The sequence below is a fragment of the Aphis gossypii genome, chromosome 1, assembly GCF_020184175.1.
Source record: "Aphis gossypii isolate Hap1 chromosome 1, ASM2018417v2, whole genome shotgun sequence".
Taxonomy (NCBI): Eukaryota; Metazoa; Arthropoda; class Insecta; order Hemiptera; family Aphididae; genus Aphis; species Aphis gossypii.
This window is the reverse complement of record NC_065530.1, coordinates 70,175,057-70,236,004: the sequence shown is the minus strand read 5'-3', so window position 1 is coordinate 70,236,004 and position 60,948 is coordinate 70,175,057. Positions and strand designations below refer to the sequence as shown.

The following is a 60,948-nucleotide window of genomic DNA, read 5'->3' as shown; positions in this document are numbered from 1 at the left end:
CATCGAGGCGACGTTCGCTGTATATCCGTTCACCGTCCTCCGTACCCTTTGTTCTAATTCAAAAACGAATGACCATAGAAATTTGAGATTTTCAAAAATTTGAAATGTTCTAAATATTTCACTAAACAAACCTTTACCGACCGACGTGCATCTTTTGAAAACTGGCTGAGTACGTGCGTCGTGCGAAGGGTTTAATATTAAGTACATTATATAAAAAATGTATTATGCTTTCCAAATAGTATGAAATAGCCAGTGGTTCGGGAACGCTAAATGTGTAAAGTAAAGGTAAACTATGTACAGTTAGTGTCCCGTTAATTCGCACCATTTATAAAATTTATCGTGTGACGCAGTTTATCTTTGTGTATTATTTATCGTGGATAACTTTGTTGTCATCCTAATCGACATTTATTCAATGATTTTTTATTTTTATCTTTAATACAAGAGTGAATTTAAATTATTAACTAGTATCAAATTTAAAGGTAAGAATCTCATCTAACACATATATTGGTTTTTAATTTGTAGGTACCTATTTAAATTAAAGTTGTGAACATTTTAAAATTGTTATATTTCACATAGTAATAATAACTCGTTTTAAAATCAAAACATTCATAAATGTTTGAGGTGCCCTAGATAATATTCTAACATTTTAGTTTAAAATTTATATTAGTGTTTTATAATTCGTCATACATATGTTTGGATTTTTTAAAAAAAGATTTTAAGCGAACCGTTCAATTTAATAACATTATCTATACTCTCTATAGTAACTAGTAACGTATATTTTATAAACGAATAGAAAATTTAGTAATATTCTAATATTTTGACAAAATTACACACAATACAGTACATAAAAAATGATAAATTATGAATAAATTATTAGTATTGTAATGTCTTATTATATTAGTACAAAAACAGAATATTATTTAAATATTACATAATTACATGTAATAATTTATATGTACATTATATTTGTAGTAAAATATTTTGAAATAATTTTTCTTAAGTTAAAAATTGTAACATTGTTATCTTTAGAAAATCGCAAGTTTAATTTTGATATAAGCTACCTAATCTAATAAAAGTAAAAATGATTTATTCGATAATATTCAGATGAATTTTTATGGTTAGTATTTGCTGAATATTGTTTTTTCGTTAGGTTATTATCATTTAGAATATTATCGTATTAAAATATATTATCAACGGTTATAGATTTTTTTAAACAAAACAAAATAATTATTTTCAAATCAATATTATTACAATAGGTAATATCTATTCGTATTGTTTCGAGCCATAAATAATATAAATAAAAGTAATGTATCATTATATCATTGATCTAATGTGTATCAATATTATAATGGCATAACAGTATGTGACCACGGAATAGAATAGTAAAATTACATAATATGTATAGGTAGTAATATACATAATGATATTATTTTAATTATTCTTGAATACAGTTTTAACACCAAGTCTTTTCCATCAATCAATAACTATGGGTATATTAGAAAACAAAACTCGTTATTAAATAAATGATTTTTAATAACTATATATTAAATTATACATATTATTTATTATTTTGCAAACGTATAATATATAGTTTACAGCGTCAGAAATATAAAGTTTAATGCCACTTTCGGTGTATATACAAAATAGTCGGAATAAAAACATATTTAATGCTTCATAATATTTTTCCGGTTTCACAGGACATGCGTATATATAAATATAATAATAATATTACATGATATTGCACAGTGAAAATATTTTTGACGCGGATAGACTAATGCCATTGTAGTACTCATACGGTTAAATTAAGGTTACACAACATAATAATATAGTATAATGTACCTATATAATATGTTAATATTAGCTATTAAGACATTTTATTCACTATATAATTTATCTATGGTATTCGTCTAACTAAAAAATAAGTACAAACAAATATTAAATTCTATAAAAACATATTAATCGTAATAATAATAATATGTTATATACGAGTACTATATGTAAAAAAATCATAATATTAATTACGTTTTTTTTTCAACTAAATGAGCAAACAGTTACATAGCTATTATATATATAATATATCTTAAGAATCTATACATATACTTAGGCATAATTTATTATAATATTGATTCGATTGACGACGTTTTGCACTATATATTTTGTTGAAATCTATCGCGGTATACAAATCACTCGCGCCTATTATAATATTACTAAACTATTTTACGTAATAGACTATAAAATCGAAAAAAAAATGATATTCTAAAATAAAATAATAAAAATAAAAATACAGTCAATGTGTAGTGGCTTGACACGTAAATAACAACGTGCGTCAGTGTTCCTATAATATGTAACGTCCATAAATATTTATATACGAACACACGCACACACACAAACACACACACCCACACGCATTTATTGTCATACTAACAATATCGCGAAGCAAAAACGCAATGATATTACCTATCATTATAAGGTAAGCGGATAGGTTTTGATCTGTCCTGCACAGTGACTGCGCGTCTATCAAACCAAATTTTTTGATATCGCGTCGACAATTATAATAGCGATAGGTACGTATAATATACTAACGTACTTGTCGGTTGAAATGGCACACGATTGTGATACTATAAAATGTCATAATATGATATAATCCGACCGAACGTCTCGAAAACGAAAGAGGTTAGGTTAATAATATAATATTTATTAAAATAATTATTAAGTTGCGCAATTTAAACGTAAAGACACACACACACAGACATATTATGGCGAATAATAAACGAAGAGTACGTGTGAGTGTGCGCGTGTATGCGTGTGTGAGCGTGTAGTAAGTATATTATAATGTATGTAGAAAAAATAATTTTCAGATATATATTTACAAAAACGATTACTATAAGTATATAAAATACAGGGGCGCGAGGCTTCCTGTTCATTTCCTGGGGTTCGTGTTGTAGTCCACGTACACCCTGACCACCTCACCGGAGTACTTCCTCTGCGACGGCATGAAGTAAAAGTCCGGTTGAAGCTGATCGCCGCCGGCGGACTGCTGCTGGTGCGGCGGCCCGTGATGCGCCGTCCGGTTTGGCGGCCTGTGCGTGTAATAACCGCCGTTGTGGTGGGGCGGCTGTTGCGTGGGCCTGGGCAGCGAGTAAGTGCCCGCGGCCCTGTCCTGGTGGAGCAGCTGCTGTTGGTGCGCGGGCGGCGGAGGTGGGCGGCTGTGCATGTGACGGCCGGCGCCGCCGTTGGCCGCCGCGGCCGCGGTCGCGGCGGGCCTGTGCAACGACCGCGACTCGGCGTAATGGTTACCGCCGCCGCTGCCGTTGTGCGACACCAACTTTGTGGTCAGCGGTATGGTGGAAGTGTGGCTCAACGAGCTGGGCGATTGTTTCTCGTCGCCGTCGTACTGGTCGAAAGCGTAATTGGTGTTAGGTCCGCCGCCGCCGGACGAATAATCCTTCCAAGCGGAATTCACACCACCGTGATCCTGCGCACCCGCAAAAATATATAAATCGTTATTGAATTGTCAATAAAATGTCGAAAATATATTATCATTATTGTTAACGGGCGTGTCTATAACTGCAGGCTTTCCGATACGTATAGAATATTATAGTTGTCGATTCATATGGGCAATGCGACAATCGATTCACTGGCGTAGCGAAATTTTTTGAGGGGAACACAAAAACTCGTATTTTTTCAAGTGACAAAGTTTAATACGGTTTTTTTTTATGTAAGGTTGTATTTGAGATATGAAATTTGTTAAGTTTTTTGGAGTTTACAACATTGAAAAAATAAAATTTGTTCCACGGAATTGCACGACGCCGTTTTCTGCAAAAGTCACTATACCGGAAAGCCTTTTTGTAATAGACCAACAAAAGTCATTGTGGAAACGATAAGCGTGAGAAGTCGACAGGTTAGCGCCAAAAACAACCTTTACGTCATATACTTTCGTATACGATATTCGGCGATACGATAAGAGTAAAAAACGAGTATTATGATGTATAAGTTATAATCTATTGTAATACCATATCGTTTTTAAAGGTTGTTTTCAGCGTAAACAGAATCGTTTTTGGCTAACCGTCGATTTATTTTTTACATTATGTACAGTAAATATAGTCATATTTCGTAATGGTATAATTAGAATTATATTTACAAATAACAAGATAATAAGTGTTATAATTATTTCAATAGTATAATAATAATAATGGTGGTGTGAGTGTGTATAGTATTAGTATAGAATAGTAGTAATAATGAAAGTGGTAGTGTTAATAATAATAATAGGAGCAGTGTTCAAGCGGAGTTTTTTTAAGAAAAGAAAATCATTCCACGATGGAAAAACGCGTTCGTCTATTTCTGTATAGGTACAGCTGGAATATTCTGGGTACAATTTTTATTTGTGTTTCGACCTACATTACTATACCTAGTTGAAATTAAAATAATTTAATACTACGGCAAACAATTCAACGTGAAGTCAACTATTTTTTAATTAATGTATAGTATAGGAATAAATGTACAGTTACTATTTTTCGACGAAATCGTACATTTTTATTACACCGATTATTACCATATTGTTGACTTCTTATGTGAAAAGTGTAACGATAGTAAATAGTAATAATAATGTATAGGTTTTAATATTTGTACTGTTTATATATTCAACGTGTAGACTGTAGTGAGTAGAAAACGTAAATTACTATTATTATGTAACGATTTGTCATTGAACCAACAAAATAGCTGTTAATGTAAAATATTAGTGTGTAAAAACGCAGTTAATGTTATTTCAAAGAAATGACTTAGGCACAAAAAAAAGCGATCGAAATAATATAATAGGTACGCTACAAAATGGTTTGTAAAGAATATAAAAATCTAAAAGGGGGATTAATATTATGTATAATAAGACCTCGAAAGCATAAAAAAAAATATGAAAAAACGCGAGAAAACACCAGCTGCATATATTTATTATATAAGGGAGTCAAAGTCAAAATTGAATTAATGGTGGGGACAAATGACAAAGCAGAAGCAATAAAATACAATTTTTTTATTTATTATAGGTAGGTATTAGTTGAGTTAAAAATCGGCATTTTTAAATAATATTACCATATAAGAAGTAAATGAAAGTTAATGAAATGTATTACATTTTAAACATATCTATACTATCTGCATATACATTATAATGATATATGCCCAATAAGTGAATAAAGTTAGTAAGAAAACTCAAATAGGATAATAGCCATTATAATATGATCATGCGTAAAATAGTAAATGGTGATTCCTTTTATATCATTATAATATATTTTTTAACATATTAATTATATAGATACTCAATTATTTTTGTTTTCACATTAACTAAGAACTTATATTGGCACATGGCCAGATTTAATGCGACATACGTGAAAATTAAAGAAAAGTTTTTACGTAGGTAATCTGTTATTATTATATAATCGTGTGGTTTAAAATTAATTATAAATAATGAAAATGAATGAAAAATGAATTTGTTGGTTATTGTTGTACTAATTAAAAGCTATATTATAATTAAATAATCGATGATCGATGGCCAATACTCAATTTTAATGAACGTATCATTGATTAGATCAATATTTCTAAAATAAAATTGAAATCAATTAAATAGTTTTATTTTTAAATAGAATTGTTGCATATGTAGGTAAAAAAAAAAAAAAAATTGAAACCTACTTTGTTTGCAAAAGTATAATATTGATGAAAATTGATAAAAATATTCAGTCTTTGTGACTTAAAAGTTATAATATATAATAAGGATATCACGCAAAAAGAAAACAGAGAAAGAGACAAAGAAGAAGTATTGATCAGACTCACCGGGTAATATACTTATAATATATGCGTTATGAGTATTTTTATTGATGAATTTTTTTTTTTTTTTTTGATTTTTCTATGTATTTTTTAAATTTTGATTTTGATTTTGATTAGTAACGATGTGTCACGTGTTCCGCTCGGATAGGCGCCCAATGACCGGTGGTGTACATGTAAGGGTCGACAGGTGGCCGATACCCGGCCTGAACTCCAGTCGGGACCGAATAAACCAGCTATACAATAGTTACAAGATTACTGCAAGCTCGCCAAATATAGACGAATAAAAAATAATAAGCCTAATCATGTTATACGACGAAGCTAACAACAAAGTAAAAGCTCTACGAAATAAGCCGTTAATATAGATGTACTACATAATACATTTAAAAATGATAATAATGATCTATAATTTATGATAATAATTTATCGCTGTAAACACAAATGTGTAACAATAACAGAATAAATTACCTTGTGGTTTGGTCTAGGTCTTCGAGCTGTCTTATAAATTGTGCATCCGGCTTGAACGATGGCGATAAACACCAAAGCGGAAATGCATCCTATAACGATCCATAATTTTGTCGTGGACAATAATATACTTTCATTGACGTTTTCTTCTAATGGAATCGTACTGGACACTGTAAAACATGTTATAAAATAATATTATAATCGAATGTACGGAATAAAATAAATAGCGAGCAGTAAGAGCCGAGGGAAGTGTAACTAGTTTCTCGTTATTCACGATTTTCAAATTATAGTTTGTAGAGGTTTTGTTTTATTTATAAAAATCAATTATTTAAGTAATGAAATTTATACATATTATATCACATACATGGAGCTGCTTCAAAAACAAAGTATTTAGGATCCAATGATAGAGCGCCAACATGACCGCTGTTTACGGTACTCCTTAAAACGCGCTCCAATTGTTCGGCACCCTCGTCAGTACCCAATGCACGGCCGCGCGATCCACCGCCACTCTCGTCTAACTCGACACTCATTTTGGCGACAACATTGTCGTTATCCCTGTAATAAAAATAAATACAAAATCACTAAATTAAATAAGATACAACGCAAAACTGAGTAGTTGGATAATTGGTGAATTCGGTTGTAATCGATGAAAAAAATATACTATAGGTACCAAGCACTTAAAAAGAACTCGCGGCATAATTCCAATATAATCAAAGTATTATTATAAATATATATTATAATATTATACGTACTGAGAAAACTCATCAACGCTGATCTTGTAGAACTCAGGCAATTTAGTTAAAGTTTTTTTGAAACCGCTGGTGACTGTGTTGGCTAAGGCATCAAAATCAGGACTTCCAGCCGGGGGCACAACAAAATTTTCACCTAATTTCACCAACTTAATGGCAACATTATACGCCGCTTTTGGCGCGGTTGTGGTAGTGGCTAATTCCCAATCCTCTTCTGAAAACAAATTCAAAAACACGCTCAAGTCAAAAATAAAACTATGTAAACGTTATATAATATTTAGAATCCTTACCGGCACCACAAGGTCTTATGCACACTCTTTCGTTGGAAAACATTGGCAAGACTTCGTGCTTTTTGATTTTTTTATTCACCGGGTTGTAACCCCCTCCTTTGACGATGAACGTTAAATACAAACACTTATCATCCGAAAACATCATATCCTATTATGGTAAAATAATGGTACATTTACAATGTTTACATGTTATGTTAATGTTTAATGCAAATATGCAATAAATTCATAGATATAATTTTTCAATATTATTAACCTTAATAACATTAAATAATTAATAATAATAATTACCTTGGTATCACCGGTCGATCGTTTCCTCATAAAGCTCAACGTCGTTAATCCTTCGGCGGTGTTACCAGTTATATTGCTTAAGTCTTGTGAAGCATCCAATAGTGGAGCCGTATACCCGTTTATCCACGTGTCCATAAGGAACGGCCTTCCAGCTTTATCCACCCATCCAATTATGGCGTCTGTTTGACTCTAATCAGTCACAAAAATAAGAGTTATAAACAAAAATTTAAACGACTTTTTGAAAATTAGGTGTCTATTTTCAAAACCAACTGCAACTAGTATTTAAATTCAATTTTTTTTGCTAAATGGGTAACTTTGTAACCAAACCAAATTGTTTAATTGTCCCTTTGCAGTTAGCAGTTTCGGATTTATCTGATGTTCTTTTTTTTGTATAGCATGTACTGTGATCAAGTCTTAACACTTAACAAATTTACAAATAAAATATAAAAGAACTCATGCAATTATAATATAGTTTATGGTTTGAAAATAAAGTTTATGTCATAGGCGACCCAAGCATTTAATTATATTTCATACTATATCGAATCAATTAGTTGTTTGAATAAATATCTAAATTCAAAATTTTTGTCAATATTTGTGAGGTTCTTGAACTTACCATTTTGTGGTCGTCGGAAAATCCAATACCAGTCCAAGTACTGGTGTGTGTGGTGGTGATTGTGAATCGCATGTAATCGGTCTTCGACGAATAAGTCCATACCACGTGGTACTCGCACTGGCCAGCGGTTACATTACAGCCTTTTGGGGTCGCCCACTGACCGTAACAGTTGCTGGGCGCCGGAGTGGAAACCTGCTGGACTGACGGTTTATTGCGATTGATCAATGAATCATCGGCGTTTTTTGTTGAATCTTGATCGTCAGTCGATGGCTGCTGTCGTCCAGGTTCATCTAAAATAATAAAGTGCGTGAAATTCATATTATTACAAATGGTGTGAAACATAAGAGAATAGTATTTTCTTATATTCGGAATATTATCGTTTTAAAACTAAATACCTATAAATAATTTAGGTTTATACATGCATAGATGCCCGAAGAAATTTTTTTAGGAGGGGGCAATGTTAGGATTTGTTATATAATAAATAGTAATTTATCTGTAAACATTCAATTTAAAAAATATTTTTGAAAATCCAGGGGGGGCAATGCCCCAGCTTACCAGTATACATGATATATACAAAGGTATACCTATTCGCGATTAATATGATGTTGGAGTTTAAAACGTGAATTTAATACCAAACATTAAGTCGACATAGGTGACGGTGCATAAAATACAATGTTCTAGTAAATTTGTATGACTGTGTCACTTGTATAATATGTCGAAAGCCGTGAAAAATGGTCGGTGAACGCATTAGTAAACAATTTTGGATATGAATATTACATCAAAATTTTATATTTATACGATACGATAATTTATAGTTTAATATGAACTACGGTGAACTCGAAAGTCCCAATAAAAGAGAACATATTATTATAATTATAATAATGTTTATTATATGTTTATGAGCGTTCAAGATTCGAGAGCATAGTAAACAAAAAATTAATATAATAATCACGACAACGACAATAACAAATCTAATAATGTATAATAGTGAAATCTATGCCAATATAATATGTATAAGTAATTATAATAAGTATTAAAATTTAGTTTTTTTTGTATAAGATATAATCAATTACTTTTCTATAATAAACTTATATATAGGTATAGCTACTACCTATAGAGTATAGGTAAACGTTCTTTTTTTTGAGATTTTTTAGTAACGATTGCATCAATAATGTGTCAACTATTTTTTTAATAACTGTAAACAAAATGATGTGATAATTACCAAAAAAGTTAATAGAAATCACACCACGCTGAGACCCATGGCCATGATATTTAAGTTCATCTTGCTTGTAAAAATCTTTTACATGAGCGACATCTTTTTCCAGGCCAGATTTTGGTGAATGCTGATAGTTTTTCTGTTCTTGACCCTTAGCCCAAATCACGTGCATGACTTCATCTACGATAGAGTGATCAGAAGGTTCGGTGGCTATAAAAATACAATTTTTTTATTAGAATTTAATGCAATAAAGAAATAATATATATTTAGGTACAAATTAATAAACATTTTAAGTCACCTTTAAGTTTCTTTCTAAAAGCAATAGTTGTTACTCCATCTTTTTCAAATCCAACTGCAGCGATTAAATCATTCTTTCCACCCCAATAGCTGTCCATACGCGGAGTTGATCTAATAAAAAATTTAATAATAAGAATAATAGTAAGAAAAATTTAAAAATAAATCAATTAACCTGTCTCTTGTGTAATAATCCCATACTCTGCTAGATGATCCTCTAGCACTTCCTATCACTAAATCTGTACAATCCATCCCGTTGAAATCTTTTGGAGTGTACGTATTGAGTTTCAGTTCTAAAATATTAGCAATCATAATAAATATAACATGAAAATTAAAAATTGTTGTTATTATTTAACATAATAGGTACATTCTTTTAATCAATAATAAATTACAATTTAATTTCTTAAACCATACGTCATTCATAAAACAATATAAAGAAGTATTTTGATATATTTACAATATGTCATTACAAAATGTGATAATGTTATTAATTTTTTTAAATAAATAATTACCTTTTTTTGTGGGAGCTTCGTGTTGATGTTCATGAGTATGGTCGTGAGTATGATGGTGATGATCGTGGTTGTGATCGTGTTCATGTAAAGAGTGATCGTGGTTGTGATCATGTTCATGTGAAGAGTGATCGTGATGATTATGGCCTTCCTGAACTTTTAGCCTTGGTTCTGGTTCTGATTCTGGTTGAGGTTCTAATCGATTTATTATTTATTATAATATTTTATATAAATAAATAAATATTTCAATATGTTATAGGCAACTTACCATTTGGGGTTGATGCAGATCTAGTATTTCGTAATTGAGCAAATACTAAAAGAAAATATAACAATTTAGTTTACATAATTTTTAATTGAAATGTATTATTATTATTGGTATGAAAATAAAAAATTATATTCAACCCATAGTCAAAATAGCTAGAATTATTATTAATACGCGATTAGTTACAAACACGATTTTTCATTTAGCATGCTACTTGATATTTTCCCTGTTGCACTTAAAAAAACAAATAATAGGTCTGTTTTTACGGGAGTGTTTGCGTTAATGATAGACTTTCCGGTGTTCAGAATTAATCAATAAAATTTAATCATATAATTAAAAATATGTATAGGTATATTAACGAAGTTGGTACGGTAACGTAATTATATTAAGCATCGGATGTTGCTATAAGAGTAGAATGTAGATAAATAACCTAAGTGTTGTAATTCGAAATTAGTCCGAAAAAAGTTGTATTATGTCTAAAAACACACCATTATAATATTATGGAATATTACTGAAACTATTGTTTTAAAATAATTTAAAAAAAATAATAAAATTACCAGGTCTTCCATTTGATCTTAAAGGTGCAGTAGCAGTTGATACTGCAGCTTCCGGTTCATCGGTAGGCTTTGGTTTTTGAAGCCGACCTCTGGTTCGGAAAAATGATGGTTTAGGCCGAGTGGAACTAGCAATGGTTGTTGTTGACAAAGTAGTAGGTTCCGGTGAAGGTTCTGCGCTTGTCGTGGGCTCGGGTTCTGGTTCAGGTTTACTACTTGATTTCGGTCCTGACGTTGGTTTTGGTTCACTCTTTGGTTCTGGTTCAGTTTTTGGTTCAGGTTCACTCTTTGGCTCTGGTTCGCTTTTAGGTTCAGGTTCACTTTTAGGTTCCGGCTCGCTCTTCGGTTCTGGCTCGCTCTTCGGTTCCGGCTCACTCTTCGGTTCCGGTTCGCTCTTAGGTTCAGGTTCACTCTTTGGCTCTGGTTCGCTTTTAGGTTCAGGTTCACTTTTAGGTTCCGGCTCGCTCTTCGGTTCCGGCTCACTCTTCGGTTCCGGTTCGCTCTTAGGTTCAGGTTCACTCTTTGGCTCTGGTTCACTTTTAGGTTCTGGTTCACTTTTGGGTTCAGGTTCACTTTTGGGTTCAGGTTCGCTTTTTGGTTCTGGTTCTGGTTCGGGTTTGGGTATTGCTGCTACAGCTTTTGCTCCCGGCAAGTCTGCTAATGCTGGGAAATTCTTACACTCAGCAGTCAAATCTTTTGGTCGCCAACCTAGCCCTAAGTAACTGGTACTGTTCGCTCTTAACACAACTTCAATTTCGCCTTCTTCTTTGAATATTTTCCAATATAAATGAAAGTCCTTTGAAAGTTCTCTGAATCTGTGATTGCTCAAATCAATTTCATTTGATTTCAATGATGATCCTGAAAAATATTAATACAAAATAAATATATTGTTTTACATCTTTTTAATTTTAATTTATAACATTGTAGCGTTATTATTGATTACTTAATATATTTTGCATTGTTGTACTAAAAAACATAAATGTTAATGCAGTAACAACATTTATACATTTCAAGTAACTATACTTCATTCTATCAACTAGAGTTAGAGTACATACAATGGACTTAATTTACACATATTATCTAAATATGATGAGGCATTTTGAAGGTTGAGTAATGGCTTATATCTTTCACGTCAGTGTCAAAATTTAAAATCACAATATTTGCATCTAACTATGCCGTTATTAAAAACCGTAATAACTGTGAAATTATTAACAGTCTATTATTATATACTTGACATATTGAAATCGTATACCATTTAGAAAATAAAGTGCATGTATGTTATAACTCATTTATGATTTTTAAACGTATTTCTTACGTTTAGTGCACGCTGGTCCAAACCATCCGGGCTCGCAATAACATTGTTTCCTGGGAGCGGACGTTGCGTGGACATCTATACACCTGCCTTGATCACCACAATCGCTGTCTTCAACGCATTCATCTTTATATTGACATCGAGAACCGTAATACAGTTTGTCACACCGGCACTTCGATAACAAGTAACGGCCTTTGCCACTGCAATCTTCTCGGTAATTTTTTTCTAAAAACAAAAGAAATTTAAATAATACGTCGATTCTAGAGAATAGTTAATCACTAATTATAAAAATACGCCATTCAATTAAAATTAATGAATTTATCAAACTTAATTTTCATTTAAAAATTGTTTGGATTTATGAAAAAAAAAATAGCTATTACTTTTTGGTTTAGATCTATTTGCGTTGTTTATGTCTATGTTTATAATTAAGTAGAATATATTTGAAATAAATTTACAAAATACAATGAGATGATATTATTTTTTATATTTTCATTAAAAGTTTAACTACGTATTTAAATATTCTATAAAGTAATAAAAACCATGGGTATTAAAAGTTTACTGCAACAATTTGCAATGAAATGGTGAACTGCAGGAACCTCTAAGCTAACTAAGACTAAATTTGATTTATATTGTAGAATCTCGATAAATTGAAATTCAAAGAATATATGTAAGTATTTTACGATTTGTGATAAATATTTGATCAAATGAATACAAAATTCGCTGACTATTGCTACATTTTATGTATAAGGTATACCTATCAATTACGGGTAATAATAGCTATTATATGACAAATATAAGCGAAAAAAAAATTACTGTTTTTGATATCGACATCAGCGCATGACCAAAACCTGTAGCTATTGCCCCATTCTAATGCTTCTCTGAGTAATCTAATGGTACAATCTTCACAAACGAAATCTCCCGGTAACTGAACAACGTACGATTGAGCTCTGGAAAAAATAAACCAACAACAGCAATTAATGAGGATCGTCTTCATAACGTGATAATGTTAAATTATTATTATTATTTATACTGAATGTAATACAATAGATTATTGTTGTTGATGTATTATTGCAAAATAATTATCGAGTACTTAAAAAAACAAAATGTGATGTAACGATTTTACAGTCATAGTTTATACACTTTCTCTATTCAAGTCAAAAATTCAATTCTACAATAATATTAGTTAGGTACAATACTATTGATTTACATGATAAATAAAAAAAAAATGTTAATTAATTCATTATTAGATGAACGATTCATTGAATATAGACTTTAAAAGTTATGTAATAAATATTATAGCAAAGTTATATTAACAAAATATATATATATATATGCGTAAATAATATATAGTTAATCATTACTTATAGGAGTATTGACTTATATAGAATATACTATATAGATACATTTATCTAGATTTACTTATATATTATCTTATGTAGATAAATTGTATTTAAATCATATTCATTTTCATGAATTATATTTATTTCATTTTACTAAAATTGTTCTTTATTCAATAGTAGAGTCAACAATCGACATATTTTATTAATATTGTAATAAACATTAATTTTATCTACTATATTATCTGGATAAAAGTTTATCTTTATTTACCTAACCTAGATAAATGTTAAGTTTGAACTTTTATCTATGTCTAAATCAATGTATATAGAATTATTTGTAATGAAATGTTCATTATCTATTCTCAACAGTGATTATAGGTTCATATAAAATATATTATATTATATATTTTAATTTGAAAGCGGGAAATTAAATATCCAATTTTAAAGTGTAAATATCAATTCGTATAATTTATTATATACTACTCAGTACTTACTTATCTGAGTCGAATTAACGATTTATATAGAAAATAAGTCTTTGAAATTTAACAAACCTCTATTACCTATATTTGATAAAAAATGTAATTTATTGACTTATGTGTACATTAATTTACATCTAATAAAAATAAAGTTTTTACAATACACAAACGATTGAAATTTTAATACATACATAGTTATATAATATCAATAAATTTAAAGCGAGCTACAATAACTGCACAGTGAACCGATAATTTCCAGATTAGTAAATATAATATGAATACGAATATTATAATAGTACTATATCAAATTACAAATATGAAATATGAAATAAAACAATAGGACATTATAAAAAAAACATATTACCTTAATCAAGTTTGGGAAGACAAAATAAGTAGGTAAACAGGTAATTATTATAGATAAAATTACCAAGATAATTTAAATAAAAATAAAATCACCACAACTTTATTTAAATCGTTATATTATATTAAAACAGCGGTTCCCAACCCATGGGCCGCGAGCAGCATGGTACTGGGCCATGAACCATATAATATTAAATATATATTATACATTATATGCATATGAATACGTATATACTATATTTAGTATATAGGTATGCTATTAGTAGGTCTCAAAGATTTTTTTTTACAAAATTGGTGATCCGCACAACTAAAAAGGTTGTTCGTGTTACGTAATCTTTTAAGGAACACTATTTAACAGTGAATCAGAAGTCTATAATTTAGTAATTAATATAATATAGGTACTAATAATTAAAATATTTTTTCGAAAAAGTTAGATAATTGTTATGTACCTACTTATAGCCCTTATGAATAAAATATTAACCCTGATGGTTTAGAATCGGCACGATTTAAGAATGAATAATCACATATCAAACATTACAATCGTTAATTTGCGAATGTCTTATAAAGAGAGAGTCTTCTATAAAATGTTTAGATTGTCTAGGGGGAAAGGATGAACTATTAAAATGTTAGCCCTCATAATTGTTAAAGACTATACTAATTATATTAAATTATTATTTATTAGATACGGAAATAATAAGATCAGAAAATATATTTTCTAGTATAAACGTTGAGACATCTCATGTCTTGCCATATAATATATTAATATGATATAATATTAAACGTTATATAACTACCAATACATATGTATTGATAAATTAATAATAAATTAATCAATTCATATAGGATAAAAGTGGATCTGTACAACTGTTGATATACTGGATAGACAGGTAATTGCATATACAATATTATTATGGTTTGAAAATATGTTTCATTTACTATTATGGTTTTTATCTAGATTTAAAATGTATAATTAAGTATGAGAAAGTATTAGAAATTTATATTTTAATTTCGAATAAGTGAAATATATACCAACATAAGGTATGCTAAATGTATAATATAATATCAGTTACCTATCTATACTTATAATAACAAAATAGTAATTAATTTTCAAATCGTCCACTACTTGTAACAAATTGGATATTGTTAAAACGATTATTGTTTAAGAACAGAAATGTCTATATTTGAGTATTTTACATTAGTACATTTTCGATGACTTAAATTTATTATGTTAAAAGCAAATAAAATATACAGCTCTATATAAGGTGTCATGTTAGATATGTAAGATAATTATTACAGAAAATACAAAGAAAAATATTTGCTGAAAATATGACTCATAACGATAATTGTCTATTATTGTGTTTTGTCCTTATCATCCCATAAAAACAAATAGTGCTTAAATATTTATGTAATTATATCATGCAAGCACGGATTGAGTGAAATACATTGTGTTGACTATACTTAACATCTATAATTTATACCTTTTATATTGAAAAATATTACATTTTAAAATAAACTAAATAAACATATTTAGAATACGGTGTATCATATAATATTATATCATTATGAAAATATCATGTAGTAGTTGTACTTCTACTGGTATTGTTTTTATCGTTACCAGACCGTATTTTTGACTATTGTCTAAAATGGAACATATAGATAAAATAGGTAACGTGAATAATTTTACATGCTTTAAGTTTCCAAAATTCATGTAGTTTTTTGAAATATTAATATTTAATAGGTATTTTAAAAATACTAAGTTGATGAAAATATAACATAAGATTAGTATATATTTAATATTTTGAACCATATCTATTAGATACTGAGTTGTTATAATTTAAAATGTAAATATTAATATTAAAACAGAGCGGAGTGATGAATTTATGGATTTTGAATTTTGAATTTTCTTTGATAATAGAAGATGTAAGTTGAAAATATTGTTATATGTATTTTTTTGATTAATGTTTTATTGTTATTTTCAGTTTATGTTGCAGTATACTGTAATATTTACTCTTGCTGATGTTACTATCAAATTGGAAATAGTATTTTATTAATAGTGTATTAATAAATTACAGAATATTTTTTTATTAATTGAGTTATTTATTTAGTATAAACAAATGTACCTATTTATATTCATGTTATGTCGTTCATATTTAAGCGAATTTTATTTCTTGAACATAATATTATGATATACCTACTAGGTATTAGGTATTATATAAAAGTATAATAATTTTTATTTTTTTATTCTTAGTTCTGTGTAATAATACCTAAAAATTATATTTTATGTAAGTATGAAAGTACCTAATCAAGTGTTTAAGCTATTAAATTATACTATTTAAAAACAAGTATAATTTTGGTAAATTACTTTAAATATAATAATAGTAATTAATAACTGTATTGAATAATTGTATATTAATAATTAATATTATATAAAGTTAATCAATGGTGGTATTATTAATATTATTTCTTGACAGTTGACAGTAAGTAATTTATAAAGAGATGTCATGTGTATATGCCAAAAAGCCAATATAGTGATAGGGACAAGAACAGGACTGTATTTTTTTGGAGCTTAGAACTAGTATCATCCCCTAGAGGACTTAATTCGGACTTTTTGGTTACATGTTATATATTTGGTTATTTTCATTGAATTTTAGTTTAACTAAATGATAACTGTTATAATTTTTCTTATCTTTTATAGAAAGTTTCCTAATAATTTTATACCTCACTATTAATACTAAAAACTGACCAACTAAAAATGTTTTATTTTATTTATTGATGTTTTTTTTTTATAAGAAATATTTTTAAGTGTGAATCAATTTAAACAAAATAAATCGTTTAAATGGAATTATAGAAAATGACGATGAATTATAATTTATAAATTAAATTTGTCAAGGCATAAAAATTACCATAGAAATCTATCATGGCATTTTAGCTTAGATTATTGTAATGAAGTTATGAAAGTATTTACGTAAATAAAAATAAAATAAAGCATATCAAGTATGAAATAATAATCCGAAATGAAAAATATAAACGTTTTCATCAAAGATCAGTTTTTTCATAAGTCTACATTATTATATTATTGTATTGTATTATATTGTAATATAAAGGAGTAATAAAAATATATTATGTCCTAGGCTATGTGACGAGTTTTGTTCATCACTACCAATTTGTACATACGAGGCTTATTGTACACTTATTATATCAAACTCAATCATAGTATTATACGTACTTAAATCATAGAAGTTTATTTTACTATAGGTATACTGATTTTCCTGCTGTCACACAATTTGCAAGGATAACAAGGTACCCACCACACCCACCACGGTCCACGACTATTGATTTCATTAGGGTATTTAAAAGACAGATATTTATAGTTCTAATAACATTAATGTTAAACTAATTTATTAAAATATACATAATAATGCATTATATATATCAGCTTCTATAAATGTCTATGAATGTATATATCAACGAATAATGATCAAAGAGCGTAAAAAAATAATTTTAAAATAGGTTAGGTTAGGTTTTGTTACCATTTAAATTTTCAAATAGGTGTAAACAATCTTTTTTACTGGGTGTATACTAGTTTGTTTAAATAAAAGAATATATTCATATTATAAATTTTTACGTACAAAAATATTGTGATACACTTTACATGAAAGAAATAATTACATAATTATATTTCAATATTTGTATATATGTTTAAAAAACCTTTAAAATGACATTTTTTATATTAATAGGTAATAAGTGCGTACTATAATTTTAATAATTTCTATTAAAACATACTTCGACATAGTTTCCTTCTGGTTTACTACAACACGAATTATTTCCACCACAAAAACGTCAACGACAATAATAATTTATTAGGCATAATTTCTATACGCAATTCACTTCCTATAACTGCCGTTACATAGTAAAATGGACATTATTACTTCAGAGATCTATTGAAATAAATATGGATAAAATATGAAAATAGTTTCAATTTTATCATAGAATTGAAATGTGTTTTTTAATTCTACAATATTATAAAATGTGATAAAACAAACAATCAAATTAATTTGCTCATACTTCAAGATCTTAATTGTATACACATTACAGAAATAATAGGTTTTATATTTTTTATAATTATAAGTTAAGTGGACTTGGTTAACAAAAAAAAGCTATTATTTCTCGTTCATGACGACACAAGAAAATAACTATTGCGGTGTAAGTCCACTCTCTAATGTGGTAATGAAATAAGTAGATAACTATATGTAATTAATAAAATAAAATACGACAGCTACTACTCAAAAGAATGCGGTTTATTTGGTTTTAGAAATTATAATTCGATTTTATGATTTTAAGCTGAGCTTGTAATTTTTGTCTTAAAATGATGAAATTGAATTGATTACGATTGACATGAAATAAATAACTTTAAATAAAATATAATTTTTCAAAAATATAAACGTCAATTTTTTCATTGGTGTGATATTAATATATTATAGATATTTTCTGTAAACTTCCTGAACCTATACTCCTATCATCACATGGGGTAATTACATAGCAATCGTTTGGAAACACAAAAGTAGCTAGTCTGTTCCTTTTATATATTCCCATAGTCATGCATTATGACCAAGCCGCGTTAAGGTTATTATTTAATAATATTATCATTGCATGGATTTTGCCTTGACATCTTTAACTCGGTCCGAAATCGTGAACAGTGGGAACGGCCGTCGTTAAAGCACACGCTTATATTATTGACCGTCACTGAGGCGCACTGTTCATAAACAGGAGTTTAGTTCTCTTTCTCTGTAGTTATCCCACCAAAAATTTAATTCAACAACATTAAACTCGACATATTATTATGGACAGGGGAGTAGATATAATCAAAGAAAGCATGTTTTATTATTATATATGTATATATTATATAAAAAAAATATCTGGCCCGCGCGTATCCCTCTGTCCATCATTTCGTTCAGCCAAGTTCCATTCTTATGTCAATCAATAACAAAATTGGTTGACATGATAATGTAACGCGTACCTACGTGTATTTTCGTTTTTTTTTCAATAGCCAAGACGTAAATATGTATCAACAACGGTCAACGAGATTAAAATATAACTACAGTGACTCGGTGAGAAAAATGGCGAATTTGTTTCTCTTTGTATATGATATAAGTCTAGCCAATCGTCTATAAGTGTTATCATAACTAAACATCTAAAATACAATAAACTTAAAATATTATGATAGGTAATTACTACCAAGCATAGAAATCAAATCAAAATATATTCACTTCATTCAATAGTTATTCAATAGTTATTTATTATACATGCAATATTATTATTTATAACACAATCAAGTAGGTACTTGTAATACAATAAATACATTAATATATTATAATTTTATTTAAAATTTATATTCATATAAAAATATCTTTTAAATTTGTTTAGTATGCAGTTATTAATTATTATAGTTAATTAAGCATAATCACAGATTGTCAGACATATTTATTAAAATATATATAATTAAGTACAATAAATTTATGTAGGATATGAGTTTTTGTTAAAACTTATATATTCGAATAACTTGTTTATTATATTATACAGTACAATGCATTATTATTGTATAATATATTATCACGAGTATATACTTTAAAAATAATTATAAACAAATTAACATTAATTTAATTTCTTTTAAAAATAATGTGTGAATTTTATATAATTAATAAGAATTTAAAAATTTTATTTTATTAACAGTAATTTTAGTTTTAATTAATAATTTTAATCAAGGTTTGTAAATTAACAAATTTAAAAAAAACAAAAGAATTCATTGATTTTATTACGTTTTTCGTGTTATGATTATACGATTTAAATGTTAGTATGAAATGATTTTATAATACGTTTTAGGTAATGGAACACTGAAACGAAATGCAGCGATTACGATTCTTATAATTCAAATATTAAATCTAGTTGAGTGGTAAATCGTAAGTAAAATACTCAAAGTATAGGAATCTAATTAGCTAACTATTTTGGTTGATTGTTTTGTGTCATATTTATCCATTAATAATCTAGTGAAATTCGAATAATTCATAAATGGATTGTAAACTTAAATTAATTTCACTTTAGAAGACTGGATGTAAATATTTTGATAGGCATGAGTAAAATACTCATACATTAGGCTATTTATTTTTTAAGTTGACGGGTTTTTAGACACGGAAGACCTCTAAATATGCTATAGCCTTTAGTATCTAATAATATTTATTACTAAAAATAGCAACATTCCTAGCTAGTAATTTTATGGTTAGTTGTTTACATCACTATCGTTCAAGTCATGTAATAAACCATACAAACAAACAATTTGGTGTCAATAAAAAAGAAAAAATATGATGATGATGATGGAAAGTAAAAGTAAAAGACATGTATTCATCTATTCTAATGGTTAATAGTATACAAATATAACGGAAATATAATTTATGTAGGAAAACTATAAACTATTTTGTATCAAATTTATAATAAAATTTATTTACATAATATTATTGTTGAAAAGTAAATATCACACATTCATATTATATTATGTAATATATATCTATTCAATTGTATACCTAACTAAAAATCAATATTAAAAATTGATATATACGATACAGTATACAATTATTATAATTATATTATGCACTACGCAATACGTGCCTTAGTATCCGTTTCGTAATTACAATGGAATCGTAGTATGTATATCGTAGTTAAATCCGTCATGATATAGCAAAGCTTTTAATTTTGAACCAATAAACTATATTTTGAAAACTCCATTGTTTTGTTTATATACATAAATATATATATATATAGTATAAAACGTAAATTATTAAAATACAAGTGTCGTAGTACTATATACAATAAGGTTATTAAAGAATCATCCAATATAATATAAGAAAAAAGTTGCCTCAGGATATGAATATTGAGTTCTCACTTTATAATGATTTTTTGGCGTTATCATTGTTAAGTTCTAGTATCAGGCCCAACCTATACTGTTACAGAGATAGACGTTGGCGTGAAACGTCTACTTTCTAAACGAGCTATGCAACAACTACTTTTACATGTGTAATTATGAATATTTTAAACACTATTCATAATATGTATTTTATAACGATTAAGTAGCAATTAATTATAATTTTTTTATTTTGCATGTCCGAAATTAATAATTCTAAATACAACTTGAAAACATTAAATATAAATTACTCAGCAAATTTTTAATTTAAGATTTATTTATATTTAAATAGAGAATTTAAAAAAATATATAAAAGTATATTGCGTGTTTACATTTATTTTTATATTCATTTAATTTACATAGGTAGTATTTTATTATGAGTTTATGAGTTACATGATTCAATGTTCGAGATTTTTTATAGTAATCACTTTCTTTATCACCTTATTAATAATAATAAATTAGTACAAATCATCAAATAATGACTACATTTCGAAGATGGGACCATAAACAATCCATAATAATTTTATTCATATACATAGTAACTATTTTCCTGTAAATAGTTGCGCTACTGGATTTAAATCATATTTTATAGTAAATACATATTGTTATTTGTTAAAATAACTTTCATTATATGCATAATAAGCATAAGATTTTATATATTATATTCCATTTTTTTTAATACGAATTGGGTGACAGTCCAAAAAACTAAATATGTAATAATTTTTTAAACGTTTTATTTAATTTTTTACTTTAAAGATAATAATCAACATCACATTACTAGTAGTACATTACTTATCTTAATTATAATTATAAAATGTACTCACGTTGCGTCGGTTCTCAAAAAATCAGAATCTTTCGTGACTGGAGTTAAATCCAATACTGGCCTCTGGTAATTGTCTAGTACTTGAAGTTTGATTCCTCCCTTTATAAATAATAATAAAAACATCAATGAAAATACTCATTTCATTTAAAATAACACATAGTATCTAATTAAAAATAAATAAACGCTACGCGCTGCAACTTTACAGCAATTTAGAGAAAATTTACGATTTATAGAAATAATTGGACAATCAACAAGTAAAAGTGGAATATATACACTTGCAAACCTCACAAGTATAAGCCTACGTATAGTTCGTAGTATAAATCTGTGCATATATGTGTTTAAGTGTGGCGCTTCGATTCGAGTCAGTGACCTTATACACTCTAGTGATTCCTAGTGCTCTCGAAACTCCACCAAAGATCGTACCGACAGGAATTCTTGGAGAAAGTAATGAAAAAACATACGAGGTTGATAAAAAACTGGAGAATATATCTAAAAGCCGTTAAGCGACTGCAGCTATAGTGTAAAGAAATAACTCAAGGCAACACACGCGAAAGTTACATATAGGTAGGTATACTTATAATATTATTGGATCTATTTTTTTTTTTTAATCGCGAAATTCTGTTGATCTGGTTTGAACAGCTTCTGCTGCAAATCAAACGGGTTTACATGTGTATCTACGTTAACAGTAGGACACGATGAGAGGCTATTTTTTTATTTGTTCTGACGTAACATAATCTAACATACAGCATTTAACTTCATCTAACACCGTATAGACACGAATACAGTCATACAGAAAGAGGGTTCTATAAATTTAAACCCTCAGAGAAATGTTAAGCGAATACTTTTGTACTTGTAACTTATATTTATTACGTTGTATGACGTACGTTACACAATCCCGTTTGCTCGTGGATTTTAAGACGACGATAACGATTATAATTTCATAACTACGGTTTTTTTTCTGTGTATGTATCACCTGTCAGATGCATATATATTTAAATTTTTATAAATTAAATTAATAGTCAACTAAATATTTTTGACTGTGTTGAAATGGTTTATAAAAATGACTTATTATAAGCTACAAAATATGAACAAATCAAATTATTAGGTGGTAATGCACATTATAATATACTATGACAATAATATGCGATAAAATAGTAAACTTTTTTTTTACTTAAGTTTGTACATCATAATATAGATAGAAACTCGTGAAGTCAAATCGTGAACTAGAAAAACTGTATGTCGTATACGTGACAAAAGAATACTACCTCAAAAGACTCTGAATGTAATATAATATAATAGATTTAACAATACCACGGCACTATATAATATAGAATCATTTAAAAAATACAATTAAAGATTTATTTGCAGCAAGTTTTTTACTGCCGGTAGAAGGACTATCAAATTGCATAACCGTCTATTATTATATATATTTATTATTGTCTACCCTTACACAAACGACTAATTAATAATAATACAATGCGCCTATAATCACCCTGTAAACACAGAATATCGTGCGGCTCCGACAGAGGCTGGATAGGTAAACATTATATTTTTATTGCACTATATACGGAGTGGAGGCCGTGCCACGACGGTCTAAAGTAATAATGATTAGCGACGGTGATTAATAACAATATTAACGTCCGGGGATCCTCGTTGAGCTTGCGCAATCACCTATTGTCATCGCGGAGTTTTCACTCGCACAGTCCGCCGCCGATAGCTAAAGACATTTCGTCGACACATTAGGTCGTGATCTCGGACGGTATATACAGCTAGTGAGAGTATTACAGAGCTATTAACTTACCCGGTGAGGATACGCCAGGTGCCATGTGATGTTAAACGACGAACCAGACATCAACGAAGTCTTGACTGAGCCTGCGAATAAAAAAAAAACGAAAACGGTTAAATTACTTTAATATTACGTGATTCGTGTGACTAGCTTTCCACAAAGACTTATACGGACAATATTGCAATTTGATTGTTGTACAACTATACAGCACTCCACACACTCATACACACACACACAAAATACCTTTGAAAACTTTTGAAGTACCTCTACCTATGAAACGTTTAATTCTATTCCGTGTAACTACCACGTACAAAAGGATTGAACTAACGTTGAAAAATTACGGTTGTACTGTACAGTAAACGATACTTCAATGCATTTCCGTAGTTCAACGACGCATACTGCAGTGTTAGTTCTCATCGTATATACCCATTACCCATCCATAGCCAACTTACAAGTACACGACCTACTCCTTTAACCTCCTCTTATCCAAACTTAAACACATTTTAATGTATACATAGTAGATAACGGTATTTAAGTACTTATCTTATTATAAAATTCTATACACTTGCTAGACCTCCTTAGAATTCTCTAGAAACGCACGTAAATACCCATTTAACTTATATTTTAATTTGAGTTTAGTTAAACCAAAAAACTTTATACATTTTACTAATGGCGAATCCCTAATAATTTTCCAGAGTTATATTTCAAAAACTAAAACCGCCGTTTAATAGTTACTACAAGAAGACGACTTATTCGTAACAGCAATATAAACGATAAAATCTATTTTGTTGAGTTGAAAATATTATAAACAACATACTCCATGAAATGAATATAAACGATAATAATATCATCAAATTTCTAATTCGACCCGCGCGAGCTTTCTTTCAGAGGTATTTGTTCCTGGTCTAGAAAATCTGCATTATATTTGGGCTATGAGATATTTTGAAAACATCGCAAAAATATTTTTATGTGACGTGCTTTGAATGAATAACTATACGGATTTGAAAGCCGATGACCGTCAAATGAACACACCCTGGCGTGCATTAATCGCGATCCGCAATAGGTACAGTGTTTATAGGTCTGTTTAAAAATACTCCTGGCCACAGACGCGCATACCGTACGCGCGCTGTAAGTGCGAAATTGAATGACGTTCGACACTCTTAAACAATAACAGTAAGCATTACCAGCGCGTGTGTCTTTGGCACGCCACGGAATGCCGATTTTTTAGGTCGTCGCGTGCCCGTCGGTCCACGCCGGTATGCATAAAAATAACAATAATATGATATTATATTATTGCGTCTGTATAATAACGCGAGCGTATATCATATTATATTCGTTGTGGTTAGACGCTATGACAGAGTGTCGTATACGTATATAGGTACTGCTATACAATGCTCGCACCGGAGACCTACTGACCTTTTATAATATTTCCGTCGCCCACTGAACGTGCGTAAGTTTTCGCGTCATGCAGCCGGCATAAGCGTATGCAGGCATGCAGCTCGCAAGTATTCCATTGTGCGCCGCGAACGGTTTCGGAACAAAAGCTGAAGAAATGAAGTAAAACGCCAATCTTCTATAGGGTAACGCGTGACGTAACTACCGTCGAAATAATATCGTAGGTTGTATAACGACGACGATGATAATAATAATAATAATCTTTGAAATCAGTATTGTTTTAAATCCCGTCGGGTTTCTAGCTCAGCTAGATCACTATAAAATTATGTATAGTTTCGACACCTGCGCCCGCAACACGTTACGGCGGACGTTTACTGCGAATAATTTGAAATGATAATAATTAAATAGCCGCGCGTTATGATCTTATAACGCAAATGAGTTGTAATGTTACTGATCGCAGCAAACTACAATAACAGATGTGATATTGTATTTTATTTTAGTTTTTATTTTGACCTGATTACCCGATATCACTGATCTGAAACTAAAGTATTAATGAAATATAATATTTATTAAATTCTGATGTCATACGAAATCGGCACGTGATCCAAATACATTATATCGAAATCGCAGAACCGTGTTCTGTTGTTGAACACTATTGCGATTTACAAAATCCGTTTCAAACGAAATGTAATAAAATTTCAAAAGCATACATTATTTCCATTTATATTCTTTAAGTAAGTCACCACAACTCACAAGACACGATGTACACAGATGTAAGTATCAGATAGGTATGTCCGTCCATGTATAATATGCATCATATACTTGCCGTGTCCTTCAGAGTTCAGATAACACGCCATACTATCATAACCAGTAACCACAATAAACGTCTTACACTCGGAACAAGCTTATATTTTACATGCGTAGGTACCTATAGAACACGTCTTGTGAACAGAATATTTCACTTTTTTTCTTAAAACTTATAGATATTTAGAAAAAAAACAACTAGATCATTTACAGGTGCGGATTACATAATGTATACATGCTTTGTGAAAACGTGTGATTTGCGTAGGCAACATGTTTCCCGAGTAATTTCAAGGTCGCAGGAAAGAGGAGGCGTATTGGTATTGCACCTAATACGCTTATTGCACCGCGCATTACTTATGCGAGAAAAATGCTTACCAATTATGAGTAAGAGAAATCAAACTGTTCAAATATCATAAAATACCTACATACTATAAAAAAAAACAAAATTTATAATTCAATAAATTCAATAAATTTGATATATTATATTATATAACTGTACAACTTCAGTGTATAAGGCTGTATGTGTTGAATATTTAAACATAATATTATGTAAATTGTGACAAAATTACAGGTAAGGAAAAAAAATTATGGGATTCAAAAAGGTAAATATACATCAACTACGCCGGACGATATAGAGGTACAAAAAAGGTAATAAATTATAATTGCGATTATTGAAGTTTAAAAATAATAAACGATATCATTTAATACTTTAATATTTTACGATTTTTGAAATTGCAATTTATTTTATGTGTTATTATTCTATATTTTTGATTGTATTCAAGACTTAATAATTTAATTCAATTAAATTGTCAACAAGTATTTTTGTGGGTTTTGAATTTTGATAGTAACTTATGTTAACGTAAACATTTATTATGTACTTTTTTTGTCTATTTAATTGAAATAAAATATCTAAAATATATTATAGTACCTACCTACTTATATAATATTATATTTTCCTGGTGCAATCAATGTATAGATTATTAATTATTAATTTGTGATAAATTTACGGGCGCAAAACATGTATAGATTTCAGATAGGTATAGTCTAGAAAATCGGTGCAATTGACGAACGCCGGAATATTTTATATTATTGTTTTAATTTAATTTCACTTGTTTCGTAATTACATTCGAACGCCATCTCACACAAATGCGAGATTAATATAATTATGCCAAACCTTTTAATTATTCTATACAAATATACGCAAAAATATATAGATAAAACTAATTTTAATTAGTACTTTTCTTACTAGTTAAATGTCTATGACGACGTTATTATTGATGATACATATAATATGTTTCTAATCAATATAATGTAAAATTATTTTTGATATTGATTAATTCTTACAAAATCTAAATATAGATAGTAAAAATTATGTATCATTAAAAATTAATGAACTGGTAGTTAGTAAAATTTTTTTTTAAAGATTAACAATAAAAGTTTAATTTATTTTTATTTAGAATCTACTGTTTAAAAATTTAAACATACAAAAATACTACATAAACCATTCAAGATTTTACTGTTGTATAAATAATCATTTAAATTGACCTTTAAGATAAAAATACTTTAATTTTTAAGTACATGAAAGATGTTTTTGATTATTTCACATAATAATTAATGAATTAATGAGTTTGTTTGCAGATAAATTATACGTAGACATAATATAGATAATAAATAAAAGTGAAAGTCAGAGATGTAGTACTTATGAATAGACTATTAAAATCATTTAGCAAGAACAGTATAATATTCTTATTTGTAATTAAAGATATAAATATGTTAGTTCAAACTGAAATGAATAGCAAGTACTTTTATACTTATTGTAAGTTAAATAACAACTCTTAACATATTGTTAAAATCATTTTACTAAAATATAAACTTATATATTAGTTAAAACTTGAAATTATAATAAAAAGTACAATATACTTAAAGTCTTCAACTAAAAATCAATTCTATGATAAACTAAAATCATTTGAAGGACGAGTATGACTTATCATGAATCATGATGTATCTATTACATACAAGTATTGAAGTATGTCTAATCAACAAAATATTTTAAATTCATACGAGGTATATTAAAGGTATAGTAAACATAATATATTTACTATAAAAAACTAATACACAGATACATTTCCAGTGTTAACGAATACAACACATTTTTTATAGTTTTTATCGAAATGTTTAAGTATTTAAATAATAGTATTATATTTATGTACAATTCGTGAATAATAAATAAATATATATTTTTTCATTAAGGAGATCTTGTTCAGTTGTTCTTAATACTGTGGCAATATAGAAGTGAAATTACTATTTACTGTTCATGATCACTTTAGTCCGGACGTTTAAAAATGTTTCTTTTTTATTTTGACAGTTACTAATGCATTACGGTACAATAAAAACTCAACTAGAAAATTCGCTGTCCAATCGCAATTATTGAAGAAGGAATTATTCATCAGAATTAAAAAAAAAAAATGTTTTTAACGTAACAATTTATAAAGAAACAAGACTTATCTTCGACAATTTAATTTGTAATATATATTAAGCTTTACAACATTGAAACCTTCATAATATGTAGGACAATATTATAATTTACAAGAACTATACAGATAATTACAATCAACCATTACCTAACTCATCTATTTTTCAGCCCAAGACACCCAGATTTCCGCCTATTTTTCTTGGTAAAATGAACGTCAATAGAAAATATTTTTTTTACATTTTATCACAGCTATTTTTAATTGCAAAATACTATACTATATACAATATTATAGCCGACTGTGTAAAAAAAAAACATCGTTTGACTATAGAGCGGATGAGCTGTCACGTAATAAACTGTACACGTATCCTCACCATGGGCTTTCGATATGTTGCAGTGTTGCGTAAAATAATGTGCAAGCGCGTTTTATAATTTATACACGCGTCGAGCTAGAAAAGGAATCTACGTGAGGAATGATGTAAAATTATATAGATAAATATTAGCGCCGCGGAATATAATATGTGCCGATTTCAAAACGATTATTATTGAATAATATATTTTATAATAATATTATGGGGCGACAATATACGACACGTCAAGAAACTTAAGTAATATGTAAAAAAACATGTCGTATCTGCCGCCATCCACGTTGGTCCAGGACAGATGGTGCGCTGTTATTTGTGAGTGTGAGACCGTCATCGTCGCGGAAACCACCGAAAATCGAAAAAAAATTACCGGGGGAGACATTGCCGCCGGTCAACACAACTTTCACCGATGTGGCGGTGTCCAATTTAATCTATAACGCGCTTTCTACCTAAAGCCTGGGTCACTACGGTGTTTCTTTGCCATCACGGAATCAAGCTATATACTCGCATATTATGTCTATATAGGGAAGAACGAATTTTCGCCCACCTCGTAAAAATAAAATGAAAAGCTGTCAGACTCGGCTGCCAGTATCGGGTCCCGCGCCCATATTATACCCCATGTACGCGTGATGATAATAAAGTAATTATTATTGTCGTGTGATTGAGTTTTTGACCCGCACCACGCGCGACGAACGGAAAAAAAACATTTTTTTTCACTGCAGTATATAAGACAAGAGACGCGCGGAAACAACAAAAGGTTTTCAATATAAACGATTGTATTGTAATATTATTACAATACGCTGCGGTGTGCGTTGGGCATATTCCATATATTACTATACATTAATATATTGTTATTATTTTATAGTTATCCCACAGACCTGCAATAATAATAATAATAATAATAATGATATAGGTGCGTATGTACACACACACGAACAACAACGACGACGACGACGACGGTGGCGGCTGCGGCTGCAGCAATAGAAGATATTTCGTAATGGCGTGATAAATAATAATACCTAACCCATCGAAGAGAAAGACGCTCGTGTAGCATAACGTTGTGTATAGTGTTCGTCGGAGAAGACGATCTCGAGCCGGAGTTCGCGGGGACGGGGCAACGATGTTTGGTCGGAGAGAAAACTTGTCGTGAGTGATTTTACGCGCGTATATTCTCTCCGACTCGCTTGCACCGCCGCCGACGCCGCCGTATAGTGTATACATATACGCGTGCCGGTCACGAGCTTGTCGTGGGATCTTCTCGCCGGCAGCCGTGAAAGTGAATATTATTATTATTATTATTATTACTATCGTTAATATTATTTATTTTTTTTTTTTACTACTACGCGTACAATTCGAAACCCGTCAAACGCGTCTTTCGTATATATTTTAAACATTATAAGGCGGCCCTTGAAAAACAACAGACCCAGTGGCTAATAATGCGTCGTCGTCGAGGACCTCTGGCCCAACGACCCCAGTGTCACTTTGACTGCGGTATATAATCGTCTACGATTGTTCTCCGCAAAATTTAAAATGCTATAATATATTATGATCGTCGAATTACGAGTTATTACCTTCTGCTGCTGTCGTTGGAAATTATTATTTTAAATATATTTTAATTTAACCAGTAATATCACTTTTTCTTTCACCCGGTATTCACGCTAAACGGACGCACGTAAACATATTGCACACCACAAGTTTGTGTTTAGTAATAATTGATGGTTAATTATAGGTAATAATAATCGATTACAAACTGAAAGACTTATACAACTATCGTAAAGCATAAAGTGGTATAGGTTTTCACATTTCCAAAATACAATTTAAGTTTAATTTTTACTTCTTAATATCACGTATCTAAGTACGTTTTATAAAAAAAAAATTTATTGTTGGTTTTAAATATTTATTTTTGGAGATTTGAAAAAACTATCAACATAATAACACAGATTTTCTCACAGTTACTCTGGTAAAAAAAAAAATGTTACGTAAATCTAACATTAATAAATATAATATAATATAATGTGTTATGTGAAACAGCGGTAGAGCGACAAAAGAAAACAAATGTATTGTCTGTGTTCCCGTACGTACCTATATGGTATTTGAAAAATCGGAGAATGAAAATTTAATCGACGTTTAGTGTTTCCCAGAATTTGTCAACAGTTTTATTTTATTGTAAATGTTTTTGTCCAAAAAAATTAAGTATTTAACATCAAATATATTATAAACAGTACCGTTATAGTATAACTGCTGATGATATAAACAGCATTTCCAATTACATACGAGACAATACATAAGAAAATATATATTTATAATTACATATTATAAATTACTTCAAAAATCTTCTTCCAGCTAACGGAAATAAATTAAATAAAAAATATTCATGAAAAAAACTCAATTTAAATTTAATTATGAATATATTATAAAGATGAATTTCAACTACTGTATTATATCAATATAAAATCATATTTATAATCCAAATGAATGTATGATGAGCAACTCTCTCATATTCATTTTCAGATGAACTTCATATTTTCAAACACGATATACCTAGACTTTGATGGTATGAATTACAATATCGAACCTAAATTACACATACCTACACATACATTCACACACTGTCACATGGGGTATACTATGAAAATTTCTCCAGTAGTGCGTACATTATATCGTTTAACCATAACTGGTATTTGTTGACGAGAAAGTACAACTAAAACACGCGGGGATAAGTGAAACAAATTAAATAAATACACTCCTCGCTGATGTACATGTATATGTCTGTTATTAATCTAGAAATTATTATTAAACAAGATTTCAAATGTTACGCGACAAGTGTTATCGTTCGCCGTGTATTATAATCATTGCACACACCCAATTGACAAAATTTTGGTCCTGGTTAGTGGACGACTAAAACGAAAGCGCGTACATGCCACACACACGTACCTACCTCTATATCCTGAAAAGATGAACGTGCTTATTAACAGATACGTTTACCGAATGAAATTATCATAATTAACGTTATACAACGTGCACGTGACTATGAAACGGAAATATAAATTTTGATCCACACCAGTCGATTGAAATTTAAATACATAAAATAGTGTTTGTGCTTTCACGAATATTGTATATAGTTATATTATATCGTTAATATCGAGTATGTATAAAGAAGTATGGAATTACGATAAATTGGTTGCCTACTTTATTATAACGTATACACGCAACAGCTTCATAGAAGTTATTTTTTACGTATTTAAACTACTCATGTGCGGTTTTATAAGTACAAATTATCGGACAAACCAATGAACTCGACTGATAAATTTCATGATTTAAGATACTAGGTTTATACATATATATTTATATATTAAGATCAAAATATAAATATGCAGCATGTATCACGAAAGGAAATTTTTAAATCTCGTTTATACGTGGTTGTGACTGAACGGTTTAGTTTAGAACATCAAAACCGCATTTATGATAAGTTTAAAATATAACATACTTAAATATATGTATGACGATTCGGTCTGAAAAATTTAGAACTATAAGGCCGAAATTGTTCATAAACTTTCATATTTTTAGTTCAATGTACAGGATTATTAATTAAAATGAAAGAATTATAAGAACGTAAAAAATTATGCATACAATTAAAAAGTTAAATTTATTGCAAAAATTCTATATGTGAATAAAGTTTTATTCTTTTTGTTAAAACAATAATTGTTTAAATTTTGATTTGGATCATGAAGAGAAGTCGAATAAATGTAATGAATAATACAAATATATACCTACATATAAAATATTCAAATTAATTGTAAGATAAATTGAAAAGTAAACAATAGATATAAGTTAGTCCAATTTATATAATAGGTAAAAACAAATGGGAAAGTAAAATGTTTTTAAATATTTAATTATTTATATTTTCTTGAAAAACATACAACATTCTCGATATGTTTTAATATTTAAAAGAACAAATATTGTACTGGAAAAATGTTGCTGACTGAATCATTACTTGTTACCTCTTGAATCTATTCACTAAGCAGATGTGATGCTCCTTTCGCTTCTCACGACTAAACACTTATGGGAAAACTTTTCAACCCATGGTTGATTGTGGTTTTTGCATACACGTCTTCAGGTCATGGATAGGTCATAGAAAATGATTTGAATAGTACAACAATTATTATTGTTAAAGAAAACCACTAAATATAGATTACTTCTTCAAAACGGAGTAAAATAATATATAGTATTTCTAACGTACAGCCGTATCGCAGTCAGCAATATCATATTAGTAAACGCGGTCCAGAAAAAATTCAGATTGTAAACAAACGGGCGGGGTCCTCCCGAGATTGTTTTACTTTCAATTTCAGTACGTTCTTTGCATTCTTCTGTTCAAGGCTGTTATCGTTTAAAAATAAAATGATTCTTCTGGCATTCGACCAGCCTTCTAATTTGCATCATACATAAACATTGATCAATTTTATATGCACTTTATATTACGTATTATTACATATAGAGTAAAAATGATCGATTATTATTTTTATCAAAACTAATGGTGACCTAACCTATTCTTTGTGTAGGTATTGAAATAAAAATTAATGTGAGTAAACTTAAAAACATTGTCTATAGGTACTAAATATTATACATAGTTAGTAGTAACTAAATATATTGTTCTATATAAATAAATCAAACGTATACACGGAAGTACACTAAACTCGATACTAGGGAGCTAGAGAAGTATAAAGAACATTTATTTTATTCGAGGTTAATTGTTAAAATATCCTTGAATATAAAAAATAAATAAACATACAAATTTCTATTGGCGTGGGCAATTATGTAGACAAACTTTCGATTTCATCTTGTAATAATTCTAACTAGTTAATAAATCAATGATTTATTTTACTATAATAAACATTTCGTAATAATTAAAATAATAATAATTTCACGGAAAAAGAATATCTGCCTAATAAATCTTATGTTTTCAAAATAAAATATATTACGTCCATCCGTGCAAGACCGATTTCATGTGTTTCAAATAAAGCAGGTATTCATTCATATTATTATTATTAAATTATACAACCATCGAGGGGGAGAAGTGGCTAGACGGGATTCCTACAGCACCACGTTGCTACAGCGATGAACAACAAGCTACTACGTTTCGGTATGTCTTCTAAACAAATTACGGGTGTATATTATATATTATATTATACTGTACAGTACATGGAATACAGCAGCAGCTTATACACCAATAGGTGTTGAATATTTTTTTTTACCTACTGGTGGGCTGTATTCGACCAATGACGTACTATTGTGTAACGCCTGTAGTTAAATTACTATTATACCGATGCCTATGTGTTATTTTTTTCCACCTTTTTCTATTGCAACATAATATTTTTTGTGGTATACTAACCGATTGTATAGGAACGAATTACACTTGTTTTTTTTCGTGTACAAAATCATAATAATCATTTTTAGATAAATTTCAAAATATCAAAAACACATGTATCCGATACTCCGTTCAATAACCCAAGAATTTTACGTCGGTAAATACCAAACATAATATAATACACGTTCTAATAATATTAATTCAAGTAATTCAACCATACGTACATAAATCATAATAATGATATGTACCTACATTAAAAAAGCGTTACGTCTTACGTGAATCAATACATACAGAGAATATTTTATGTTATGAATATTACACAATCGGAATTACTTCGACTATTATAAATAATAATATTATATACTATATAGTGTCTATATTTCATATCATATTTTTAGATTAAAAAGCCTTGGCCTATACATTAATTTAGTGTTTTCTTTTCTTAAGTATAACTGAACAAATAAATAATTGTATATACTTTGATAGATATATTTAATAGATTGAAATAAAACTCTTATCATCTTATATTATTATGTACCTACATTCAACTAATTTTTTTTTCTATATATTTTGCTTGGTCATGAACTAACTAAACGTAACATTTTACGTTTCTATATACCTAATGTTAATTGCATTCATTCTATGATCAATAATCAACATCCCTAAAAACAATTTGAATTAAATATCTAAAGTGGGTACATATATTGTTTTTATTGTAACATTTATTCAATCATAATAAATCACAAAAATATTGTGAGTTTTCATTACTATTGTACACAACAAGATGGAATAATTAAACTTAAATTTTAAATCAAACTTGAAAAAAATTTTGATTTTTAAGAAAGTTGATAAAAATAAGTTAATAAATTTATAATATTACTTTCGATAAATTGAAATTAAATAAATATATAATGTTATAATGTTTTTTATTGACACAATTTTAGGGTAACATCCTCTCATACCCTGTAGGCTATAAGTATATTTTTAATCCGTGCACTCGTAGAGGTAGCTCACATAATACTTATATATTATAATTATTTATTAATGCACACACGCTTGTACATCATATATATATATACGAATTGATTAATACAATTCTTTTATTATTAATATACTATTATTAAAACTCACACATATGTGTGTCCTTCGGCAGACCCGTACGATCGATCGATTGCTGCCTCGGGATACTAAACCTCATCTTCCTACGTCTATACTCTATAGACCTTTTGTATACATGGTGTTGTTATAAAACAAAATTAGTTATTTTGCATCAGGTTTGTTGTAGTGTTATGATGAATTTTCGAACAATTACTTGTAGAGATATTTCATGAAAAACTCAGATGAAAAAAATACTTAACGGCACAATGGTTGGTGCTATCTATTGTTTGTAATATTCATAGCACACAATATATGATAACATAGACTTTCGTTCTGGGTAGAAAAGTTTTATGTCAATTTTTCAAAAAAAACTTTTTTTCCGTAGATTTAAAGTTTGATTTTTGCTGATTTTTTTCGATGCAATTGGCATAAGTAAGTGAAAAATAATATTTATGTTATTGAAGAAATAAATAGGCAATGTTTGGAGTTTTTACATTTTAAGTTGGGTAGAAAGGGTATAACATGATTTATACCTATTTCATCATTTTATTTTACAGTTCTAAAAGACTTAATATGACTTATGCTTTTTGCATCACTTTATTGTACAGCCTGTACAGGTATAAAAAGCTTAATATGATTTAATAATTTTGTAGCGTTATCATTATATTATGTCTATAAATAGCATAAGTCAAGAATTAAAAAGTGTATTTCTATTTTCTAATCATGGGTTAGATATTGTTCTTTTATGATAGGTAAAATTTAGTATAAAACAAGTCTTATTAAATTTAAAGAGAAGGGGAACAAAAAATTTAGAATTTATATTAGAACAAGCATTTTATGATGAACCATTACCTATATCGAAAGAAAAAAAAGACTTATTAAGTCAGAAAAAGATAAATCTAAATGGCATAACTACAGTTAAATTTATAAATAACTGTAAATTCAAGAATGTTAAGTCATAGATGTACTTAGAATTTGATTAATATACATTAATGATTTCTATAATATTCGTGGTTGTAATACTAAAACGTGTAAAATTTCCAAACTTTCAAACGGCTACTCTTTGAAAAGTTGATAATATTGACATTAGCCCTTTCTATCTGGGACCAATGGTATCAAATAAACTACATAAAGGCAAAAAGATCAACAGAGAAAACAATAAATGTAAACTAGGCATGTAAAGCTTTGCTGACTAATGACTAATAGTAATTACTATATTATTATAATTTCTAATAAGACATAAGTAATACAAGTAATAATATGTTAAAAAAGTCGTACACTAAACTGCCAAAATCACTAGTTGAATCGCTAAATCTGGAGGTCTCAATACTATTTTTACCATCATAAAATGTATGTTTGACTCTAATTCTCTTCACAATAATTATGATATCTATTAATTATTTATAAATTGCGGTATTTACTTAATCTCACATGTATCATCCATTTTTATATAATTATTATTTAAACAACTAAATATAATATTTTAATTTCTCTCTCCATTAATATTAAAAAATATTTTAAACAAAAAAACATCTTACCTTTAGGCATACCACAAGGGCCGGGCGTTCTGCTTGTATCCAGGAAGTCGAGGTCGTAGGTTCGGGCCGGAGGAAACGTAAGGGCGACATGGCTAGTGGTACTGCACACTAGACAAGCCACTACTACCAATATTAATTCCCACGAATTTGACTTCATAACGAACACAGTAAAGTACTTAAGCTATTCTCAAGCCCATTATGTACGACCTATAAAATAAATTAATTTATTAATTTTTATAATTGTAAAAACTTTAAAAAAAAGTTGAAAATGACTTAAGTATCTACGGTAGAGTTGCCATTTTTTATTTTGCCTACTAAAACTGGGACAAATATTGTATTATAATTTTTATGGGAAAATTCGTGTACCACTATGACATGGTCAATCACCAGTTTAACACACTATGTTTTATCGTAACTATAATACCACACACAATGGTTAGAACTTTACAATCTGCAATTTACGTTAGTAACGCAAAAACCTCGGCGAAAACTAACTCAATGTTATAAATAGTAATGAGTAACCGATAAAATTATCAATTAGATAAGTGATTTCAAAAACAGTTGTGGGAGGACACAAAAACAATGAACTTATTCATCAACAATAATTGTCATCGTTAAACCTAATAATTTTAAAATAAATCATATAATCTACTTAATTATTTTATTATTTATATCAAAACAATAATACTTTTTTCTTGTGAAAATATAACATTAATTGACAAAAAGTAAACATACATTTGATTTCGAGAAAATTGGCTGGCGTAAAACACTTTATCGGTACAACGGAACACTATTAAAAACTTGTACAATCCTGACCAATTGGATAGACTATATTATATGGCCAACTTAACTTACAATCTACTTAGATTTAATCTTTCACTGAATTTCACGCAAAACGTTATGTTACATAATATACTGTTTATGATTATAATCCATAACTTTGAGTTGATAATATATATGTACAATTACGAACTATGTACATTACTGTATAGGTATTATTGTATTATGGGATAGAGTTTAACTAAATCTATAAAATAAATAGTTTTTATCTTAAAGTTACTAAAAGGTAAAAATTATCTTTGAAAAATATTATAAATTTATAGACAATATTAATCCAATAATAAACAATTAATACAAAGATTTTAATTATTTCAACTTACTGACTTAAGTTCTTATTAAACATAACAAGAATCAATACTTAATAGTAGGCACCAAAGTACGATGAATAATTAATAATAAATAACAATTAAAATATCAATCCAAATTTTATACAACAAATAAGTTATAATAGAGTTCGAAATATGCACAATTTCAGTATACTGCTTGTACATAATATTATAATTTTTAAAGAATAATTCAACAAATATATAAGCCTATTTTAAATCCACAGATAAAAGTAAGTTTTATTCTTTATATAGTTGGTTACATTATTGATTAATATAAGTTAAAAATAATAATTAATAGTCATTAGGTAGTGCGATTAGTCACTATATAAAAAGCTATTTACACACCAATCATATAATCCAAAATATAATCATAATTAACTTATCTATTATTTATTTACTTTTAATGTTTATTCCAAACTAAACTCTCACAGGGTTATATGTCACACAATACTTCAGAAAATTATTTTATAATAGCTTTTTTAACGCTATAAAGACCGCATCTACTTAAAAAATTACTTCAAGTTTTTAATCGTGCAATCCATTGAATGAATACAACTGAATAACAGATGAACAAAATCAATCAATTCAAATGCGTTCTATTTGTTTTTATCACTATTAGGTAGTGACTATATAATTTAATTACCTAACAGCCAACTGAAACTAATTTTGTTGTCAACATAAACATTGACAATATGCAATCGACCACAGTTTTTTAAATGTATTATCTAATCAGATTATGTGGTTTTATATTTTCTAATTTAAATATAGTTCCATGTTAGATATTTGTTTACAGCTTATTTTAAATAATTTAAAACAAAAGATTGAGTTAGCGTTGAAGTATTAAAGTTAATGTTGAATGGCTAATTTATTTTGAGTTAAATGAATATACAAAGTTGATAATTTAATTTTAAGTGGCTTAAAATATTATAAGTTTAAGCTAAGTTTACAATTAGGTGATAATTATATATTATATAAAGATATCTAATACTCGTAGATGCTAATACTTAAATAAGTGGTGAAAGTTTAAAAAAGTTTTAAATATTACTACCTATGTGGATTAGGTTGTACCTAATGCATTTAACATTTTTGAAAATTACCAAATTACTGTCTTACGAATATAACATTAGAAGTAGTATTTAACTTTTATTCTTACTTATTTAATAACATGAAGAAATAGTTTTCTGATAGGTACATACATTTTCTAATCGTTATTTTCTATCAGCCATCACCCAAGGACATCAACCAAGTTACATTTTACAAACGATTAACTATCGTAATATTTATTATACTATACCCAAAGAACATTTATCACTAACCTGTATTAAGATTTAAGAAGGATATAATCTAATAAATTCAATGCTCTCAATAAAATATAATATTAAATGTAAATAGGTTATTTTTTATGGTATTTTAATCTGTAAATAATCTTATACTTTACCCTTGTCTTTATTTTGATCATTGAATTAGAAAAATTTACGAATTCATACTACATACATGCGCCTAGCATACGTTATATGGAAGTATATTTTATTAAAATTGAAACAATAATTGGCAGTCAAAAACGGTTTTCATTATTTCATTATGAACACGGTTATATGATTAGATAACCGTGATTATAAGTATACGTCTAAAATAAATCATACCTTTTAACAAACACCCGCATCAGGATATGAATTTAAATTACATTCACCTCTATTTCATATAATAAATTAATGTGTTTATTTAGCATATAATAATGCGTATTGTATAATAAAACCAAACCGACAGAAAAAGGGTTGACAACCTTGCTGGAGTAAGTGCACTAACCTAGACATAATATTAAAATAATTAAAATGATACGCTATCTGTTTTCTTTTACCCGTCATGGCGTCATCTTATAGAAGTGTCATCTAAATAATTAGTCGATCCGTTTTTTATGACAAAAACGTCAACTTTTTTTGAGGAATATAAGAATTTTAACAATGGAGTAACTATATGTATATTATAATACCTACAATATGTACCTGCAATAACGTGAAAAAATACCTTTTTTTTTAGATTATATACAGAAAAAAATATATCTTTCGTCGTCGTTTTACGTAAATAGTAGCTAGAATAGCTACATAATTCGTGTGTATTACAGTATTGCCTAAATTTTGCCAGAAGCATCTTTCTTTTCTATTATTTCGTAACACTACAGTGAAGTCGTCAACAGCTAGTAGACAAATCGTTTCCTGGTCACTTATATTATGATTGACCACATATAAACTATACAACACATGGGCGTTCACATATATTTGCAGTTTGTACTTGTTAGATGAATATCTTCTTAGGTTCAGAAAGCATTGGAATGTCGACATGTGTCGTCACATCACCGTCGATAATAATATTTTTCTGGGACATCAAACCAGAAAAGTTTTCGCAATAACGCACACACCACTGCACTAGACCATTGAGATGTATTTATATACTAAAAAGTAGAACCTACAAAAATCCACACGAGTAAACACTTAGTACATGTGTATAATAATAATATTATGAACCTACGTATCATTAGCCAACAAGAAACCGACCGCGCCTGGAGGCCCTATACATCATGGTGTTCCTCCACGCACGCTATATTATTTTCTACATGACTTCCAATATGGTACGAAATCAAAGACTTAAAAAGCAAGTGAAGATAGACTACACTTACGAAATAAAGATATAATATAATAAACGTATAATATTAATATGTTCACTCGTGGCCTAAACGCAAATATGTTGTCCCGCGTTAAAGTCACTAACCGTAACTCAACGGTGCGCTAAACGCAATTCACAAAAACTTATTTTTCATAGTTTCATATTTTTTTTTGTATTATTATTTATTAATATAATTACCATGTTTTTAATTGTACACGATTACTACTGAAGAGTGAATTACAATACGATATGAAATAATTTAATGCTCAAATATATCATTATAACGTTTTATATTGATACATAGAAAAAGTATTAATCTCACAAACTTAAATTAAAAAACGAGTTTCATGATACCTATTTTTACAACTAATTCGTATTTTAAATATTATAGAATATTTTTAAGATTGATTTTTAAATTAGACAGTTAGATTATAGTTAAATGCATAGATTACCTACATCAAGTATAAAAGAAACCGTTTGTATGTAATATGTGTCTGGTCTTTTACTATAGGTAACAGAATGGTCACCTATAAATTTCGTATACTCGTACATCTATTCTTATATAAAGATGCTTCAAAATTATAGTGCTCAACGAGTTGTCACCGACATACAATTACGTTCAATTTACAAACTCACGACAACCGGTTTTACCTCCGTCGTCGAGATGAATCCGTAACTTGAACCGGATAATATACAATATCGCACGGTCAACGGTTAGCTCATTGCAGCAAGCGTCTGTATGTTAGTTTATCATGTCTCATTTCGTACCGTTATTCTTAACATTACTATATTGGTTGACAAAATAAAATTGAAGACGCAAACAAAATGTATGAATTCTATTCTAAGAATATATATACATATGTGAATATCAAATATATAAATTATAACTCTTGATATTATAATTTATAATCATGATGTAATTAGTCTGTACTATATTCATTTATTTATTTGATATCAAATACTGAACATGAGAAATTATTTGCTATTGATCGATTAAATTTTGTTTGTTCACATTTGTACGATATAAAAATATAAACATTAATAAAAATAAAAATACTAAATAAAATACTTCATATACTAAAATCATCTACAACACAATGATTTAAACATATAAATATTATTATATATAATGTCTACTCGAACATAATATATTATACTCTATACATACAAGATATAAAGTCTACATTAGCCACGGTACAGTCTATAAATCTGTATAATGTTTAGTGTTTATTATTTAGATTTTATACTTATTTTTAACTAATAATTATATTCAGTCTCAGGATTTTCAGCTAAATATTTTATTATAATTTAAATATTTAATGAATATACTTGCATAATACGAAAGTTGTCTAAGTCAATCAATTAAAAAAACTTACATCCATTGTCACAAAAATATATACATATACCTATTTCATACGTGTTTTTTATTGATAATCAACAATGAACAATAACGTGCAAGTTATATATCTACTTGTATCTACTATTAAAAATTAAGATGCACATGATAATTCCATTGCAAAAATTTAATTTAAAAAAATATAAATAATTATTGACATTATTTTATAGAACAAAATAGTTTTTTTTCTTAAAATAAAAATATGCTATGATGTGATTTTTTTTTTTTTTTTGATAGAAAAAAAAATAAATTAGAAGCATTCATAAAAACAACTGTTGAGATACGGTCATGACATAAATTTTCTTTAATCCTTAAATAAAATCTTAAATTTAAGGTTATTTGAGCACAACGATATTTATGTAAATATAAATAAAACAATTACCTACTATTGAATTATATTGTGTATGACTGACGACTGTTAAATACTTTACTGATAATATGTATTTTTTTAACTTAATTTAATTTTGTAGTAAAATAACAGCATAACATATAGTTTTAAATTTTAATGCAATAGACTACTACATTTTTTTTTTATTTAATTACAAATATATTTTACCTGTTATATTATAACAAGTGTCATGTTTTATACTAATTTAATATATGATAGGTACATTTATATTATATATGTTTTTGATATTTTAAATTTTTTCGTTCTTTAATCGTGGATTCAAAATATAGGTATTAATAGGTAGCAAAAATACAAAGGAAAAAATTGAAAATCATCCTTGTGTTCGTTTGGTTTAAAATAAGTTATGTAGATAGTTCGACATGTCGTCGGTGCCGCATCACGGGCCATTGCATCACAGCAGTAGGTATGATAATAATAATAAACATTTTGTAGTTTGATTTTAGAGGTTGGCCAATTTATGCACAATATTTATCGCTGTTAAATTATGTCTCTGAAATACTGTTCGTTTGATGGAAACGTGCGTGTTTCAAACACGTCCGAGCTGTCCTATACGAAATACGTGACTTAACCCAGCAAAAAAAAAAAAAATATGCTTAGTACGAAGAAACAAAAACAGTTATGTTTAAGCAAAAAATACCTGTCAATAGAGTATTGGATACGGATATATTAAAAATAAAAATTAAATAAAAGGCATTAAAATTGGTTGGAAACAATTCAGTAGCAGAATATATATGTATATAAATATATAATACAATACTACAGTGTATTGTAATTATTCACATATTACCGTTGTCCATTGCGTTTTACATTTTGGTTTAAAAGCTTAAAGAACAATTTTATGTGGTTGAATATAATAATTACTTCACTTCATTTTGACCGATTACATGCGCAATAAATTATAGCGGTTATGTAGAATGTAGATCGATAAAGAAACGTTTTTTACAAATTGCATGGGATCAAGCTATATACACAATATTATATTGTTTTAGGTTTCGAAATATCCAAAGCAAAATTTCAAATTTCCAAATAGTAAAAACCATTGAACAGTAATATTAAATTTTATTAAATTGGCTATATTATACAAATAGAGAGAATGGAAATATCTTTCATATAGGAACCTGATTTTCTTCTTTAGAAGATTCCCGCATTCTTCTGACTCATATACTATACGCAATTCTATTAGTCGAAATATCTACTTGAGCTTGGGAGGTGTTTATGATAATATATTTTGACAGATATTTCCAATACATTATACCTGCATAATTAGATATTATTTTTTCTTTCGTGACGTATCGATTGTTTACGGTTTTGAAATAATTCTATAATGATTCTATTCAGTTTAACCTTGTTATAAACACAACTATTATAAATTTTTAAGATTCAACGAAACTTGATTTCGACATACAAATACGTAATATTATTGTAATTAAAATTAACGACGACTGTTAAATACATACTCTCACACATATGCAATGTATACATTTATATTTTATACACATTAGGTATACAATATACATAATATATAAATATATACATACAAATTACTTTTAAACATAAAATATACTTTTTTAACCGTACATATAACTAGTAGTATGACAAACAATAGTTGAACACAAGTATAATTTAGATGACTATAATTAATTCAGATATCTGATAACGATTTTTATTTTATAATATTACCAATTAGAAGCTTCACAATATTCACACGCAATGAATACATTGATAAGAGATGCAATTATAAGTCGTCAGTAAAGACATTACTATATAATATTAAATTACAGACTCGGCCATCAAAGTGTCATTACATTAATGTTTTAAAACCAATACACCATTAGCTGTAGACACTAAAGTCGTAAACTTCAATATCTATAGACTATATTATTATAATGTACCAGGTGTGCCTATAATGGGAGACTTCTCACTGAAATCGTTAATAAATAGAAATAATACTAATATACAATACACATTTATTGAGTAATCTAACCTAACCAAGGTGTATGACTTCTCCCGTAGTCGAAGAGTATCTTTGGCGCCGGGTGTAAAAAAAAAATACCTATTAATGAGACGGTCGACGGTCGAAAGAGGGTTGAATAATATTCTTTGTGTTGTGTTCACTCACCTGTTCGTATAAGACAACGTAAATATTGTTGGGGCGTCTGACTGGAAATCTGTGTATTTGGTCGTTTTTATTCTGTTCGAACACCGCGGTACAGTACTATGTTATCGTAACAAAAGCGATTCGCGAAATAATACGAGAAAACGTTTCGTCACTCGGGTTTTTACGTAAACTGGTGCGCGTGATCGTAAGACTTCGCATATACGACGAGAAAGAGAAAACAACCGACCGGCACGGAACGCACGAACAGTCTGACGACACCTGACGGACTGCGATAGTTCGGGGTAACAGCGACGGCGCGACCGACGATTTCCCGGTATCTCGGCGGCGTTCACAACAATATTCTTCGCCGCGTTGCCAAAGACGCGCGCGGGCACAACTACCAGACTTACCGGCCACCGCGCATGCGTCACCGCGATACGACGTTCACGCCGAACCAGTCGTCGTCGTCGTGGTTACGGACGTTAGTGAAACGCGCCCTAAACCGCCGATGTTTTTTTTTTATTTCAATTTCTATTACACTCCACCGGGGTCTGGCCGGTCTGGGGACCGCGTATAGAAGAAAATATAAATTCAAACGATTGAACTATATTTTATTGAACGTTCGCACGATTAGCGGGTTCAATCGGTCCAGAGTTGTCAAATAGAGCATAATATTATTAGGCAAGTACCTACTGCGATGAGTGCGATTTAATCAAACATAAAGTATTATAATAATTAATATAATAATGCGACGTTATGAACACTACCGTACCTATAGTTATTCTATATTGAAGTATTTTGGTGTTTCACTGCAGGGTCTATAATATAATCTAACCGAATGGCGGCTCACGGACGAATTGTAAACGAATCGCAAAGGGTCGATATGACACGCAGTATCGAATATCCGTGTCGTGATTTCTTATTTTTGTAGATCTCTAGTTTTTACCGACGACAGCAGATTAGTCTGGTAGTGAAGTGTATCTTCTATAATTTCATTTTACATATCGTACACGGTGACAAATACGACTCATCGATCAAAATTTTTAAGGGTTAGCGGAAAATTTTCCAATTCCTAATATACCACACCAAAAATATGGATTGGTGGTGACTCCTGGCCTATCATATCGGTACTCGTCGTGCAGCATACGGTCGACTTGAGCATACCAAAGACAGTACACTAGATCCGCCGCCGCCGCCGAAGGACGTTGCTCTTGCGATGGTCATCGAGCGCGTACCGCCCGGGATGTCAAGTCTGCTGCAGCGCCCGAGTCGGACTCCCTCGACCGGCCCCGACCGATTCCGACCGACCGCCCGTGGGGTACCGCGCACTATAGCCTGCCGCCGGTGTCTAGTACGGCAAAGTATTATGATCATAATATCATATTATCATCATCAATATTCATCGTCGTTGTATTAATAACACACAGGTACATTATATTATTAGTGTATACCTACCGTGAGTTAGTATTGATAGTGCGTCGCGTGTAATAATCGTTGTCGTCATTATTCTCTCTTATCCATATGACCTATACGACGAAAACATTGTTATAATAAATAACAATAATAATGCCCATAAAACTGTGGTTATATTATAATACGGGTGTACGTGTGCTGGTGTGCCCGCTGCACAATACAAACAAAGCTGTTTTATCACAAGTCTTTGAATTTTTTTCATCTCGTTTTTTATAATATATATTTGTACCGAGCGCGCGAGACTCGGGTGTAGAATATTATAATAATAATAATAATGAAGTTTATCATTGTGCATAGTGTGTACACGTCGTATCTATTATATAGGTTTAACCGTGTCCACCGCGGACGTACCGCATCTCGTAATAATAACAACAACAACAACGATAATAATAATAAAAGAAGAGCAGGCGACTTGTGGTGTGTGTGTGTGTCGTGGTCAACGGTCTTCGCGCCTGAGTGCTATCGAATCGATATAGACGACAACGTGCAACGGTGTAAAGTTGTAGGTACGTAACTCGTAAGCGCGGTGCCTCCCTACCCTCTTCACATAGATATCCCCTTCCTTTATAAGTCCCACATCTCGCCATCCGACCGAACACGTATCGAATCGGTCGGCAGCCGGTCGGGCATTTGAGTAGATTTTTTCCGTCCGCTGAGAGTTCAGACTCGTTTTATTTCATCGTCGTCGTCGTCGTCGTCAACGTCTTCGTTTATCATCACATCCGGCCAATAACTACGACGTAATAATATTATGATACTGTATGCGCACTGCGCACGCATACGAAACAATATGTAAACAGAAGTAGATTTATCTTCCTGCAAAGGTTGTTTCTTTTTAAAATAAAAAATATTTTTTACCCAATTCGCCGTTGACACGATTTAATTGTCATTGCCATTTAGTATATTATTTTTTTCGCATCCTGACATTCTATATTTTATGATAGTATTTTGTATTGTGTAAGTGTTTAATTACAATCATTTCAAACAGTCCTTAAATCCCATAATAGCTTTTATAAGTGTATTCATAAGTTTAGTAAGTACCTACAATACTCAAATGAGGTATAAGGTGGTTACAGAGATCATAAAATATGTACAGAATATTGTAGATAGACAATAAATTGTTATTAAACGTTTTAAATTTGTTTTAATTCTTTTTAGTCAAATGTTTAATTACAATATATTATTTAATAATCATTATCAAGCTCCAAATGTTATAATAAATATTCTATTATCAGATTTACTACATAAGACGTATTTTAACTGAACGGTGAACACAGAATGATAAAAATAAATAAATACCGATTAACTGAGAGCAAACAAAATACAACAATACAGGTAAAATAATTATATCAATAATATTTTAGTATTTTAGCTTATATTATTTTTATAAACATGACAGATGGAATGTGGAAACCCATTTAAAATATAGTACAATATTTGGTTTTACAGTAAACAATAATATAATAATAAGAATATAAATCGTAACCTCATAGCCGCTTTATTACAATGTCGATAACTATAATAACAGAAGTAGCTATATAATTGCCTATCCTCTTTCCTTATTCCTAACCAGACCATGTAATAAATAGATATTAAAATATTGTTTAAGTAAAGAACATTGAAAACCAACAGTTGATAAATTATTGCAAACGAAAAACAATTTTTAAATAAAATTATTATAAGTGTATAACCTAACCTAACCTAACCTAAAATTCAATCGATGTGTTTACCATAATTCTTCGAATAAAAACTTGAATAAAATATTATACACCCGTACTATAAAAATAAAATAAAATAATAATTTGTAGTATAATAAAATTAATAGTTTTTTCAAAATAATATTTACACAAACAACGATTTATTAAACGGAGGACGAACCAGATAATCAGTGTCCAATATAGTGGTTGATCGGAACACTATAATTTCTATACACAAAATACACATTTACACAGATATGGATTAATAATTTTAATATTAGTTAATAATAAATACTTAATAATAATTAAAATTGTGCATAGCAAAGTAACTCTATAATGATCAATTTATAAAATATGTTCTTTTTTTAGATGTATTTATTTTAATACTTACTCGTTATATTACCTTTCCTACTCTTATAATTTAAACGGTTAAATTGTACTATCATTATAGTTTGGATTGAGCAATTGATTTTTATATTAATTGTTTTCACAAATATGAATATTTAATACGTTTTATATTTCAAACCGTGTGGCAGAACATGGGGTAAAAAGGTTGCCATCATTTATTGAATTAAAATTAACAAATACACTACATATAAAAATTATTATTACAAATTATTAACCAGTACCTAATTAACTAGATACCTAATATCAACCATATACTATACACCAGTCATTAACTATATAACAGGTATTAACCATTTACCTAGTATCAGTCACATATCTGGTATCAACCACATATTCTAAATAAAGGCGGATTTCCATTACATACGTGTACGACGTGTACTGCACAGAAAATTCTTTTCTATGATTTGTTGGTATACATTATAAGCTTTAGGTATACCAGAAAGTTTATACGTTCCAACCAATCACAGAAATGTATTTTTATGCAAGTACACGTACATGTATGTTATGGAAACCCGTCTTAAATCAGTTTCCTGATTTCTAACTAGGTATATGTTACCAACATTTTTCTAGTACAAATCACATACTTTGTATATACCACAGCTGTGGTATCAACCAAATTATTGGTATAAATTAATATTACTTACCTGGATGAAAACGTTTGATGATTATTTAAATTTAAAAAATATAATATGTATTATATTCAACCGGTGGTATTTAAATAAACAAATGTCTGCTGGAATTGCTGACTGGTGGAATCGACCATTTTTCGTATTTCAAGGTTAAATTCTCGGGTATTCAATTTGAAACGTACTACGCCGTGCAGGATCAGTTATATGGTTTAAGAGACCGTCACACTAGGAAAAAATCGACCGTAAAACATGATTTTGTAATTCCAATCGTATTCAGGCCTAGTTGGTCGTAGAAACATGATTTTTGTACCAAATTAAACGTGAAGAGTTATACTAATAACTGTTTGAACAAATTTTTGAAATTTTATTTATATTTGAAATTTCTTAAAATTTTTAAATTTTAAAAAAAATTATATAAAATCAGCAAATTAAGAAATCAAAATTCTGTTCCAAAAATTTTTAATACAACTTCTCACGTTTAATTTGGTACTAAAATCATGTTTCTACGATTAATGAGACTTGAGTACTATTGAAATTACAAAACCATGTTTTACGGTCGATTTTAAACGATAAAAATCAGTGATTTAGGTTACCTACTCATAAATAAAATCGGCGCATAACATCCATACACAAATGACTAGCATAAATTCTAAATAAATTCTTTGCAAAATATACTCGTAGATACAAATATGTATATACTGATTGTGTAATATAATAATTACTGAAGTATATGAGGTTAGAGATATAATGATCAACTATAAATAAAAATAAACAAATAAATTACAAAATCAGAATGACGTATAAATTTACCCTTAGAGTCCCTATGGTGTGCGCAAGTAATTTATCGTATTTATTTATTGCATACATTTTAAAGGACTAGGTATATTATTAGAGCCACATTCACGATTGACTGATTAGAATAATGTATATCTTATATCGATTTAATATAGACAAAAAATTTACTTATCTTAAAATGAGTTTGTGTATTTCTGTTTTGTATAGGTTTATAATACATACTCATTATACTCCACAGGTTAGCCTCTGTATTCAATATTAGCTACTCGTCCTTCTTCTGTTTAATAGAGTGGCAGAGTATAATATTATGATTTATGATTCAAATTGTTTAATTATGATAATATATAATAATTAATAACAATAATATTAATAGTTCAAAGATGGCCAAAATTTTTTTAGTCACGATCTACTAAACATAATATACTTTACCTTTAAGGATCGACTTCCATAGAAAATTTTTGATTATTGAATAACTATAATTATTGAGAAACATATAGGGCCCATGGCCCTAAAAATAAATTCTAACATGATCGACTTTGAAATTGTCCGCGATCGACTGTTTGGCCGCTCCTGTTATATAGTTTATACTGTTATAATTGGCCAACGGAATACTACCAGGTTTAATTATTTCTTATTACGATTTATTCAAAACAATCGTTTATTTTACTAGGTACCTAGTTTTATTACACCTATTAATCTGAATTTATATTATTTAGGTATTATTTTACTATTTTCGAATAGGTAGGTAAGTATCTACCTAATAATTAACATCCATTCATCTTAATTTATAGGCATACTGTTAAGTGTGAACTCTATATTGTTATTTTTTTTTCATTCAATACGTATATGTGTAACATTATGGCTTATCATAATATCATTGATGATTATACTGTATAATCAATGATAGTATTATTTTACTCAATATTTTGGTTTGAATAAAATATATAATATTAATTGTTAATTGTAAGATTGTAGATCGACCTCTAATCATAAACAATGTCGTATTCGAATATCAGTGGTTATAAGAGAAAAAATCCTCACCGTTTATCTCAGTAGTCTTAAATCTGAAAATTAAATTTGAAAAAACAAACAAAATAATAAGACAATACGGCAGCGCTATCTAGTAACGGCAATAAGTTGCATTCAAAGTCAGTTCTTACGTTTGTGAGTTACAGTTAAAAACTACACCGATAGATGACGCTGCCAACCATTATGCCAGCAATTTCGGCCATGTAAAATGTAAATAGACGTTAGAATGGAATTATTGTTCAACTGGTCGTTTTAAAAGAATTTAAAAGAGTTAGGTGTAAACCTAAATTGTTAAGTTACTTTTAAAATTATAGACCTATTGTTTATTTTTAAAATGAGACTCATTATTTTTTATTATACAGGATATTTTCAGTGTTATTTTTTATATTACTTTAGTCTGTAATATATTTTGAGTAAAAGTAGTATTTGAGTACCAATATTAAAATTTTATAGAATTAATTATATCAAAAATCATTTAAGGTGCATATAGGTAGTACGTTGTAGGAAGTATGAATTTATTATTATATTATACTTATATTTTTATTACACACATGACACAACATTACTTTTATTGATACGATGATACACAAAATTAAAATTATTGTTATATTTTCATAAAAAAAAATTATTAAAAATTTAAAGCTATCAATGAAATTAAAATTCATTAAATTGTAATTACCTACAATTTTTTAAAAAAATTCATTTTAATTATTATTATAATAGTTTATATTAAACCGCGTAGCTAAGGGGGGTTAGTGGTTCAAACCCCCTCATTGGCCTAAAAAAAAAGGGAGGACGTTATTGTCCTACTTTTTATTTTATATTTTTACCTGTGTACCTATAATATGTCAATAAGTGTGTACTGTGTACAATAATTAGAAATAATAATAACGTTCACAAATAGGGATCATTATTCGGTTAATCAAAAATGTATTATTCAATAAATTAGCGGTACAACTCAATTGCGCTTATTTACAGTTTTGCCATACCAGGACAATATATATTTTGTATATATACATGTGTATGTTCAAAAAGATAATCCCCCCTTGAGTAATTCCTGACTACGCCACTGATTAAACTATTACATAATACAATTATTACTTTCTGTAAGTACCTAACTATAGAAAAAAAATCGTTATTAAAATATGGCAGTAAGGTAAGGTTAGCTAAATGAGTCCAATCACAATTTTATCGCCACCGCTGCAGTGTACGGAACCTTAATGCATAAATAGTCCTATAAGCTATATCCTGTAATTTACTAGCCTTAAGACAAACTAAAAATGCTTACGACTATGGTACATCGTAGAGAACTAAAGACTATTATATTATATTAGCTAAGAAAAATGTGTTGGTAAAATTACTTAGTAAAATATTTGTTTAAATGTATCTTTTACAAAGTTACAACATTGTAACATTCACTGTTTACCAACCATTGTCCTCTCGACGAGTGTCCTATTAATAATATGGTATATGGTAATAGTTATATTGTTTATGTTTGCGAGGTCTTAGGAACATGACCTCGGTACGTAATATTAACGCTAAAAATGAAATTTATAACTTAATTATTATAAGCACGCATCGATTATTATATATACCTACTACGACACGTACGGGAAAATATTTCGCAGTCGGCTCCACTCACCATTCCTCACACTCAGCATATTAACTGTGATCTATCTAAAGAGGAATGTACTATATTGATAGAAGACAGTCGTTAGATGTACACCTTAACCATCTAAATCTGGACCTCCGATTTAAGCAGTAAAAACAACAGTCGCTAACTAAGTTGATGGTGGTATAAATATCGCGATGATATTATGTTGGTCCAATCGTAAAAATGAAAAATGAATGGTACTCCAATCACCTCCGACTGTACTTTATTCTTGAACTTTATATTATCAGTTGGTCAGTTGGACATACCTCCACCACGCCAAGACTATATGAGCATAACTTTTGAAAACTTCCTTCCGGTTAATTTTTCAGTTTATTTATAAATAGAAAAATGTTGAATTTATCAAGTTTCCTTACTTTCCGAAAAAACATTTTAATATACATTTAATATACAATGTTTAATAAACATTTGTTTTATTATTAATGTATTATTATTACTGAAGAAGTGTCAATTTTTATTATTTTTTTTGCTTTTCTCTATACTTAACGAAGTGGCCATCCATAATAAACATAATTAAAAAAAAAAAAAAAAAAACAGTGACCAATTTTATTAAAATGTATCGAGTATTTAGTATTAAGTATCTAGTATCGCGATACTCCAAAGTAAAGTATCGAGTATCTAGTATTTCGATACTGCTTTTTGAGTATCTTGCCCAACCCTGATTATAGGTATAGGTACAATTATATAACTTTGTATTCTAATTAATAAGCTAAAAATTATCGTTTATTATTATCATTGCTAAGTAGTTAATAAGTGTATAAATAAATAGCCGTTTAGAACTCGTGAAGACGTGAACATTCGCAGAAAACAGTTTGCGTGCGTCCCCTAGATATTGCAAGTTGTACCTATTTCAGCATTTATTTTTATTATTCTGTTTACCTACTAATACTCCGATCAAGGCCGTATAATCGTTTAGGCTATAGTCTACGGCAGTAAAAAATAGCATATTTTTTTATGGTGTAACACAAAATAATATTTGACGTTGAAAAATTATTTAAAATAACATTAGCACAAGTTATTTGAATGCAACATGATATTATGAAACTATTTATATTAATATTTAGTGTTCAAAATAAACTGCAGTCATAGACCATAGTCATGTTTATTTAGTCACATACTTGTATCCCGCGAATTAACACTAGAAACCGTATCTGAAATTAACTTAATAACAAGCATTATTTTTATATGACGTGTGGAATTATCCGCGATAAGTGACAATAATAGTCTGAATTATTGTAAGTTTATATACATGTAGATAAAATGGTAATTTTTAAAGTAACCTTGGTTATTGGAATTAGTATCTGAATTTGTCCCATTTTTGTGGAATAGTATATTAATAAATACGGTAATGCCTTCTCGGAGTAAAATATTATTCTGTATTTAGAATTAGGTGACAAATGTATTATGACCTATATAGGTGACAAAACCCGGCCCTGATTGCTATTTGCTATACATAAATTGAAACAATAAATAATCAAAATACACTGTTATTAATTTTTATGTATTATTTATTGTACATTGCAGCTGTAGTAAGTCTGTGATTACAACTATTCCGCTCAAAAGACGAGTTCTTCTGATGGCCGTCGTTGTACACAAAAATAAGCAACGCCATAATATTATACGCAAAGACAAAACAACGCCGCGGCGTGTCGCTATTACGTCTTTAGGCGAAGTTCACAATTATTATTTTTTTTTTTTCAAACGTTAAAACGCCGCAAAACTGCATAGTCGCTATACGCTAAAATCGTTATTATGTTATAACATTTATAACGTACTTTAAGTCAATAGAAATGGGTTATGTGTAATTAAGGGTTAACTACTATATGAAACGTATTAATTTATACACCTACGCTTCCACGTAGAGTTTACATAAAAATAAATTGTAAATTTACCGTACACGACGGGTCGGTCGTACCAGCTATAAATAAAAATCTCATGCTCGATCGTATATTATCATGGTTTTCAGTGCATCGGTAGCCGGTTCTTTGATGACGTGCGCTCACCGTGCTCAAATCCAGTCAAATGTAGTGTATACATTATACACGCACTCTATATACTCTGCACATAATAATAATAATATTGAAAAAAAAAAAAATAAAAAAGTCGATACGACTACAGAGTACGTGCTCGACCGTACTATATATCATATAATAATATTCTAACCCATTGAGCAGCCTCCTCGGCCGAGAGATGAAAACAAAACAAAAATGTAACATAATAATAATAATAATAATACGATAAAGGTCCCGTTTTGAGTGGGGCGTCGTTTACCGCGGGCGGCTCGCGGGGTGGGTTTGTTATGGTGGCTCGAGCAGAAGAGGGGGGAGGAGGGGACGACGACGTCGGAGCGCGCGGCCCGTCGGCGTCGGCAGCGGCGGCGAACCGGCCAAACCGGTTATCGGTATAACCCATTATGTGACGCCGCACGTCCGGATTCGTGTTGATGTCTTTATTTTCTTCGGCCGTATGTCCCGGGGCGAAGTTAATAATAGAGAAGTAATCCGTTTACCACGTGTAGCGAACGGCGCGGCGGCGGAGCGGTGTAACGGGCGGCGGCGGCACGACGACTACGGCCGGAGCGGAAAGGGATCGGTCGGCGGCGGCGGCGGCGTGGAAGGGTTCTCTGGCAGTGGCGGCGAGTGGCGACGACCGGTACGGCGAACGCTGTAACGGCCGTACGGGACGACTGGTTCGCCTTCGACCTATCACGCTTGCCAGCTCGCACGCGCGCTCGTTCGACGACTCTCTCCGCCGTCCAGTGCCCCGTCGTCGTCTTCGTCTTCTTTATTATTATTATCGTTTCATTCCGAACCAGTTCACGCCGCCGCCGCCGCTCGACGACGACCGAATCGTCCGTGTTGTTTTATTTCGACACACACACGCCGTATAATACAAGTAAAGCGCGATTCACACTGGTACGACACGACACGACACGACACGACACATACGACACACAAAAATTTTGTACAATTCACACACGACCGACAAAAAACGACAGACACGTACTCAGTTGATTCCAATTTTCGTGTCGAACGGTCGGAAATTGCTCCCAACATGTTTAAAAATTTAAACTTTGAAGATTTGGCAGTGATGGCGTTATTACTGGACGCCGACGAGCAGGAAAATATTGACCGAGCGGTAGTCAAAAAACGATCTATTTGGGTTCACGACATTTTAAAAAAAAGAAAAGTTGAAGGAGAACATGCAACTTTGTGTAAAGAGTTGGAAGACTATGAAGACAAATTTTTCAAATATTTTCGAATGTCAAAGTACCAATTTAATGTTCTACTTTTAAAAATTGAGAGCAATATTTCCAAACAAAATACACACTTTCGAGAAGCAATACCTCCAAAACAAAAATTAGCTGTTTGCTTGAGGTAAGTGAATTTAATATTTTTATCACAAAAATAAAAATCTAAAATACATACATATTTATAAATGTATTATAATAAATATAATAATTAATTATAAATTTTATAAATTTATTAATTAACATATTATATTACATATTTTTTTAGGTTCTTAGGAACAGGTGACTCTTACCAATCGATTGCTTTCAGTTTTAGATTGGGGCATTCAACAGTGCAGTCAATTGTATTGGAAGTATGCAGTGCAATAATCTCTAAATTAAAGGAGGAGTATCTTTCAATTCCCAGTGAAGAAGATTGGAAGCGAATCGCTAAAGAATTTTGGGATATTTGGAATTTCCCAAATTGCATAGGCGCATTAGACGGAAAACATGTGGTAATCGATGCTCCTCCTAATAGTGGAACACTCTACTATAACTACAAAAAAACTTTCTCGATAGTATTACTTGCTCTTGTGGATGCTCAATATAAATTTTTAGCAGTCGATATAGGAGCATACGGAAAAAATAGTGACGGAGGAATTCTATCGAATTCAAATTTAGGAAAATCTTTAGAAAGAAATAAATTAAATATTCCGAATGACCAATACCTTCCAGATACTAATGAAAAATTGCCCCTAGTTATAATAGGAGACGAGGGTTTTCCACTAAAAAAATATTTATTAAGACCTTACCCAGGACCGCAAATGTATAAAGACCAGAAGAAAAAAAACTTTAATGATCGACTTTCCAGAGCACGTAAAGTTGTTGAGGACGCTTTTGGTCAACTTACAGCCAAGTTTCGAATTTATTGTAGAAGGCTGAATGCATTACCACGAAATGCTGATACCATAGTGATGACAACTTGCATACTACACAATTTTATTAAAACGGGTTCCACCGAGGTTCATAGTAAAGAAATTTCATCAAGTTTACCTTTACCTGAACATATTACACGATTACATCGACATGGGGGAAGTGCTCAAAAAGAAGCTTTTGAAAATCGTGATAAATTCAAAAATTTTTTGTGTTCCCCAGCAGGAAAACTTCCTTGGGAATGAATAAAAATACTTCAGAAACGCCTTTTTTTTTTAAAAAACAATGTATTTATTTATTCATTTTAATGTATACAATTAATTTCAAATGCGTAATTTCTAAAAATACTGCAAATTGTTAATAATTAAATCGAATTTCTTTTCATAAAATAAAAAAACAAAGCTTTTTGATAAAATAAAAACAATATTCTGTTAAATTTAAATAAATGTTTACAAATACATTAAGAATAAATACTTTAAATAAACAAACTTGTTTTGTTGATTTATATCCTGTCTGTATCTACTTGATAGTGTTGGAAATAACTGGTTGCTGAAGATGTTAAGTTTTGGGCCTCTTGACTATCTTCAGAATGTTGTTGAAGTGGATATAAACTGTTGATTTGTGACTGAGGATGATGTTGACTTTGGCCCGGAGGCATCTGAGGAGCTACTGCTTGCACCTGATGTTGTACATCAAAGTTTGATATAGATTGTGAGCGTGGATGAAATAGTTGCTGTTGTTGTATACTTCCCAAGTTTTCTAATTCAATCTCCGAAACGATGGAAAAAATTTTTGTTTTGGCCAGATGCTGATGATATGGAGAAAATTGTTTGACGGTAGAACACATGCTCAAAAAAAATTGATCAATAGCACTTAACTCACTTTTTGACTCATTTTTTTTTTCTAATATATACTTCATTAAAGTTGAAGATGCCGTTTCTGAAGGAGAATTTGATACCTTGCTTTTTTTTTTGGCCATTGTGGCCAATGTATTTTTAAGAATTGGTTGGCGATATTCTTTTGGTGATGGTGTTGACGTGCATGGACTTAAATTATTAAAATAAGTATCATTGCAGGAAGGATCAATTTCAAGTTCAGTGTTCTTTTCGGGTAGACATATTTCATTATCCTCTTCAATCACTTCTTCATCGTCATCACTCACTGTATCGATGTTACTTATGGATTCTCTTTCTTTCATATGCGATTTTAAAAACTGCAACTCATCTTCAAACTTCCATTTTTTTAAAAGTTTAGACTTTTGTCCAGATTTGGTCACCGCATTTTTTTGAGCTCTTCTAAATGAGTCTCGCAAGTTTGTCCATGTTTTTTTGCAATCTTGTACTAAAAAAATATAGTCTAATTAAAAAGGTAGGCAAGTGGTTGTCACTTTGATGTACAGTAGATTACAAGTGAGTCACTGTAATGGATTGTGTTTAATTTTAATCCAATGATATAATATCATTGTATACGAAAAACGATTCTGAGCTGAGATGTTTTATCATGTGTATATTTTAAATTATATTTATTTTTGTTATTACTTATTAGTTATTATTAATAGGGTAGCAGGTAAGGTTAATTAATATTATAAAATTACAACACAATAACTAAAATAGTTATTCTTGGTTATTAAAAAAGTAATTTTGTCCAAATTTGATTATATAATAACTATAATAAAAAATTGTGTGTTTATATTTTTGAGATTTTTAAATAACCTACTTACATGGAACCTTGTTTTAAATAAAAAAATAAAAAAACACATATCATTGTAAAATCAATACAATCATCGCTTCGCCCAAAATCTAAAAAAGCCATATTCCACATTCTGAATAGGATTATAGATTTTTGTAATAAAGTGTTTTACATACCGGGTTGTTTTAATATAGCAGCGATTTCTCTCCAAATGGTTTCTTTATATGCATGATCACTGTATTTTTTGATACTCATATCATATAAACAAGGTCGCTCTCTGACCAATTCAATTAACATTTCAGTATTCATTTTTTAAATTTAATAAATACTTTAGTTATAAAAATTGTATTAAAATAAAAGTAAATGTAATTGAATAATAAAATATTGCAGACGTTATTCGTCTTAACAGTTTACACTACAAATGCACACAAATCACAATAAATAAATAATATTATTAGTAATCAGTTTATACGATGTATTTGTTGGGTTTTTGGGTTGTTATTTTTGTACATGCTATGATTAGTATATATTTTGAGTAATATAAACAACATATTATTTACTATCATACCATAATTTTTATATATAAACCATATTTTATAAGTAGTCGAATCTAATGTAAAGACTGTACCTATGTAGGTACTACGTCTATAATAATTATATAATATTTATATGATAATATGAGCATATGAAAATATGTATATTTCAACTAAAGTGATTCCGACAGGGACCGACAGACCGACAAAACATTCTTTGCTCGAATGTCTTGTCGTGTCGTGTCGTGTCGTGTGGTGTCGTTACGGAGCTTGTCGGATCGGTGTAAATTACCGTATTCAATTATATGGATATAATATTTTGTCGCGTCGTGCCGTGCCGTGTCGTGTCGTGTCGTGTGGTGTCGTACCAGTGTGAATCGCGCTTAATTAGTCGAACACGGCGTGACGAGGAAGAAAAAAATTTGAGCACACCTATACGGTCATAATCCACGATGATAATAATACGTGTAATGGTCAATAAACCGATATTACAAATACACGTCCTATACCCGCACCTCGGTATATACCTCGTTTACACCTGCAGTATACCTAGCTCGAGAGTCTCGAGTCGAGACGGCTCGCGAGATTTTACCGATTATACGTCCTATGTATAGGCATTACAAGTGAAATATTGTACGCACAAGATTGATGTCGGGAATGAATCATCTCGCCCGGTCCCCTATTAATTAAAATTTACCCGTCATCGACGTGAGGTTGTTTTATTTTTATTTTTTTTTTTTTGTGAAACGTTTCACGCTTTCCTCTCGTCGCGAGCATGTTTGTTTCTTCCGCTGCGTTATTCTCTGTAAAATAACTATATGACATAACTACCTACTGATTATCGGAGTATGTGCGAGATTCTCCTCGGACTGTTGCGGCCACGGAAGTCTGAACGGGTGACGATGCGGACAAACTGTGACCGTGACGATATGCCAAAGCCAATAAAAAAGCTAGTCGATAAAATTGAGTTAAATTTAAAATAACGTTATAAACAAGACATCGGATACCATCAAACAAGCGTAGTAATACGCTTTAATTCAAAATAAACAAGAACGTCAAGAACAATACACTTATCGAGACGAATATGTATTATAATAATTATATAGTATAGTATTGTGCAGTGCCGTAACTACCCTTTGTGAATATGCTGTATGTGTATTGTGTATACATGCGATATCATTATATATTAAATTCATTAATCATTGTCAATAGACACACAATATTAAAATTGTATTTATTGCTGTGAAACGTCTACAAGCGGTGGCGGTAAAATTCTATTGTCTCGGCGGTGGCGGTAAAATAATAAATTGTGTCCGGACTCATTTTAACGCTACCGCCACCGCCACCGCCACCGCTGCAGTGTGTGGGCACCTCAATACTGCAGGTGGAATTTCTCATTTAAAATTCAATTGATTACATTTTCCAAATTTACACAAATATGCTATACTATGATCCCAATTAAAATTTATAAATTTTATTAACTTATGTGTTATAAGTGACTCAGCACATTGACTCTGTATTGGACAATAGTGACTATACTCTATAATAATTATAATCTATACAGTGTGTATAATGTATATAAACCGTGGTCTGTAATTACCTATACTTCAGTTACACTATGCCAGTAAGATATTCCTGTGAGAAAAAAAATAGGCAGATACTATACTCGTCAAAAACATACGTTTTACCCGAGTTGGTGTAGGCGGAAACCATAATAGAAGTAACGGTTATGGTGGCTATTTGAACGGCGGAGACACGAAATAACGGCGGACAAAAAACAATCCAAATCAATCATGTACCTAATAAGTAATAACTAACCGTCTATGTGTATCTAGTAACTACCTATGGGCTATAAGTTGTTTACTATATTGCATTGTCATGGTATGTAGTAGGTGTCTACGCGCCTGCGGGTATATACATAACTATATTTAAGAATAAGATAACCTATACATTATTTTAGGAAAGCAATACAATGATTTAACTACCACAATCTTTAGATCGT

The 60,948-nt window shown here is 29.6% G+C and overlaps 3 protein-coding genes and 1 long non-coding RNA gene across 5 annotated transcripts; 2 read left to right on the top strand and 2 right to left on the bottom strand.

Moving 5' to 3' along the window:
* Window positions 1–1,512: 1,512 nt before the first annotated feature.
* On the bottom strand, window positions 1,513–45,215 carry LOC114125150 (uncharacterized). 2 transcript variants are annotated; one of them, XM_050198718.1, is made up of 19 exons: window positions 44,881–45,215; window positions 37,130–37,336; window positions 24,110–24,180; window positions 22,310–22,407; window positions 13,174–13,307; window positions 12,364–12,585; window positions 11,052–11,906; window positions 10,501–10,545; window positions 10,236–10,427; window positions 9,899–10,016; window positions 9,728–9,837; window positions 9,436–9,639; window positions 8,214–8,503; window positions 7,601–7,789; window positions 7,313–7,460; window positions 7,026–7,236; window positions 6,638–6,828; window positions 6,277–6,443; window positions 1,513–3,475 (listed from the first exon to the last, which is right to left on the bottom strand). In XM_050198718.1, the coding sequence occupies exons 2-19, from the start codon at window positions 37,284–37,286 to the stop codon at window positions 2,921–2,923; spliced, it is 3,957 nt and encodes a 1,318-aa protein (XP_050054675.1). In that variant the 5' UTR covers window positions 37,287–37,336; window positions 44,881–45,215; the 3' UTR covers window positions 1,513–2,920. The 2 variants fall into 2 exon arrangements, with proteins under 2 accessions (XP_050054675.1, XP_027844473.2); XM_027988672.2 differs by lacking the exon at window positions 1,513–3,475 and adding an exon at window positions 5,853–6,044.
* A 666-nt stretch (window positions 45,216–45,881) lies between these two features.
* LOC126549467 (uncharacterized) lies at window positions 45,882–54,267 on the top strand. Its single transcript, XR_007603578.1, has 3 exons — window positions 45,882–46,286; window positions 47,568–47,667; window positions 54,087–54,267. It is a non-coding gene; the product is annotated as an uncharacterized LOC126549467 (long non-coding RNA).
* An 894-nt stretch (window positions 54,268–55,161) lies between these two features.
* LOC114125161 (uncharacterized) lies at window positions 55,162–56,985 on the top strand. Its single transcript, XM_050198719.1, has 2 exons — window positions 55,162–55,939; window positions 56,081–56,985. The coding sequence occupies exons 1-2, from the start codon at window positions 55,617–55,619 to the stop codon at window positions 56,967–56,969; spliced, it is 1,212 nt and encodes a 403-aa protein (XP_050054676.1). The 5' UTR covers window positions 55,162–55,616; the 3' UTR covers window positions 56,970–56,985.
* LOC126549466 (uncharacterized) lies at window positions 56,985–59,258 on the bottom strand. The gene is made up of 2 exons (XM_050198720.1): window positions 58,590–59,258; window positions 56,985–58,065 (listed from the first exon to the last, which is right to left on the bottom strand). Exons 1-2 carry the CDS (start codon window positions 58,720–58,722, stop codon window positions 57,227–57,229), a joined length of 972 nt encoding a protein of 323 aa, XP_050054677.1. The 5' UTR covers window positions 58,723–59,258; the 3' UTR covers window positions 56,985–57,226.
* Between the last annotated feature and the right edge of the window lie 1,690 nt (window positions 59,259–60,948).

What these genes read in the sequence shown, in the direction of transcription:
- LOC126549466 (XM_050198720.1), bottom strand. Translation starts at nt 58,722, where the DNA reads ATGAATACTGAAATGTTAATTGAATTGGTCAGAGAGCGACCTTGTTTA. An exon ending in TGCTATATTAAAACAACCCG is followed by an intron (nt 58,066 to 58,589) that starts GTATGTAAAACA and finishes ATATTTTTTTAG; the next exon opens with TACAAGATTGCAAAAAAACA.
- LOC114125161 (XM_050198719.1), top strand. Translation starts at nt 55,617, where the DNA reads ATGTTTAAAAATTTAAACTTTGAAGATTTGGCAGTGATGGCGTTATTA. An exon ending in AAATTAGCTGTTTGCTTGAG is followed by an intron (nt 55,940 to 56,080) that starts GTAAGTGAATTT and finishes ATATTTTTTTAG; the next exon opens with GTTCTTAGGAACAGGTGACT.
- LOC114125150 (XM_050198718.1), bottom strand. Translation starts at nt 37,286, where the DNA reads ATGAAGTCAAATTCGTGGGAATTAATATTGGTAGTAGTGGCTTGTCTA. An exon ending in GATCGACCGGTGATACCAAG is followed by an intron (nt 7,461 to 7,600) that starts GTAATTATTATT and finishes TTACCATAATAG; the next exon opens with GATATGATGTTTTCGGATGA. An exon ending in TGTTTTTGAAGCAGCTCCAT is followed by an intron (nt 6,444 to 6,637) that starts GTATGTGATATA and finishes CATGTTTTACAG; the next exon opens with TGTCCAGTACGATTCCATTA.